The sequence below is a fragment of the Drosophila simulans genome, chromosome 3R (genome assembly GCF_016746395.2).
Source record: "Drosophila simulans strain w501 chromosome 3R, Prin_Dsim_3.1, whole genome shotgun sequence".
Classification (NCBI taxonomy): Eukaryota; Metazoa; Arthropoda; class Insecta; order Diptera; family Drosophilidae; genus Drosophila; species Drosophila simulans.
In genome coordinates, this window is record NC_052523.2 from 25,693,835 (window position 1) to 25,763,135 (window position 69,301).

The following is a 69,301-nucleotide window of genomic DNA, read 5'->3' on the forward strand; positions in this document are numbered from 1 at the left end:
GCTGAACAAACGAGCAACAACTTGGGAGTCATTGCATAAATACATAGAGCCAGGCACACACACACACATGCACACCACGTTTGCTGGCCAGAGAGCGAAAGAGAGAGGGCGAGAAAACCTGGCCAAAACGGTGGGTGTGGCATGTCAGCAACGCCCACCCAAAACACGCAATTTTCAACAGCAACGGCAGCAATTTAAACGTTGACAGACGGCTGCTGGTTGGCGAAAAGCGAGAAGAGGGTTAAGGAAGACCCGGGGCAGTCGATAAGAAGGAGGGGGCAGTGAGGGGTTAAGGTGGCTGGGGGCCGCTTGCATGCGTTTTAACACCATTTGCAAGGCTCCAAGTCGAAAGAGTCAAAAGCTAAAATAATATTTGCATTCTGCACGCCATCTAACGTGCATACGCTGTACTAAATACACACATGCAACACAGGGACGTGGGCGAGGGGGGATGGGGGCTTCAAGGGGGCGTGTGGCGGCGCAGACATTTTGATGTATGTTTTGGTAAATAAAATTTATTTGCATTAAATTACCAGGCCAGACAAAGCGAAGGTGCTGGTGCTGCGAATGGTGATGGGTTAAGCGCGGGGGCAGTGGGGTGTTAAAGGGGCTGCTAGGTGTGTGTGTGTGTGATGGTGTGTATCTGTGAGGTTGAGAAAACATTTGCTAAATATTTGTAGACAATTGGTAGTTCAACTAATTTGAGCTGCCTGCTGTTGCTGTTGGATGTTGCTGCTGCTGTAGATGTTGCTGCTGCTGCTGCTGTTGTTGCTGCGCTGCACCTGAGTAATTAAATAGCGCTTGGAAGCTGTCATAAGAGGTGGCCCCACCCAGCCCACGGGCTATCCGAGCACTCTTATCTTGCCCAGAGGCAGCGAACTTCATTGCAAAACAGTCCAAATAGATACCATGTGGCACGCAATGTGACAAGATTGCAACAGAGTGGGCAGTGCAACAGCACTGAGCGAAATAGTTGCAGTAAAACTCATCGCTGGCAACTGGTTCCTAGCACGCTGCCCACTAATTAATTGACCCGTTTAACCGGTGCGCCAGTTGGCCAAATGGGCTCCCTGCGCCCAGGACCTTCGGCTAATCATTCAGTTAGCCGGTAAACACCTATTTGGAGCTAATTAAAATCGCACATTATGAAATCGGCCTGAGGTCCCAAAGCGATTGCCGTTTTGACCATAAGCGTGTAATTGCATTAGCCATCCGGCCAGCGATCTGCCCAATCCATCCAATCCATCCACTCCATCCACTGCGTCCAATCCTAGTGCACTCCATGTTGCTCAACGGTTTTCACTGCAAAAACGCTACTGGATGTACAAGACGTGGATGTGGATGTGGCTGGTGCTATGCGAAAACGCTTTAATGAAGAATTAATTGCCAGCAATTTGCACCGCACATCAATCGAGCCTTGTCACCGCCGGCTATATAAAGCGATTGCTTTGGATATTTGGTATTGGTATTGCTGCCGCTCCGATCGATACGCGTAAATTTCACAATTGCTTGTTGCCTGTCTCATTTAGCAGCTGTTGTTGCTGCTGCAGTTGCTGCTGCTCGATGGTCTTATACGATGTCGCGGCTACAATACACCGGAGAACTCAAATTAATTGAAAATCCATTACAAACATAGGCTAAATGTCACAATTGGCGTTTGTGGCATGTATTTTGCGCTGGCAATGGCGACGTATTGCCCCAGCCGCAGCAGCAGCAGCAGCAGCAACAACTCGCAGCAGCAGCAGCAACAATGCCTATAAAAGAGCAAAAAGGCGAAAACGAGTCTCGCACTCTGGTTTCAGCGTGCGTCTCCATCTTGCCCCTTGAGCCTCGAGTTGTTCAGCTTTTCCGCAGGTTTTGCAACATGCCACAGGCAGTCGGTGGGCGGGGCAAGGGGGCAGCGAATCCAGCTCACTTGCTATGGAAACCCCATTCCAACAATTTAGCGACAAATGAGCAATTAATTTTGAAATAAATGTAAAGCAAACCGAATCGAAACGAAACGAAAAGAAGGCAAGATTGGAGCACGATACTGCATACAAATAATGGAAATGCAAGTCGGTGCAGTGGAAACTGATTAATAATTAAGAAGGATTTTTATTAATTTTACTTTTTTTAAGCCAGAAAGTCAGGCCAACAAAGTTTCGCGCATAAATATGGCACATAAATATTAAAGCCATGCTGCGTATAAATATTATTGTAAGAAAAAGAGTCGTAAAAGTCGAGCGACCAACCTGTGACAAAGGCGAAAAAGGGCTGTAAAAGTTTGGCCGCCTCGTTTAAATGCTAATTTGGCCACTAATTTATGGCCAATACAACAAGAGCGACAACAAAATACCAAAACAAGACAAGACAAAATCAAAACTTCACACGGAATGCAAGCTGGCCAAGAAAACAAGCCGAATTACAAAGTGTATATGTATGTTTATATTTAAATATATCGGAGTCGCAGAGTCTGTAACAAATTTAGTGAATGCAGACTTCATTATGGAGACCGGGGCACCTGGAATCAGGCGATTTACTCCGCCTTGTTAGGGGCCCATACAAAACGCTTTTACGACCTGGCCAGAAAGCGAGGCTCACAAATAAGTGAAATTATATGCATATCGGCCATATCGATAAGGCAGCAGCATTAACATAACTCCGGCATGTCACACTAATTACTTAATGAGCCAGTCAGCTCAGGTTTCCCACCGCGGATTATGAGTTCTGATTCCATCGCCAGTCGCATTTTTATGGTCCGAAGACAGTCCGTGCGACAGTTATTTGTTTACTGAAAACATAACATCATAAAATGTCGCATGTTTTTAGGATCAGAAGAGGGAGCTTGGTAGTCCACTTCCTACTCGAATCATTGCACCATAATATGTTTTGGGTTTATATGCCTTTCGTTTATTGTTGTTTAATGCATCGTTTGCCATTTGCAGAGCATGAAAAGCAATTACAAAAGCAGGCAACTTGGCCACGTTTGTCACTCGGCAATTTCAATTTGTGCAATTATGCGTAAAATTAAAGCGCTGCATATCATTTGCATTTGTCTTTATTTTGATTCGAGTGCTGCCTTCGTTTCTCAGCCTGAAAACAAAATGCCCAATAAATTACGCGTGCCTGGAAAGGAAGGGAAGAAGGGAATTTGGAGGGGGGTTGTGGGGACCTGAAGATCTGACCCGGACTGACTGCATCTTTAAAATGCCATTTGCATCTTTGTGGTTTTGGCGCAGCCCCGATGGCAAGCTCATTACTTTCATTAACAACACTCCCGGCATGCAACTCGCAACTTGCAACTTGCAACAGCTGCTGCTCGAACCCCCCTTCTCCACGGATCGGTCGTCTTTATAAGGCCTGCACGTTTCTTTTTGCTTTGTGCTGTTTTTTTTTTTGGTTTCTTACTTCTCCTCTGGCTGCCTTTGTTTGCCAAAACAAAATGCCCAAATTAAAATTGTTTTGCCGTGGAGAGAATCGAACTGAGATATGGTCGGGGGAATCGGGATTTGGCTGGGAGGAGGAGGAGGGGATTCACTCGGGGAATGCATTTCCCGTCGCTACTGCTGCTGCTTTGTCTGACAAATAGTTTAGACAGCAAATTTATTGGCCACTTAAAGGAGTAATTACCGTATATTGTTGCCGCTGCCGCTTTTAGCCAAATTGACAAGGCCAAGGACAGCGGCGGTTGACAGCACATTTCATTCAGCAAGCGGCTGCATTTTGCATGCTTAGTGCTACAGTAGGTGTCCCTTAAAGCGGACGAAGCTCTCAGACAAGCAAATCTTTAAGTTTGAAAGCGCTTTGGAGTGGATTTTTCCCTTAAGCGGACAGCACAGTTGGTGGACAAAGTGTTAGGAACAAATAATAAGAAGGAGAGACTTCTAGTGCAACAGTCAACTAATCAAGACTATTTTTCTATCTATTTTCCAGATGCCAACGAACCGCCACGGATCAAGTGCAACCTGCGGAAGCACAAGCCCAACCGGAAGCCCCGCACCCCCTTCACAACACAGCAGCTGCTCTCGCTGGAGAAGAAGTTCCGGGAGAAGCAGTACCTGAGCATCGCCGAGCGGGCGGAGTTCTCCTCCTCGCTGCGGCTGACGGAGACGCAGGTGAAGATCTGGTTCCAGAACCGAAGGGCCAAGGCCAAGCGCCTGCAGGAGGCCGAGATCGAGAAGATCAAGATGGCGGCGTTGGGCCGAGGAGCACCTGGTGCCCAGTGGGCCATGGCCGGGTACTTCCACCCGAGCCTGATGCACCTGGGATAAGTGGCGGCCCAGTTGGTGGGCCACGATCGCCAACAGATGCGCCACCAACGCCCACTGAGCCACAGTGCCCACGATCATCTTCATCCTGGTAACCAAATAGCCGCTGGCGGCGGTCCTCGAGCGGAAACCCCCAAAATTTTGCTGTGATGTTAGCGCATTTTACGTTACGATACTTCCAAATGTTGTTTCAAATGCACACCCTGTAAATAACTATAAAAAGCGGAGGAGATGCACCCGATTCGAGCAATCGAACCCTGTATATAGCGAGAGCAAAAAGCAAGCAGAAAAATGTTTCCTAATTGTACATAAATCTAGCAAGTAAACCCAATCAATTCAATTCAAAACCTTCGTTCGTTTGTTTCGCATAACCAATTGACAAAAGAACCGAACGGCATTCGTTTGCACAAACCAAGTCAATAAGCGTAAATTACCGATTAACTAAATTCATATTTGATTGTATTGTATTTTGCCAAGTAAGTCAGTCTAGCTAATGGATCGATCGTGTATTTAAAAAATACTTCTAAGCACCTAAACTAAACTAATCTAATGCTATAACTATGCCGTTACAAGTACTTTACGATAATACCACAGACCTATACATATAGTTCATACACGCATAAAATATTATGAATACCATATAGCGTTAATCCTCTGTAGTTGTTTAATCGTAAATCATAAAATCGAAATGTGAAAAACTGATACAAAAACATGCGAAAAGAGCAGAAGGAAAATCATACAAAAATCATTGAAAAAAATATATAATTATACAAAAAAAATTACATTTTTTTGTTTAATCTGTTGGTGGTAAAACTATTTCACAATATGCATATTATTTTATTTAGTTCAAAAACATTTTCCAGTTCAGTGGACGAACGAATCTATATTCTTAGCTACAAAGTGTGTCTCATTCGATGCTGATTATGAGAATGAGCTCTCCATTATCGACAGCCTCGTGAAATGTCAGGGAAACAATATTTTGTTTTGATTAACACGTAAAGTGTTATTTTCATATTTCCAACGGATGATTGCATAAGTGCGATTGCCTATGTTGCAATGCCGTGCCATTGCAAAACCATCGCAAATCGAGAATGTGAAATTGGTGGCCGCAGCAAATTGAGCGGGAATATTATATATTATATTATTATATTAATGCAGGAATATTTCACAATTTCAGCATTACTCATTTTTGAGAATCCAGTAAAACCCAACATTTGGCGGAGCTTCCTTATCGGCTGGCAATTAATATTTAATTAATCAGGCAGTCGGTTGCTGGGGCAGCTCAACTGGCCCACATGGCGTATGCGTATCGCTGAGCATTTGAATATATATATACGTGCTAGCAATCGGCGAATTACGATTGCAATTGAGTGATTATCAAATTGTTTGCATTATAATTTTTATTCCTGCGCGATTTGTCGAGTGTCAGGCCGGGTTCAATAACGAATACATTTTTTATTCACTTTATTTGTTGTTGACAGTTGGCCGAGCGTCAGTGGCAATAATCGCCGCTCCTTATCGCCTGGAATTAAAACCCAATTAATTTAATTACAAATGGAAATAACACGCCGTCGCCGCAGCAGCGAGCAACACGTCAAATAATTTAGCTATTTTGATTTATTTACGAATGGCAAACAAGTGTTGCTGCTCCTCGCAGATCTGCGCAGGTGTGTTAGTGCGTGTGCGCTCAATAAATAAATTAAAATATTATTCTTATTATTTGCCAGCTTTCGGCTGATAAGGAAAGAAAATTTCCGAGAGCTCGGCGCTGTCAAGTGTGAACAAATATTGGCATAAATGTTTCAGACGCGGGTTTTTCCTCCGTCGATGAAACTGTGATAGAATAATAATAATGTCAAATGAAATATAATATAATGCTTTCAACACCAATATACCCGAATCTGATATCAACATTTGCAGGGTATATAATAGCCATAATGTAATTCCATTTAAACAGTAGCAAGCCAGCTTGCCATTCGTGCGATTTGAATATAATTTGTTAACAATTAAGCAGCAATCGTGCGATGTTTTATTGGGTAGCAATAAAACAATTACATTTATTATGCATTTACTGTTCATCAGGAATTGATAAATGAATTCTCCGCGGCAGCCGACCGTTTTTATCTCGGATGTCAAATCGATTGTCGCCGCAATTAATTACGCGTATATAATTACAATGCCTGCCTACGCAGACGCCAACGTCTGACGCCCAGGCCCCGATCCCCGCCAGAATGGCTATATTGCTCCGCATAGGGCGATCGGGGGAATCAATCGGGGGCATCAGACTGGGGACTGGACCCCTCGCCCGCTTATTAATTAGGCCCGGCCTCGCCTTCAGGTATGCGTATTCGTATTCAGGTAGCCGCAGGTGGCGCTGCATGCAAAACGCAGCGCGCCGGAAAGTGCAATGCGTTAATCAAAACGTAATCAAATCATTTGGCAAGCGGCAAACAGCCTGAAACTGAAACAGAAACAGAAACCGAAAAGAAACCAAAGCCGAGCCTTAAAATGCACTGAGAGAAACCTGTGGCATCAGGTGGTTAGCTTATAAGTCAATTGAAAGTTATTAAGCTTTTATGCAATTTGAACTATTCTATACAAACTAGTCTATAGTTAATAGGTTTTATATTAAAAATTGAATCTTAAACTCAATTTCGGGCAGTGTGGTCAGCGTCGGGAAAATGAGCTGCGTCGGCAGCACAATCACAGCCTGGTCACATTGGTAGCCTGCTGCGATTTTGGCCGAGTCCGGCAATTAAGCTTTATATCGGGCCTAATGGACCGAGCGCCGCCTGCGCTGATTGCGGGCATTTGTTTGGCGTCGTCTCTCTTTGCCTCCGCCTCTCCCTCTCACTCTTTCATTCTCTTGCTGTCTCTGTCTCTGTGCCCCACTGCTCGGGACCCAATCAAACGTATATGTATACGTGTATATATCGACTCCCCCGCCCCCCTGACGAAATCACAGCTTGATATTAACGCCCAACTGTGAGGCGGCGCATTTACAATGATAATATTTGTGTTCAAAGTTATCAATGAGCCAGCCGCCAAGGGATTCGGAATGGGAATCGATTGGGTTGAGAGGAGGAGGGGTTAGGGGATTGGGGATCGGGGATGGGGAAGACCCAATTGAGGCAGAGCAGTTAAGATCTGCTTACAACTTGATTTCAGTTGTTTTCTGCTTAATTGATTAACTGCGGATTGTGGATTATGGTGGATTAAGAACAGACAAATGTTAGAGAATTATTACACGGTGAGAAAACTATGAAATTCGGAAATATTCACTTTTTCTTTCATACAACACTATCTCACTAGCACATTTCACATCAGAATCAAAACAGACGTTTAGTAGCAACTTCTGGGAGTGCAAATCCAAGCATAACATTTTTTAATTAACACCCACACACGGACACATGCAAATGAGCTCATTATGTGCTGATTATGCAAGATATATAGTGGAAAAACTCCCCCGACTCCTCGTAGATTGTAGTTTTTCCAGCCCAACACCAACATCTCCATCAGCCGACAGCGCAAGTTCAACAAGCGATGATTGCCCAGAGACAGATACACTCATATCCAGAAGAATTCACAGAAGATCCATTCATTAAGTCAAGCGAATTGGAAATCCGTTTGCTTAACCCGCTTCTCGGCCAAAAGACGCACATTCTGGATGGTCGTAAAGACTCCTCTGCAGACGGCATGGCGATCCACTCATTCCAATGGAGAGCACTCGCAATTACCGCGAATAAATTGAGGTAATTAGGTAATAAAAATAATGTTTTCACCTCGTTATGCGAGCGCACAGCTGCTTTCCACGATTTCCCAGAAGCATTGCAACCACCTGATTCTTCAGAATCTTCGGAGTCTTCAGAAGTTCGGAATCATCGGTCTTCGGCACATGTGTAGCAGATAGGGTGCGAGTGATGGGAAAATCAACAGAGGTGTCCGGAAAATTGTATTTTCCAGGGTAAAGATAGAAGATATAGTATAGAATGGGTTACTTCCAATTTAATCCTCCAAAAAGGGCATTCAGAATTCGCCCCCTTGTGTTAACCAATGTCACAAAAAGAAACCTGCCATTTCCCTCAACTTCGTTTATGCAAATGATTCATTTTCCGCGGAATTCCCTGGCGTCAATTAAGTTTTTCGAGCGCCTTTCTTTCCATTCCTCCGCTCATTTTGTTCGCACTTCGGGGCGAGCAAATAAAAAACAATTCCATATCCACTTACTTTTCACTTGAGCCGAATTTGCCCCTCTGGTGTCACGGACTTCGGGTCAGGTGAGTTAGTTACATTTTGTGGTTTTTATGACCGAGCTAAGCGCTCTTAATTGGTAATAATGATTTGAATTTCATAGCGGGCGAGTAATGGAAAATATGCGTAATAATTTTTTAGGCCGTAAGATCAGCGATCCCACACACCAAAGGTGGGCATTAATTTTTTGGTCAACTGCTGGCATTCCTGGAATTGAGTTGTGGGGCATGCAATTAAACAAAATAGCGTGAGATACGCGCCCGATAAGCCTGGAGGACGTGGAGGACCTGGAGGACCGGCAGCCGAGGAACATTGTCGTGTCTGAAACCTAATTTCCAAGTTTAGAATTCTGCGAAAACGCTCCAAGACGAGGCAGCGCTCCTCCCGCGGACTTTACGTTCTCGAATACTCAATTAAATTTTTGTGCCCGCTGCTGTGGCTGCCTTTCTTCAACCCCTCACCCCCCTGATTTCAGTGCAGCTTCGCACTATTTTCAATTGAATTAAATGCAGTGCTGCCTGCTGCATTTTCAGGCGAACAATTTCAAGGAATCGCGCATATCAAGCGCGTCGTCGTCTGCGTCGGCACGCTCCGTTTGGGCGCACAATTAATTTGCGCCCCAAAAACCGAAAACGAACGCACGTACTCCCGGCGGAATGGTATCTGTATCTGTGAGATACATTAGCGAAAGTGTAGGTCGTCGCTGCAGATACAATTTAATTCCGAATGCCCTTGCTGACGCGCAGTTGTCCTGCTTCGGATTCACTCAGTACGCCAGACATTTCATTTATGAATGGTTAACTACTTGAAATTGAAGTTCCAATGCAAAGCTAGCAGCAATCATTCTGAAGATATTCTAAAAGTACAGCAAAAATGTTGTAAGGGTATTTGCATCTTCTATGCGTTGCTGCCACTTGGCATTGCCACCGCTTTTAATTCATGCTGCCGGATTGTGTGCGACAGAGACGCCAGCAAAATGCAAAATTTGTCTGAAGATTTTAATCGTCGGCATGCGCGCCCAAAACGGCCCCAAAACAGCCTCGTCCGGCTGAAAAGGAAAAAAACCAGCTAAGATAGTTGGTAACAGGCTGTTCTGTTCCCATTGCTTCCAGCCGGGTCAGAAATGTTTTCTAGCCCGCTGGATGCGATGGTGTGAGAAAGGTGGTGTGGGGAAAGAGGGTGCTCTGAAAAAGGGGCGGCGGGAAATGTGGGCGGAGCGGAAAGCCAGCTAACTGCTATGTAGCCACATCCAAAGCCCCATCCACAGGCATATCCCCATCCACAACTGGACTTAAAGCCAGAGCATGTAATGTTTGTCCGTTTCTCTTGTGCCATGGTTGTTGTTTCTGTTCCTGTTTGTTGCTATTGTTGTTGTTGTTGTTGCTGTTGCTGTTGCAACAAGACAATTTACTTTTGTGCGAAATTAAGTGGCATCTGCAGCATGGCATTCCACTTGACTCCACCAGCAGGAGTGCACTGCAAGAAAAATCATCTTAATCTTAAAAACTCCGATTATAAGTTGGATAACAGGAAAAAGTTTATTACTTATACATAGATGAGCTCACCTTAACGTAATAAAATAAATTAGTTTAATTAGCATCAATAAACATAAAACAAAATCATTGCTGATGATTTCTACTCAAGACACAACAATATCACATAGTATGAATATCAATCAAGATTATGATGTATTTTTCCGAGTGTGATCCCTCGCAGCCTCATAGCTACAGATAGCCCCCCTTTTCCCCGCTCTGCCACATTCATTCCCATCTGCATCAGCTTCTTTGTGTCGCCTCCCCCCTTTCCCCCCGCCCGTAGCCTTCTGACGTCTGTCTCGCTCTTTGTGTGTGCGGACTTCTCGCTCTTGTGGGCAATAACTAATTACATTCGCAATTATTTCATGTTTTGGCCAATTTAGTGGGACAAATTTATCTGCGCGGTGTCATCTACTTAGAATTGATGGCTTGCCACATGAAGCTGTTTGCTCCCGTCTTGCTGCATATTGTTGCCATTACTGCTTAGAGGGGGGGTGTGGGGGCCAGCTCCACATTGGTGGAGCTGGCGATTCTGTTGGTGCCATTAGGCGCCCAAGGGAAACGCTGAATGACGTTGATTGTTGGCTGGCAAATGGAAAAAGGCGATCCACTGTAAGCCGCTGTGCCACTACTGCTGCTCTAATGCCAAATGCAATTATTAAGCAAATTAGCGGGCATTTAGATATTCCAGCCAGATTGCCCCACAACGAGGGGCGCCATTGATGGGCTCCATTTCTCATTCATCAATCCGAGCTCGAGTTGGGGTGGCTCCAGGGGAGGAGCCGTTGGGGAGGGGTGAAAATGATGGGGGCTTCTGCCACAGCTCAGTTGATTAAGTTTGATTGCTTCCGGGAGATAAAGATACCCAGTAATCCCATAACAACGGGTTCCACAGACAGGATGCAGTGCAATGAATATCCTGAGGCAGGTGGCATCATACTGATTGTAATTTACTTTGCAAGCAGGTAATTGAGATTAATTAATCTTTAAGCTTTAGAGAAAACTAAGGAGTTACAAATGTATTCGAAGAAGTTTATGCAAGCCAAAAATGTATTTGTAAAATGACAAAGACAGTCGGAAGTGCCAAAGAAACGTACGAATTCGTCGATTTTCAATTTCGCCCATTGCATATTCCCCGACCAGATAAATCTTTTGCATATTTTTTCCGTTTGTTTGGTTTTCTCATTTGAAAACGGTAAATGTTTTTCTTTTGTCTCCCCCAAAGAGTTACATTTATTGCTTTACACTTCCAATTATAACTCAGAAATCCATGGCAAGTGGAGACAATAAAATTCACCAACACGGAGATTTATGCCCACGCACACGGATGCACTGTGCGAAAAAGGGAAGGAGGTAAAGGGTAAATACACACACACACAGAGAGAAGCAAACATAAACTGGCAGACAATTCACCTTAATTCAAGTAGAAACGATTTAACTCCCACGGCTGCACTGCCATTATATTGTTGCTTTTATTTTATATGAACTTAATTTCGCTCAACTCAACCACACTCACACACACGCAGAAGCACTTTACACCACAACCCCTTGGTGGAAAAAGTAACGGTAAACGCAGCCATTTATTACATTCCCAGTGGGTGGAGATCCCCCCGGTGCAGAAAGAGAGAGAGAGAGGGAGAGGACGTGAGTGTGCGAGCGAGAAGGGTCAGTGCGGCCAAAAGGATATGACGTTTTGCCTTCCTCTTCGGCAAGTGAGTGGAAATTTGTTTCATTATAATTATTTTCCACAATTGGACATATTAGTATGGTCGACGTCGACTGCGGCTGCGGCAGCGGCTGAGGCGCCGCCATTTTTGCCATTTTCCCGTGCGAAAGAAAATTGCCGGGCGACAAAACAGGACAAAGTGTTCAAGCGGGCCATCCCTTTCTGGCTGCAGCTCCAACCCTCTCTCTCTCTCTCTCTCCCACTCACTCTCCCAATCGTCCTGCGCAAACTCAACACACCTGCAGCGGTCTTCTTCAGTCGTGGTGAATTGCTATCCCCACCGAAACTCTGGGGGTAGTTTTTTATTGATTTTAGTTTATGTACTGCTACCCCGACTGTCTTATGTGCCACATAGCCATACAGCCATCTCTTTCGCACACTCGAACGTGGCTGGAATGACAAAACATAAAGTTATAATAATTTTTCTTTCCGCTTAATTGTGTTCTGCTTCTCGGAATGGGGGAAATGTCAGACAGATAGTCCGTGTAAGGACATTTTGACTGCTATTGCCCCCACTCATTCTCGCTCTCTTTCTGGAGTTTTGCCACCCCCTGTTGCCGTCCCTCTCTGGCCCACACGAAATGACCTGGCGTTGGCACTTTTAATTTGATGCCTTTATGTATCGAGCACAAAAGGAGACCCCGATGAGACCAAGCTTCCCAGCTTTTCTATGTGCAACTGTCTATATACCATATAGGACCATGTACAGTTAGTTGGCTTTCTGGGCAGGTGGTGGGTGGAAAAGCGCCTTCTGTGCGTGTGGACGTAGGAAATACAGCAATTAGAGCCATATTAACCGTAATTAAATTTAATTGTTTAATTAAGCGCGAAAAGTGAGGAAGACATTTTGTGAAGCCACCTCCCCCCGACCCACAACGGTTATTATATACCATATAGCCACCCGATTGTGGGTCCAGTCAGTGCGTCCCGAATCCAGTGGGTGGGTGGTTCGGTGGCTCGGTGGTTTAGATGGTTTAGGTAGCCTGTAGACTCTGTGCGTGCGAAAGGGGATTGCGTGTTTTGACCCTCTGATTACATTGTGACCCCCGCATCGCCGGTTCCTCTCGTTTTGTCCGGGTGTTGGAGTAACAAATAGCCATGTGATTTGATGCGACGGCTCAGATAGTCAGCCAATTAAGCATTCAAACGTAAATTTTTGCACAGTTCGCATTAATTAGTGCGACGCTGGCGGGGGCATTTGAGTGGACCCATTTTTTGGGTCCAATTAATTTCAGCTAAATGGAGACTTGCAAATATAGTAAAGTATCTCAGAAGTTAATTGTAACATTAATCCATCGGATAATATGTAGATAGATCATCATTAAAATATACATATATCACCATCATTATAATCAACTGATCTGCTTTACTTTTCAAACCGCCCCCACATCTATGGCCATCCCAAGATAAATGGGTGAGTTAAAAGAACCCACCAGGTCTTCCAGTGCATCTGTCCCCGATCTACTAAGCATATCTAGTGGTTCCCATCTCGTTTCTGGCTAAAGAGGGCACCCACATCTATTAATTACATGGCCCGAGAACAGCAGCTCTTGGGACATCCGTCATTTCGGGCCTTTCGATTAACTTGCAATAATGTCGTGGAAAATTAGCATCAATCAAGTGCAGGTGCCGATGGACAGCACACACACAAAAATGAGCAAGCCTCAAATCCAAATCCACATCCAAATCGGATTCCAAATCTCAGTGACGGCCAACAGATGTCAAGTGGCCCGCATAAGTGAGCATGACTGCGAGGGGGGATCGGCGGATGGTTGGTCACAAATGTCAACCACAATGCTGACATCTTAATAATGATGAATTAATGGCCCGACAATGCCGGCAAAAAGTACACAGCGTTTAATAATCTTTCTATTAGTGGGACGGAAAATCGGTTTTCCATTTTCCAGCTGTGGGAAACAGCCGACGATCTTCGTCGCTGGGCACTTGGGCATTGATCGAGAGCACTGGCATCAATTACCATGGCCAATCCGAGGACTGCACTTCCACTTCGATTCTGCGGAGCTGCCAACAAATTCCGAAATATCACTTAATTTTTCACATGTTGCTGCCGATGCTGGAAAGCCGAATAAAAATGCAGAAAAACCGCAAAGCAAACGACATTCCATGGCTGCATAAATCATCCGCATCCCAATACCAGCCCAATCCCAATCCCAATCCCAATCCGCATCCAAAGTGAGCATGTCAAAGGTGCAGCAAGGATTTGAATGCGCCTTCGGGAGAGAGGAAAATATGAAGCCATTGTTGATGCCGCATTTCCATATAAAATCGAAGCCAATAGAGCGACAAACATATAGACAGCGGATCTGAGGAGTGGGACTCGATTCGCTTTGGGCCGGGTTTATTATGCATGCGGTTAATGTAGTCATCGTTGTTGCCCTGGCCTGACTGCCTGACTCCCTGACTGGCTGACTGGCCGGACATATGCAAAAAAGCCGAGCCAAGCAAATAAGAAACCCATCAGAATTTCTCACTCCGGCCAGGCGCTACGACAAATAAATATTTTAACTCACAATAACAAAAGGCACGACGCGGAGCATCCGATCCAATCCAATCCAATCCGGACGGCCTTTGGGGACAATTGGGGACGGGACGAGAAGTCGGATTGCGGGGACAGCAATGACCAAAAGGGCACGAGGGTTGACCGATCAAAGGATACCCTGCCAAATATTCAGTAAGGAAATATTAAGGATAATGATATTATTCAAGAATGGATTATTATTGGATGATCCGACTGCCAACACATCGATATAACATTAATCTATTGAGTTGCCCAGCGTGTTCCCATGTTCTTCCCTTGCCATACTGATCAATCCACCCTCGCTGGTTTCATAGAACAACGAGATGAACAATCTTTGCAGTGCATTGAAGCTGCTGCAGGGCAAAAGCCGCCAAATCTGGCCATCATTTGTTTAAATATGCGCCTGCAGCAATCCGCCAACAGCGGGGAAAACAACAGCAACAACAACAGCAAGTAACTGCCATCGAGAACAACATCCAAAGTTGCACGTTTAACAATTCAATTTATTTGCAACATCAAAATTTAACGAACATGAAATTGCGAGAATTTTAAGATTTTCAGCAGAAACAAACGAGCGACACGATCCTGCGGCCCCTCGAATGTCTCAGTTCGCTTCAGTTCACTTCACTTGGGCTTAGCCGATTTTAGCCTGGCTTTTAGCCGGGCTCTTCCCCTCCCAGCTTAACCCCTCGCTGGCCCCCTTAACCCCACTGCGGGCGGCTGTGTGTTTGCCCTGGCTTTTTGTTTGTCGCGCGCTTTTGTTCTTTTGTGTCTTTGTCGTGGGGTTTGCTTAGCTGGTTTGCGCTCGGGCCCCGGAGCCCCACATCCACGGAGCCGCCATTCAGTGCCCCAAAGCTCCACGGTGCAAAGAGTCAACAATTTAGCATTCAAAGAAATATTTTAAATTAAAATTTCTGAAATTTTCGTCAATAAGCGGCCCGGAAAACAATGCAAGCCCAAGCGAAGCCATGAATAAATGGTCCAGTCGCTGGCCATCGAGATTCTGATTTCGATTCTGGCTTACCTCTTTTTAAATACTTGCACATAAATATTTGTAGTCTGTGATTTATAGGCCCGGTATCTGGCGAATATCGGGATGGTCCACATATAACTTGGCCACGAATCGTAGGAGTTAAGTGGAAATGTGCACTTTAAAGTTGAACAATCTTATAGATACTCATTTTAATTGCATGATTGATTGGTTATATAGTATTCAGATCCCATTGCCCACTAACAAAAACTCCTTTATCCTTTATCCCACGCTGTTTTTTATTAGATTTGCCATAATAACTAACGCCTTGCGGGCATTTATTTTTATTGGACTTGCTGCTATTGGAGATGACAGCGCATCACATTCAATATTTACCTTTCTCATCATGAGTCTGCCGGCGTTACTAGGGGATTCTATGCCGTATTTTTTGTTTTGTTTGGCTAATAGGCTAATCACACATCGGGCAAAAAGCAAAAAGCGAGGCACAGAACAACAAACAGGAGTCGCAGGACCAACCCCTAAGTGATTGCGATGTGAAAGTCAACAATCCTAAGCCGCTTACCGCTTGTTCCACTGACAGCGAGCAGGCGCAGGACTCTCAGACTCTCAGCCTCGCAGGACATGTCAGAGCAGCATGGAATCAGTAGTTCAGGATACCAGGACCCTCAGGATTAGAGTAACGTTTTCGTAATTGCTTGTAGCTGCCACTGCAGACCTATTGTTGCCACTGGCGATTTCTTTGCGGCACGCGGCCAAAATAAATTAACAAATCTCGTGAGAGTGTGCAAAAAGCTGGGCATAGTTAGGAAGATTTGGCTGCGGATGCCATGCGATTCTCGGCCAAAACTGCATATTTGATTCGCCTGAAAATTGTCAGCGCATCGATTTGCATATTTGCATGTTGTCGCAAATGTTGTCCTGTCTTCAGCGACTCGTTCGTTTTTTTTTTTGTAGCGTTGCGTTGTCGTTGTCGCGTTGTCGTTGTTGCTTTTGATCACTTTAAAAAATACATATCACATATATTTATATAAAATATATATGTTGAACCTATATAGTAGAACCTATAGAGTATGCTGATGATCTCAGATAGATGATAACAGGGAGGGCTATTCGATTTTATTATAGACTATGTAACGGCGCACATGTGGCATCTATGAAACCGACCCATTAGCTTTAAAATAATTCTATGAAGTTATTTCATGATTTTCTATGGAGTTGCATGTATTTCTTCAAGTGCACTGATGTCTTTGGCTCCTCGAATCAACTCGCTCGTCTCCTCTCGGCCTGCAAATTGAAATGTCAAGCCTCCTGCTTGATCGCTTTATGACAAGCAGCCCGGCTGGATGGTTGGTTGGTTGGTTGGATGTTTGGATTGGATTCGGATTCGGATGCGGATTGACTGATATATCTGCATAAGAGCCTCGTTGTCGTTGTCAACGCATCGTGCACTAAATTAACATTTTTTTCCAGGCGCTTGTCAGCCATCCCATCCCGTCTTATTCGGAATGCAAATCTCCGCGCGGGAACCTGTTGGCAGTTGCCAGGATATTTCCACGCACCCGAATGTCTTGGCGGCTCTTAATGCCGCCACATTATTCCACTGGCAGTTGCAGCAGGAGGCTGTCAGGACATAGTTTACGCCATCGCATAAAAGGCTGATCCTTTCATTGCCGCGCCATCATTTACATAGGAAAATCTTGACGTACTTTTTATGATTCACCCGCACATAGACATAAATTTCAAGTGCCGGCACAGCATGAAAAATGGCAAATTAATGTAAATCGCAGCGGCAACACGAAACTCACATGGGCTGAAAGCAGGGGCGTGCTCAAAGGGGTTGGAAAATATTTGCTAATATTTTTTTAAGTTTTTGATTGCTTTAAATCGCAGGATAATTAAATGAAACCCCAGTTGCTTATGCCAAGAGTGCTGCTTTAAACTGGAGTGTTTCAACTGCTTTTGGACACAATCTTGCTTTTTGCAGCTCCACCACTGATGTTGCGGAAAGTCAGCCATTTTATGAGCTTCTCGACAAAATTGACACTTGAAGTGTGTGAAAACGCCTACAGAACAGTGGCGATGTGCCACCCACTCCAGATTCTCCGGTTTGTGGGGGTTGAAAACAGAAGGGGATGGAGTGTTTGGGCTTTGGGCTTTCAATATGCTTCGAACACTCTTGCAATAATGTTGTCGTTGTAGCCTGGAAGCGATAAACAAACCGACAGCAAGAACAACAAGGACCCAGCAAGGACCTCGCCACAAGAATCCCCAGGCAAAAACTTTGTCCTTATATGTGCAGCATTTTGTTGCTCGAATTGCGGTCGTTGTGGCTGCGGAGCTTCCTCTTTTCCGAACACCCACCACCCCACCGCCTGGCTGATATGTTATGTAAACGGAAAATGACAAACGAATTAGTTATTGACAACAACAGGAAACAAAAAGTTTCGCCAGCGTTGTTGTGCGAAATTTCCGTTTACTATTGCAAAAAGTGAATATCGAATTTAGATACTGACGTTGTCTTTGCACCTTTGACAGGTCTATACCACGTTGCTAATGAGATCGTATGGGGATGGGATGCTGTTTTCCAAAGTTTTCCATGTTTAACTCTTCTCGGGGGACTGCAAATCGCCTGACACTTTTGTCAATATCGCAGCAAATTGTGGCTAAAGTTGCTAAACAGAGTGTGAAAATGTGGCAAGGAAAATGGAAAGAAGATACCATTTCCTACATTGAATTTATTTATTGCATTTATTTAGTTAAAGATAAATATTCCCACATGAAATATATTCCTAAAAATAATTGAATTAATCACTCGAACAGAGCTCAAAAGGATTGACTTTCGCTTCTAAATCTTTCACCTTTTATGGCCAATCGGCAATCTCAATTTCGCATTATTCTCATTAGACCCTTGGCGTTTTGTAGTGCCTGGCCTTGTACTCCTCCCTTGGATAATCAGCGTCTCACTCCCCCAGAATTTTTATAGGATAGGAAGTTCGTCAATCGCCAGTCACGTGTCAGCAGTCAGTCAAGGTCCGGCGATATCTGGGAAAAGGCCAAATACTGGAATGCCGAGTGTAACCCAGGAGCTTCTGATCATTCATCAAGCTGAACGTCAATGGGACACGTTTTTTCCCGTGCCTTTTGACAAAGGACACGACAAGGCGATTGTAGGCTATCGGCATCAAATCGAAAGCGAATCAGGTCGATCAGGGCCAGCAAAAAATTAAGCCTCTTAATGCCTGGCTGCTACCACCAAAATCGAGGTCCTTAATTGTATTAGCGGCCATTTGACATTTATTGGGAGAAGCGAAGATGTTGGGCTAGTTGTTTGCCCAATCAAATGATTGATTGCACAGCGAGGTTGATGTTGCGCATACGCCCAGTGGTACAAACAAGAAATCACTAAATACTTGCTATACTATGATTTCAAACAATATTGAATAAGCGAATTAAGTATTTTCTATCTTTACCTAATGATTTGGCTCGTTGTTATATGATATGCCGCATATATAGGTGGTTCCACTCGGAACATCTCCAAATTGACGAGCAAATTCAGTGTGTTTTACCTCTCATCAAGCAAGGACACTCCTTAGGCGCTGGGCAATGACTGTATAAACACGGAGACTAAAGGAAACCGCCAACTAATCCGCAGGAAGCGTCCTGCATCAGGACATCAAAGCGCCGGGAGCCCGCATCTTGTTACCCGGCCAACGCCTAATTAAATATTGACAAGTCAATTTGAGTTAAACGATTTGTGAGCAGCTGGCAACGGAGGCAGGAATCAGATATATGTGAGTATATACGACTATATGTATTTACCTCCAATGCGAATGGAGATGTGCTGACTCCCAGCCGGCGGCAATGATTTGGCCATTTGCCCGAGGGCAAACAAAGCTGCGATTGGCGCGCTGATTGGATTTGGATATGGATTTGGATTTCATTTTAATCGATTTGCATGCCAAACGACGTTTTGATGGAAAAGCACAGCTTTTCACATGCAAATTTCCCGGGCAGGCAAACATCACGTCCCGATTGATTTCACTCGGCGATTTGGGGTGGCATTTGATTGTCATGCGATTTTTATTCCTCAGCGCTGCTATTTTGCATTTGGGGAGCAGGTATTTGACTTTGATTTGATAAATTTTTATGCTGATTGAAAAACGTTGGCCAAATGTGTCCCCAGGTGGCTGTAGCCCGTAGCCCGTAAGCCGCATTTAAATGGAATGTTATTTTCCAAGGTGGCCCATTACACGCATCCAGGCAGTTAATAATGTGAGCCTGGGAATGCCGAAAGTCCGATATCCAATCGCGCATATCCAATCCCCAGAAGACGCCATCGATGGCTAACAATCTTGGCCTGATGAATGCATTCTGTGCATGCTGCCATCAAATTGGCATAGTCCACCTCCGAAATCCCCTCGTTTTTTTTTTTTTCGTGGCGTCCCACAAATTGCCATGCGCCTCGCCTGATGTCTTCATAACCCACATGGCGAGCGAAAGAGAGGGGTATGTGCGCGCTGCGAAAGAGACGGGGCTAACAGCCAACTTGGCTAACTGACTGCTCCTCCACTACGATCCCTCTGTATCTCCCCCTCCACCAATTTTTTTGGCCGCACCATATACAGCTCGCGCAATTCGATTACGTTTTCGTTAAATGTAAAATTTATACGCCCCACGTCAATTGTGACAGTTCACTCACTCACGGACATCACCACGGAGATATAGACGACGGATCGGGAATCGGGAACGGAGGGGTATGCGGAGTTGGCCACGGAGCCAAAGCCACTCATTCAATGGCCAAAAACGGGCCATGGAAACCGGCCAACGAAATTGCAAATATACGAGTAACCACATACAGTGGACGCCAGTTTTCCCAGCAATTCAGCTATACATAAAAATATAGTATTATTTCATATCAGCAAATGTTTATGGCATTGTAGGAATTTAATTTCACAATTGACCTACCAAGTTCTCAAGAAAGCAAATTCACCAAAATTCCAGCCATTAAAAATAGAATTTAATATTAAATCAAATCAAGTTCTAATGAAATGAGATTACACTTAAAAGCAAGCAATAAATAATTAATATTTAAAATTCCAAAAGCTGAAGCTTGCGCATATATAAAATAACTAAAATATATATGCAATGAGATAAGAGACTTATAGATTTGCGGCAAGGTGGTCGCCTTTAGACAGTGACTACTGTACTTGGGCCAGGTATTGGCCCTGCTGCCATGACAGTCATTCAGCCGAACTTCTGGTCTAGCTGCCCGTCGACCCCCCTCCCACCCCCCTTTCTCATTGCCGCAGTGCAATTCCGCATGCGAGAGGAAATTGAATTGAAATGCACAAAAAAGGAGCTCGTTATGTGCGTTCTGCAGGAGGCTGACAGGCGCCGTGGCCATCCGCCAGGTTTAAAAGTCAATTGCAGAAATTAGCGTGCCTTCGCGGAGCATCGAGCACTGCGAACCCTTTTCCAAAACCAAAAGCTAGGCTCTAGCTGTAAAATATCAAATTACACTTCCGGCGGAAACAGCGACGACGCCTGGGAAGCGACATGGCTGTCACTCTCGTCCTGCGGCACATCTACTTTGTTATCGGACATCCTAGCCAGGTTTCGATTTCTCGATTTCTGTAAAATTTTGAGCAGTTGAGCATTTCAGCCCCTTCTTACACAGCCTGTGGTTTTCGGCCATAATCCCCTTGGAGCGGCGGCGGCGGCGGGGCAGAAAAGCCCGGCCATGTGATAAGCCGTGATGCATTGTCCGCCGACCAACCACTAAATGACTATAAAGTAGCAACTTCCGCGACTGTTGCGCAAAATCATTCAATTTCCGTTCGGCCACACGACCCATGAATACACATCCTTGCCTCCACGACCTTCCATTTTATGATATGGGATGATATGTTGTTCACAGCAGCGGGCAAGAAAGTGTGATCAAGTTTAATGATTCCTTTAAATTTTAAGATATTTGTCTTAAAAAATATCAATTGTGCGCTACTCTAGGCTTATTATGTTAATGACATATTATAATTATATTATATTATTATATTATATTATATATTCATATTTATATTATTAGGAAGTTTAAGCCATTTACATTAATGCGTCTTTCGTTACTATCCAATGCCACATATGAGTATTTAAGTGTCCTATATTCTTTCCCTCAGCTGTACTTGCTTGTGGGTCTGCTTTACTGTGTGCGTCATAATCGAGGGTGTGATTTGTCCTTTTTCAGCGTTTGTCGCCTGCCTTTTCGCCAGGCATCCTTATGAAACATCACCGCAATTTAGTTGACTCTGCCAGGCCAAAAGCGAAGCCCACGCCATCAACCCTGCGAAAAATTTGAATAATTTTTATTACGTGGCGCGTTATGAATTTCTGATGAGCCCGGCGCGATGTTGTTGCTCCTGTTTGCCTTCCTTGGCAGGGCGTGTGGCCAGTTATCCTTCACTAAGCCAAGTGACAGTGCCACAATTTATTAGATTCTCAGCCTCCGCCTTCGTCTGCCTCCCACCTCCCCTTCCTTCACCGAAAAACGTTGCCATTTTTTCTCAGTTTTGTTCCATATCATCAGAGTCTGCGCTGCAAGTTTCCGCTGGAAAAGTGGGCGGTGGGCGGTAAAGTGGGCGGTCCAACTGGCCTTCGGCCAGGGTGAAGCTGGGCGTGCTGGGTAATAAAAGCAAATAAAATATTCTTTAATATGCGACACTCGCCGCAGTCTGCTCGCTGTCATCCTGTTTTCCCATTTTCCCATTTTCCCATTTTCCCCGCCCCTTTTTGCTTGTGTGCCTTTGTGCGTGTGGGAAATTTGCATATATATTGCTTGACAAGCATTAATGTATGTAATCCCATAATTTTTTAATTAAATCAAATTGTTTCGCTCTCGTTTGAGGCTCGTGGGATAGTGGATGCCATATATTGTGGCAGATTCACAGGTCAACTGAAATCTCGAGGAGAATAATTAAAAATGTGAGCGGTGATTTAAAAAATAATATTTTACAGTCAACATTTCTGCGAACTTTATTAGATGTTTAAGCCACTCCGTTTTCTGTACATTGGTTAGATCTTGATATTATTGAATTTATAACCAATTTAGGAGCTGTCACAATGCGACAGTAGCCCAGTTGGCATCAATCATAATCAGAGGGCACTGACTAAATGCAACTAAACCGAAATTATTCGGACCGGGTTGTCCAAGTGCAACCATTCTGGGGCAGCACCCGTCCCCCCGCCCTTCGGTCATCCGCCTTTCGAAACGATTAAGTGATTTCGTGCACAGTGCATGATAATTGGATTAATATGCGTCGACAGCCAGCAGAACAGAGCATTGGAGTCATTTGAGCCGGAGGATGGAGACGCGGACGAGGATGTGGCAGCCACCACCCGGGTAAATCTGAGCAGCGAGGGTGGTTTGTGGGTTCTGGGGATTCGGAATTCGGTATTCGTTGCGGGGTCTCGTTAGGCGGGCAAATTACGATGGCATCCGAGGAAGTTACTTTGCTCAGAGCTGCCCAGCTGGCTTTTATCTAGCTGGCTTTCTGAGGAGTAAGCTAGGTAGTTAGACATGATATAAAGAAACTCCTTGAGGCTTCAAGGCTAAAATTAAGTAAGATATACATATAGTATATTCTACAATTGTATTACTAACAGTCTCTTCATTTACGCAAATGTTTGTTTTAGAAAGAATATCTATAAGCAACTTATCACTTATCTTAAACTTAGCTATTCTTTTGGTTCCATTTCAGACAACGCTGTCCGTTCACTCCGCCCTTTTTTGGGCTAAATGCTCTCGTTATCAAAATTACATATATCATAGCGCATTGTGCCGAGGGGTGGAACGAATGGGATAAACAGAGGCTACGGGCGGTTAACACCCCCCTTATAAAGGGTGCAAGTCAAATCAATTTCGAGGCAAACATATTCTCAGTGCCATAATTGGAAAAGTCGGGGATTAAGCGATCAAGTTGTATTCCTAGCTGATAAGCGGGATGTTCGGGGGCTGGGAACTGTTACCAGTAACCCTTGGCTTTTAGTTTTTTTATTTTTTTTTAACCAGCTTATGAACAGAGAGCCAGCCAAACAATTTGTCAGGCGAGTCGTCCGGCCGATTGGTAAATGGTAAATAGGCTCTTGGCCAAACAACTGTTGGCCACTTAGCGTTTCATTACCAAACGCTGCCGCTGCACAAACAAATTTACTCGCTTCGATCGATCGGCTTTTTTTTTGGGTTTTCGGGTTTTCAGGTTTCAGAAGCCGCTTCCGAAGTGCTTTGTCTTAGAGGCGGTGCGATCAAAAAAATGAAAAGACCAAGAGTTACGAGTGGAGGGAAAACGGCAGAGGACGACTGTTTGCTTGACAAGCCAATGGGGCTAAGTGCGATGCGATGGTGGCTTTGATCTCCGAGTGGGCTGCCTAATTTATAAAATAAATCATATGTGAATTAGCGGTCAACGGCGGGTAGCCCGCTCCTCCTCCGTTTGCATCCGCCGTCGATTTCCTTCTGATTAATTTATTTGCCCAACTCCGCTCCACTGCAGCCCATTATGGCCGCGTTGTTGCTCTCGGCGATCGGTAAACGATTTTCACACCTCCTCAACGGGTTTTCATCTCGCTTTCCGGCTTTCTGGCCTTCTGCCATTTGGCCAGCTGATTAGTGGATCGGGGGCTTTTGAAGCGACCGCCGCTATTTACTACCTCGCAGGCACTTGTTGTCTAATTGCCAAAGCCACCCGCAATGGCACGTCTCCATTCAGTCGAGAAGTGGCGCTGATGAGGTTGCACTGCAAGAAAATGGGGCTCACTATAAGTTGATCTATCTATACCTAACTAAAAGAATCATGTTACTAAGATTCTTGATCATATGATTAGAGATTGAAACCCATTGCAGCAGCACATTCAAGCCGATCTCATCTTGAATATGAGCTATTCAATTTAGCTACAATTTCTCCCAGTGCACTCCTAGTTGTGTCGCGTTCTCCTTCGCTGTGGCATTGGCCAATTTGTGGCACTGGGTGAAATCATTGGCGTCGTCCGGCGAAAGGAAAGTTTCTCTTCGCGCCTCCATGTTAATTTCGGGCCGCCTTTGAAGCCTGCCTGGGGTTTCTTCAGTGCTTTCGATTTTATTATGATTTTGTTATGATCGTGATCATGATCTAATGATTTGTTGTCGCACAGTTTTTCGGCCTCAGCAGCGACGGCCGAACAAAAAGGTCCAATCCGCGCTCCGATAATGATCTGCCGCAATAAAATTGAAATGCGTCTGTTAATCGCTCCGAGATACATAATAATTTTGGGCCACAAATCCGAATGCCACAATGGCCACAAGATAGCCAAGTTCTGTCGACTGGCCGCCGCATGTCGATCACTTTCTGGATTTCGCATTTTGGGGGAACTTCGATTCGGACGGAATACGCAAAAATCACAGCGGCAGATCGAAGGTGAAAAGGAAATGGCTTTTCAAGGCGACTAATGAATGCTCTAATAATTTAACCCATTTTACCTGGTTATAGGTTACGTTATAGTATTATATAGTTTCTATACCAATCACTCTTGCAACTCGAACTAATTAATAGAGATCAAACAAATGTGCTAGTGTTATATATCTAATTTTTCCCGAGAAACTATAAGCTGTCAATGGAACTTTTTCAGCGACTTCCTGGTGTTAGTTTAGCAAAAAAAAAAAATAAAAAAAATAGAATCAGCTCCAATTAGTCGGCCAATTACGAATTGTTGGTACTATCACTTTCCAGATTGCGATTGTAGCCAGCAGCTGCCTCGTGCTTTTGCGACTGACATATGTATATAGTATCTGTATAGTTGAGTGTCTGGCGAGATAAGGCGGCCCAGTGCAATGTACCCGCCAGATTGTAGGGCATTGGGCGCAATAAATCTTGGCCTTTTCGGCCGTGGCCTCTGGGCCAGTTCGAATTCAAATGGCCATTGTTTTGGCCAAAGGGCCGACGACAAATTCGGCGGGAGACGTTTTGGCCCGACTCCTGATAAAAATCGGCGGGCGCAAGCTGCGATCACTGATCTTTAGATCGACAATATTTATGGCTTATGTAGTCGGGGAGCCAGAAGAATGTCTTAGCTGGAAATTAGAGCAATTAGCTTTGAGCCGCGGCTGCCACATAAAACCCCAAGAATTCCCTATAAAAATGAGGCAAACTAATCAATTGAAATGGGAATAGCTGATGTGACCTCTAACCCTCGTACCCATTTCTCGTGCGGCTACTGTGGGTGTGCCTGTCTCGAGTCTCGGCTTGTAAACAGTTTCACTATCTGATGATTATGTAATTTATAGGGCTCCTGGGCCACCAGCTAGCTACCTGTGCCGATCCGTCGAGCAGATAGTGCCACATAAATAAGTGTGTCTGGCATAAATGTCAAAGGGCATTTAATGAAGTTATTAAACGCTGCGGCCCTAGAGACTACCGTTTCTCCCGAAGGGGGCGTACCGTCCTCTGCCCAGATCAGTTCAGCTCAGTTCTGTTCGGTTTTGGTGATCATAATCTCGGGACCGAGATCCCGATCCCGATGCCGATCCCCGGGATCCCGAGTTTCCGACTGCTTTGCATGGCGACCAAAACTGGTTGGGCAATAAAACGCTTGCTATAACGAGCAACAAAATTTGTAACGATTCAATTTAAGGCTACATACAACATGAGCCGTACGCCGTCGGCAAAAGATGAAATAGTCGCAATAGTCGGCATAGGTACGAGTATATCCTAGCCCCCCAAATGGCCACCTCCCTTCCCCCCATTCCACCATTCTCGGTGGGTTTTTGGCGCATGTTGAGGAGTCGCAGTCCGACTTCAACTTGGACTCCGAGCGGCGGTTGAATTCAATGAAATTTATGAAGACATGACTGGCAATTGTAGTTGCAACGTTGCAACGTCGGCCTAAAACCAGCTCCGCTAAAGACCCAGGGTTCGACGATCCTTCAACGCCTACTTGGCCATTGCGATTACAACTCAATTGTCAATCGCAATTGATTTTCCAGCCAATATTTTACGATTAATTAAGCGCAAAATTTGAGAACAAAGTCGGGGTGTGTCGGCAGTCCTTCAAAAGGAATTGTAGGCGAATGCCTACAAGTACACGTATTGCAGGTCGGGATAAGATGCGAACTGATTCCGTATACCTGCTCCGCCACAGGTCACTCGGTGATTGCATTTCCCTTTTGGGGTGTGGACAGAATGGGTCAGAGGTCAGAGGATGGCTATGGAAAGCCACCATTGATAGATGCCCCGATATCGTCGAGCATCTCCCGCCAACTGTGGGAAAAGTGGTGAAACGCAGTGGGACGACTGTCGTTAAATGCGGACATAAAAGAAATTAGCTGGATAGTTTCGGTTTCGGCACTGATATGATTCCGAATTCGGGTGGTCCGAGTCGGGTTTTGAAAAGAACTGTGTTCGAAATCATGAGATGCCAGCAAGTGCAATACAATACTATAATACTGATAGTTCATATAGTAGTTGTGATGTAAAAGCACAACTGCTGAACTATATAACTTATTAATATAAACAATCTACATAACTCATAAAAAAAATCACTTTTGTGTGTTTGTAAAGCAAGAAAGCACATTTTATTTGGGCATACTCATATTTTTTTTTTTAGTTTTTAGAATAAACCTTATCAGGTTTTAGGCGGTGGTATAATACCAATTTGTAGTGGTTTCCTGCGGAACTGGAGCTCCAGCAAGGCATTTGTTGAGTTCCTCGTAGTAGTGCGCGGTGCCCTCCACGTAATCCCTTTCGGAATAGTTAATGCAGGTTTTCAACTGGCTGTCCAAGGTCTGCAGATGGATCTTGATCTGGACGGCGGCTTCGGTGGCGTTCGCCGAGACTTGGTACATGATTTTGGATTGCTCAGCTCCCTACGAAAATAGAGCAGAATTACAATTATATTTAACTACTGAAAACTATAGTTAGGTCGCAGCGAAGCTGAAAGTTTCCTTGACTTTCTTTGAACTTACCACGTTGGCGAAGCACTCGAAGGCGAGCACGGAGTCCACGATGGAGGAGCAGTCGAAGAAGGTGTTGCAGCCACGATCCCCGGAAGCCTGGATGCCGAAGAGTGTGCTGTTCCAGGCGGCGAGGACCAGTTCGCTGGCGGTCTCATAGTCCTTCGCGCACTTCTTGTAGTCCAGCTGGTACTGGTCCGACAGTCCGTTGATAATGGGTATGTAGTAGTCGAAACAGGGTGCCGAATTGCCAGGTGCCCGAGCAGCCAGCTCCTCCGTCTGCTGCTGAAGACCAAGGATCTTCTTATTGGTCGGCAGCTTCAGCTTGGAAGGCTTTAGCACGACGCTAAGGCTGAGGCCAGAAACCAGGCCAAAAGCGAGAACCACGGCGAACAGGGAGAATCTGGAAAACATGGCTAAAAGTCTCAGATTCAACTTCTTACTGAATACCTCGGTTGCAGAGCTCAGTGATTTTATATCCATTTCTCGAGCTTCTTATCTAAGTTGAAACCAATTGCCTCTTGTTGGAGGAAATGTCGCGCATGTCGCTAATCTGTTTCTGGTAATTGGTAAATACTTCTTAATTTAATCTCAAACAAAGTAAATTACATTAATCAGAAATCGTTTCCAAAAACTCGATAGCAGTAACAAGGGCTCAATTTTTATTTCAAATTGGAAAATGTTGTACATGGTCTTTTAATAAATTCTCTTCCTTCGGAGAAAAGTTCAATTTGTATCATAAGCTCAGCAAAGTGCCGAAATATAAATTCAAATTTATAGTTAGTAAATCGCAAGCCAAATCAGTACCTAAAGTAACTAAAGTAGAATTTATTTATTTATCAGATACCCGTTACTTAACTGGATGGGCGTGGCAAGATTTCTAGATCTTATAATAAAAAAACGCTTATAAGGACAGACAGACGGCCGGACAGATAGGCAGACATGGCCAGATAGACTCGGTTAGTGACCCTGATCAAAAATATATATACTTGTGAGTTTTGACATACTCTTCATGGAATCAAGTATATAAAAACTGATGTATACCGATTAAAAGATACTTTTGTTATAAGACGCGAAACTGTGAATTCTTTACTATTGTTTTTGAAATAATTCTCCGACTGCTCTTATTAATTAAGATTATTTATTTTTATGGCAGCTATTTGATATATATATTTTATTTAATATTATAATCTTAGGTACTGTCATGCCTTCATAAATAAGTTGGCAACGCTATATTTTATTCAATCCTGCCATCTATTAAACAACTAAAATCTACAGTGAATAGCTTGCATTCCTATATTATTTGAATAAAACAGAGAATTCGATTGCCTGATATATTTATTGATTGACTTTATTTTAACGTAGCAAAGGTGCTGCAGTTGTTGTTGGAGTGGTTGGAGTTGTTGTTGTTGTCTCCCCATAGCCAGCTGTGGTTGTTGTAGGGGAAGTCAGTGGATTACACGTTGTGGTGGTTGGTCCGTTCTTGAGGCAGTTGTTCAAAAGCTCGTAGGTATCGGAGGTGTCTTCCACGTAGGAGCGATTTGCGTCGTTGAGGCAAACACTCTTCCGGCTCTCTAGGATCGTATATTCCTCCTGGATCTGAACTGCAATCTGCGTGGCATTGGCCGAAATGGCATAGAAGGTCTTGGAGCTCTCGGCCGAGTTGGTGGAGGCGCATTCGAGGCGGGAGACCACGGTGTCCAGCGACTGCTGCTCAAGTGTCCAGACCTGGCAATTGGAGTTGGGGTACGAGCAGCCGATGTTGGCGGATCTGAGGAGGATCTGGCGATCCTCGGCATACCTCTCGCTGATTAGGGCTGTGGAATTGTCATAGGCCGAGATGCAAGCCGCAAAGTTAGTTTCGAACTGATCTGCAATTTTGGCCAATTTGGGCTTGTAGATCGAGAAGCACTGCGTGGAGTGATCCGCATGGACTTCGGCCAGCTCCCTGCTCTGCAGCTGCAGCTCCTGGATGTGGCCGTCTGGTCTAAAGGGAATATGCAGCTTCACCGCCAGCGAAAGGCCCAGGGAAAGGCAGAAGACCAGGATCTTGGCTTGCTTCGCGAACATCTTGGCCAGGTTAGTTGGCGGTGGATGTGACACCCAGCCGTATTTATACTCCCATTTATCATTATCTTTTTAATTACACATTTAAGTAATGTATTTTCAATTACTGATAACCAAGGCGCTATATGTTTGATAGATGGCATGTTAAACGAGAGTAGATAAGCTCATGTTTTGCTGCCAAAAACCTTTCCGCCTTCTTGACACTGTTGAAAAATACCTTCACATTGATCCGGTCATGAATAAGTCATCCAGTCCTTTAGCTAGCTTCAGAGGCATAGAATTTATTTGCTTAAGCTTGATTGATATTCAAAGTTCGCGAATACAGGGTGCTCGATGTGATCTGAATCTTGACTCGAGTCCTAGAGCACGTAGCTCGTGCTGGGAAACTCCCAGTCGGGATCACCCAGACAGGCGACCATGTCGGCGTAGCACTCGCCGTGGTTGGTGTTGTAGGTTCGGTAGGCTTCGATTTGGCATCTGGATAGCGTGTCCGAGATTACGGACACCTGGGCGAGCAGGCTGGTTTGGTTGTCGGATGCCTTGTAGGAAGCTTTCTCCAGTTCCTTGGATGCCAAGGGGCCCTGCGATTGGGTGGGAATATTATCAGAACTATTAGGCCCAAGAAGTAAAATAAAATACGGCTTGAGTATGCGTGGAAGATCATAGATTACGCCACCATTGTACGGATCACTCACCCCAGAGGCCAGGCAGTCGAAGGCATCGGAGTTCGAGGTCTTGCCATTGCAGGTTAGCAGGGAAAGGCAGGTGTTCCTCACAGATACGGACAGCTCGTCGCGGGAACTGCGGTAGCTTGAGTCTATCAGGGAGAAGGCCCCGTCGTAATTGTCCTTGCACGTGGTGAAGTCCTCGTTGTACTTGTCGACGTGGCCCTTGAGGAGTGGGCTGTAGTAGTCCACGCATTCGACGTTAAAGAGATCCGATCGCATGGCCGGAGAACTGAGCAGGAGCTTCACCAGCGAGGACTCCCTCTCGGTCTCGACGGGAGTGGGCACGGCAGCCACGAAGACGGCGCCGATGGCCAGCAAAAGAGGGACGGCCTTGAACGACATATTCACGTTCGATACTTGGAGAACTGGCCAACTGGACTGTGGGGCCCAAAGACCCAGATTTGGTTTTTATACCACCCATTCCAGCAACTAGATTACTAATATTTATGATCCGCCAACTATCTGGGATAGTTCTTAATGCAGACCTTGTTATCGCGACGCCTTGTGGAAGCTCTTAAAAAAAAAGGTATCAATGAAAACCCCAATATCAATTTGACAATATTCATTCCAACAAATAAACTAAATATTTACCTCACCTCTAAAATAATTAGTATCAGTTAAGCGGGTATTTACAAATTTCGTATTGCAATTTGTATTAATCACTTGCAGATTATAAAAGATAACACAATTCTAAGAATTCGTGCAGGAAGCACTTTTGGAGTATAGACACTCATAAATAACATACTTAAACTGGCGGAGGCCCAGAGAACTAATTTTAGTTTATAACTGAGAGATTTTGTTTAAAGCTGATATAAATAGAATACTTCATAAGAAAATACAGTGGATTTGACCAATGTATTTTTTTATGTGTACTAGAAGGACCTCCTTTAAGTTAACATCTGTTACTACACAGAATAATGGTGTCTGTTAACTGCAGCACTTAACATCGCCAATAGGATGGTGTACTCGCTTAGGTGGGTTGCGTGTATTCGCTAGAAGAGTGCCTTCGGTTGCAATCGATAGCAAATGGCTATTCGAACACCATCGATAAGTATCGCGCTAAGTACATCGATGCCCGATGCTTTTTTACATCACTAGTCACTTTGTTAATCAAAATATTAGAAAAAACTCCATTTCCGCCTCGAAAGTGCATTTCGCGATCGCGCAAAAGTGCTAATAAGTGCGCGACTTGTTCGTTGATCTTGAAAGCTCTAGTAGGCGATGAAAATCAAGTGGAAAGCGATCGTTTTTTCTTCTTAAACTTTTACTTACGGCAGACACGCACACGCACGCAGCTCACCGACGCACTCGCACACACACAACCACTCGCACGCGGAGAGAAGAGCAGCAAGCGGAGGAAGAAGAAGCAGATCATCAAACTTAGAATTTGCGAGGTGAAAATACGAGAGGCGAAGGTTTTCCCAGCACCGAAGATCATAAATCGCGAGTGCGTTTTCATTACCAACCATTTTTTGGTGGCCATGCCGGACTTCCACCACCCCTCGCCCGTGATGAAAACGGTGCTGCCAACTTGCTGGCCATTAAACAAATTTTTTTTTTTGTGAATGGAATATGGATGCTGTTGCGCGCAATTTTCCCCACATTTTCCACACAAAATGTATTTAACGCCCACTTTCGAGTGCTAAATTTAGTCGGCCGAGCGGAAGGACGAAGCCGCGTCCTTGATAAATCGATGTGCCAAAAGGAAATGCAAAAAAGCGCGGGACACAGAGGAAATAGCGGTGAAAAGAGTGGGCGGGCAGCTGCCGTGAGGTCTTCCGCCCCGCCCCGCCCCTTGTTTTGTGTTTGCGCCTTTTTCCATGTCCTTGCAGTCGGTTTACAGTTATTGTTCTGTGGCACAAGTGCAAAACTCGGCAAGGGGAAGCCCCGCAAATGTACACTGTACATATGTATGTACATACATACGCGTGTATATTAATTATGAAGCGCCAGCTGATTCCAGTTCGGAATTCACATGTTTTCGCCGGTTTATATATATTATATTATATTTGGAGTCCTTCGGGCTCAACAGTTCAGCTTGGTTGAAATACTACAAATCATACTACAAATATTTAAATCAATAGTTAATACCAATTTTAGATTTTCTGCCAGTATCCTACTGACGGTCAAGATGCGTTTGCGACTCATACAGGTCGAGAGTTAGAGAGTATAGCAAATAATTATTTCATGTTCAGCTGAAATCAAACTGCCATGAGTCAACTTAACTTCCGTAGAAATTCCTATGAAATAAAATGGATTCAGAAAAGCCGAGACTTGCACATCCGTTTGTGTCAGAAAAACCCAGATACACTTTACAGGAGTATTTTTATAGTATTCAGTTTATTATTTGTGGGTGGAAAACTATAAAGTATCTCTTTTGGCATGACCTTTGCTTAGTCATCCGCTGGTGAAAGTTCAAGTTCAAGGCCTTGCTCGTTGATATTGATTGGCAGTCGTTTAATGGTTGCATACCCTTGTGTCCTCGATCCGTAGATTCCTGGGCACCGGCTAGCCGTGACTGAGAGGAGGAGAAATTGCACCCGCCCGGCACACAGCACACAGCATGTTCAGTGAACATGGGCGGATTCCTGGATAAGCCGAAAACCGCCAAGCACAATGACGAGGGCGAGGGCAACAAGCTGCTCTTCGGGGTCAGCTCGATGCAGGGATGGCGGTCGGAGATGGAGGACGCCTACTATGCTCGTGCCGGGCTGGGGGATGCCCTGCCGGACTGGAGCTTCTTTGCCGTGTTCGACGGACATGCCGGATGCAAGGTGTCGGAGCATTGTGCCAAGCACCTTCTGGAGAGCATTATCAGCACCGAGGAGTTCATTGGAGGCGACCACGTGAAGGGCATTCGCACAGGCTTCCTGCGCATCGACGAGGTTATGCGGGAACTGCCGGAATTCACCCGGGAGTCGGAGAAATGCGGCGGAACTACCGCCGTGTGCGCCTTTGTCGGCCTCACGCAAGTGTACATCGCCAATTGTGGTGATTCGAGGGCAGTCTTGTGCCGCCAGGGTGTTCCGGTGTTCGCCACGCAGGATCACAAACCCATTCTGCCAGAGGAGAAAGAGCGCATCTACAATGCCGGTGGCAGTGTTATGATAAAGCGCGTAAATGGCACCCTGGCCGTGTCGAGAGCCCTTGGGGACTACGACTTTAAGAACGTCAAGGAGAAGGGACAGTGCGAGCAGTTGGTATCGCCAGAACCGGAGATATTCTGTCAGAGCCGCCAGGATAGCGATGAGTTCCTGGTGCTCGCTTGCGATGGAATCTGGGACGTGATGACCAACGAGGACGTGTGCAGCTTCATCCACTCGCGAATGCGGGTGACCAGTAACCTAGTGAGCATCGCCAACCAGGTGGTGGACACCTGCCTGCACAAGGTGAGTCCTGATTACCATGCATATTGTCAAAGTTTTCACATGCTGTTCATTTCTTGACAACAGGGTAGCCGCGACAACATGAGCATCATCATCATTGCCTTTCCCGGAGCCCCGAAGCCCACCGAGGAGGCGATAGAGGCTGAACATCGTCTGGAGAAGCAAATCGAGAAGATCACAAGAGGTTGTCTTAGTCGTCTACTCTGTTTATAACTAATCGTAAACTGTTGACCCATGGCGTAGTGGTCTCCTCCGTCTTCGTGTCTCTATTGAACCGAAATACGTATATTTTGTACCTTGAGCGTCACGACCTCTTTATATGGGCTCATCGATGGCCTACAGTCCCGACCCAAAGTGCTTCTAGAGCTGTATATGCCCCACTTTGTCCAAAACTAGAATCTTACAAAACAGTTCCTTTCCGAAGTAGTTCCAAAACGAAAAACAATACCAAAACGAAAACCAAACCATTGCCATTACTAATGCCAAGAATGAACTCCTCGCACACCCACCGCAAGTACAGTGGAAGCTCTATTGGATGAATCATAAGCACTGATAATCTATATGTGTATTTCTAATATTTATTTAGAACAGTTCGAATTTACAAATTCATATCAACAGCAATAAGGCTCAAGTCCGTTTTTTTTTGTTTACAAGAGTGCTATATAAATGTTGTTTACTACATAATGCGGCTCATTTATGCTCATATTCGTGGTACATTTAGATATATTCCTTTAGAGAGCTTTCACCGATATTTGCCTGTATAAATATGTAAATGGGGTGTGTGTGGGCGTTCGACCAATATCCTATCACTAATGCATAGCAAATACCTGTATAGCGTGTTAGTTTGTCATATCTGGTGGCTGTGCGTGTGGCTGACCAGTGTTCGTCTGCCCCGTGTGTGTGCCTGAGTTATAGTATTATTTATACATGCCTGTGTGTACTACAGCCACTGCCAAAAGCGTTCCATGTATGCGAAATCCAGCCCATTTAGCTTTAGTCGTACATATACACCTAAATAATAACAATTATCGACGAACCTGCCCGAGCTAAGTAGTTAAATGACCCGTCAGCCAATTTGTATATACATTTACGTACATATACGTATACCCCATTTGATACTAGGCGCGATGCGAATCAATCAAACGAAATTGCAATACTTAACGTACGCAGGTATTGACACTCAAAACAAAACTTGGAATTGATGTATCTAGTAGGAGTAGCGAATTAAATTACTTTCTAAGCAAAATCAAATAGGAGAATAGAATGTCTTCAGAGAAGATTCGTTGTAGATAGAAATGTAAATAAGCTGAATCGCTGACCGAAACTTTGAGAAGCAATGAAAACATATATTTTATTAACTAGCAAACGCTCAGATGAACTGTAGTCGTATTTCTTGAATTACGTATTTAAAGCAATGAATAACCCTTGTGGTGTTTATCCGAGACTTCAGTATTCGAGACACCAAAGTGAGGTTCGGCCCATACCCGCAGGCCGAGCTTCAGACGTGACCTTGTTGATATAGACAATTACTTTAGCCCGAATTCGTACGATTTACAATTAGCCAGTTAGTGAATAGACGTAGAGCATGCATTGCCCACCACAGTAGCTAACCCATTAAGAAATTATTTAGACTAAGCAATAAGCCGACGACGATGGCAAATACTCAATGTCCAGTGTCCAGACGAATTACTTAGCCTAGAGTAGAGTAGCCAAAGGAGTTGGAATGTTATAGAATGTATACGTAGGTTAACGAAACCGAATTGTAAACCTTATGCTCACCAACTGTTGTGCTTGTTGTTAACGAAGGCAAACGATTACTCCACCCAAAACGATCAGACATATTCCACTCAATCTAAGCAACTCCCCCGAAATATTTGTACCCGGGTGCCATGGTGAATTGGTAATCCAGTCAAGAGTGTAAAACACACACAACCCACAGCCCAACATACACGACTTTTAGAGATTAATGAACTACCATTGATGCCAGTCAAAAATATAACTTAACGAAAGTTTTGAAAACCTAAGCCAAAGTGTTTGTGTGCTGTTCTATTGGAATCATTTCGGTTTTCATTTGCTTATTGCCATTTTCTATTCACACTTTTGTTTCTTTGCTTTATTTATATTATGTTCATTTCGAAAACTAAACAATTCTTAGCTCTTCATGATTTCGTGAGAGCAGGTTTCAACTAATGCCTAACGTTTATCTAAAGTAATTTGGCCAAAGGAAAATTTTAGCCATTCGGTGTCGTTGTTTTACGGTTGTTGATCGCGCCTCGTTCTACAATTCCCAATTTCCAATACACTATTGCCACCAAATCAGAGCGCGATTTAGCCGAATGGGCCAAATGTCAATGCAAGAACAAGAAACAGAAAGCAATTCAAATTTAAGATGAGTGAGCATAAGGTACGTCTATACTTTTGTAGTTTGTAACTTTTCGAAGCCACTTTGTCATTACGTTATCGTTTATCTTATCGGTTGATTGGTTTGATTTTGTTTTGCCTACACCCACCCAGACCCCGCCTTCAATAAGTTTTTATCTGTGTGTTAATTGTAAAAAGTGATCCACACAATCCAGCAGATAATCGAGAATGCATGTATCCCTAAGCCACAATGGAAAATTGAATTGAACAAAAAAGTTCTATGCAATCCCTTTGCTCAGAAATCCTGTATTGAAAGTTTTCAGTTTGCTATGATCGGATCAATTGGATTGTCTTAAATGTATCTAAGGCTTTTTTGCATTTTATTTCCCAACAAATTATGCAGATACCATCATTGCGAGATTGCCAAGACTTCAAAACTTGTTAATGACTGCGCTTTTCTATAGCAATTCTTGCGCAAGTAATTTCCCTTGTTTTAAATCGCTTGAGAGGGCCACACATACCCGTTTTTTGATATTTTGTATGACAGCGTTCGTATCTATATATTGCATTTACTTAAAGTAGCTTAACTGTGTAATTCGTATTTCTTTATGGACCATTTATGTACATAAATATTTATTTATAAACGTCATTCGAGCTCTAACGCAGTGTTTGGTAAACCGCACATTACTAATGACCGACTTATCTCTGATTTTGTTGCAGACGAGATAGAGTCTAGCAAGGTAACCGACTACGTGGATCTGCTGAAGTGTCTGCAGAACAGAGACGACATCGAAGGTCTTCCACCCGGAGGAGGTCTGCAGTCCAAGTGAGTGTTTCATGCCCGTAAATAGCGTCCGGCGATTGCTAATCAGTGCTGTTTTTTGTTTACCTTTGCAGATATCACGTTATCGAGCGCACATTCAAGCAAGAGTTTCCGGATCGACCATGTGAAGTACGAAATCTGTTCTATAATCTGTAACTCAGTTCGCTGCGCTTTCGCCAATGCTAACACATATATTTTATCGCCTGCATAGCACCGTTTTTGGCCATTATAGCCGTAGCCTTTGAAATTGCCTTGTTTTTTTCTGATTCAATCAGTAGATCGACACCAGCGGATTTGGTAATGATAGAGCTAGCACAGCAGTTCATTCGATCGTCACCATTAACCACTGTTATCATCGTGCCATGTTTAGTTGGGTTCCCCTCGCCCCTTAATCGTAACCTCTAATCATGGCTGCCTATTCTCTTTCTTTTTTTCTAGCTGTATGCATATGATGATATATGAATTTTGTAATGCTAATTGTTCATTTTTAAACCAACCAACCAACAACCAACCAACCAGCAAGAGAACAAAGATAACTAAACACCCTATGCTTCACATACTCTAAATGTAAGCAGATAATTCATAATGTTGCTCGTCTAGCCCCAACATCATCATCGACTCCCCTCCATTCTGTTTCGCTCTGTTTTGTTTCCTTTGTTGCAAGACTTGGGAGGACCGCATGTCTGTCACTGCATGTCTCATCCATATCAACCCACTTTCGTTTCCGCTTCCGCCGCAAGTGTGCATCCTGCCTGAAAATGTCCTAACCCATCGGCTGCCCATCACGGTCAATAATCCAGATATTTGTTATTCTTGCAGAGTCCAACGCATTAGGTTGCAGTCGAAACACGAAACAAAGCCAGTTAAGAAAAAGCAGCAACCAATCAGATCAGAACAGAAAAGAACAGAAGCAGAGCCACACAACTTGAACGAAGCAAAAACATACAAGAACACACACCAAACAGTTTTCTACTTTGATAAACACAAAAGAAAAACCTACTAATAATGATAATAATAAGAGTAACGATACATTTATAGTTTGTACGAAGCAGTCCTAAACACAACAATACGAACAGCCACGCCCACACAACTTTAAGATATAGGAGAGATCTAGAACAGAGCGTACCTGAGCAGACCTCAGAGACTCGGAATCGGACGAAATCACGAGGATGGCTCAAAGCCAGCGCCAGGACCACACCGAACAGATTACTCCGATCGGATCCCTCTGAAGGACCTATCCATCTATGTGCACGTTGTAAACCCTCTGTGTGCCCTTTCGTTCCGTCACTCCTCCTCATCAATCAGCTATCAGCAGTAGGAAAAGCGCCGGGAAAAACTAATGGAAAATGTGGTATCAAATGTTATTGAGAACGGAGGACAGTTAAGAAACCGCGAGAGTCTCGCTCAAATTTTTGTGTAAAAGAACTTTATATTTTCATTTAAAAACCATGTATTAACTATTGATTCCGAACCGAAAACGGACCTTTGTAAGTTGTAAAACGTTTGTTACCTAAAACACCTTTTGTTCACCTTTTTTATATGTGTACGAGAAGATGTGTCGCCAAGCCAGAAGCAGCGAAACTTAATAATGTAAAGTAAAAAATGTTAAAGAAAACCAGAAAAAAATGGTAAAAGGAAACCAAACTAGCAAACAAAACCTGTAACTATCTATGTACGGAAACGAAAAAGTAATACCTAAACCTTAAGTAAGAGAAGCAAAACAAAAGAAATCCACAATAATGTCCGATCTTAAAGAAACGAGAATGAAAACTAAGAACTATTAATTTATAAGAAACGAGTTGATGAAGAAAATCTTAAGAGAGAAAAGCAAAATTACGCTCGAGTTTGTAGTAAATGTTGATAAAAAAAAACACACACTCCGAAGCTTTTAATCAGTCAATGGACCCATCGTTCAGCTGCACAGTGTACCAGTCGTATCATCTCCAGAAGCGACAAGTGTTATCCTTGGAGGCGGTCAGGATGGCGTCTCCTGCGTAGCTGTAGGCGCAGCTGAACACCTCTCCCTCATGCCCAGCCAGCACTTGGGAGCACTGTCCGGATTCCGTGAGCCACAGGCGAGCCGTGTTGTCCGCTGAAGCTGTGAGCAGCATGCAGCCACTGGGACTGAAGCACACCTTGGACACCTCATCCGAGTGTCCTGCCATTAGTGAGAGCATCTCCAACTCCGAGGATCCTTCCAGCCTCCAGACCCTTGCGGTGCAATCGCTGCTGCAGGTGGCCAAAAGACGGCCCGCTGCATCGAAGCTCACATCAAGCACCTCATCACTGTGCCTGGCAGCCAGATAAAGTTCCTGGTCCAGCTTTCGAATGTCCCAGATCCGCGCGGTGTTGTCCAGGGAGCCAGTAGCAATCAGAGATCCACTGAAATTCCACACGCAGTTGGACAACTCAGCGCTATGGCCTCGCAACTGATGTCCTAGACTGCAAGGAAAAACTTCGAATAGTGATCTTTTTGAACTCAGATCTTCACCCACCTCTTGCTCCTCACATCCCAAATAGCTGCTGTGTGATCGAATGAGCCGGTGAGCAGCATGTGACCATCGCGATTAAAGCGGGCGGCAATCACTTCGGCTCCGTGATGGGTCAGTTGCTGGAGCTCATGGGAAGTTTCCACATCGTAGATCCTTGCTGATCCGTCCAGGGAAGCAGTGGCTATGGATTTTCCATCTACCGGATGAAACTCAGCGGCCACCAGTTCTGCGTTGTGTCCATAGAAGGTGCACAGAGACTGGCCACTGGTGGCGGACCAAACTTTTGCGGTGCCATCAAAGGATCCAGTCACTATCTTGTCGCTGAAAATAATTGAAGAAGATGTCAGGTAATTTCCAGATCCATCTCTGTGTAGATGAACTAACCAATGGGGAAAATTGAATCCCACCGAGAAGACAACGTTGTCATGGCCACTGAGGATGTGCTCCACCTGAGCCGTCTGGGTGTTGATCACATGGCAGGTGCGATCATAGCTGCCGGTGAGGCAGCGTTCGCCACTCCGATCGAAGGATACGTTGGTCAGAGGCAGGATGTGAGAGTTGTGGCACTTGTGCAGGTAGAACTTCTTCTTCACAGGCTCTCGCAGTTTCTTCTGCAGCTTTTCCAGAGCCTGTTTCAGAGCACTAAAGGCGTTCTGTGACCTGGCGACACTTCCGCTGACAGGACGAGGTGGAGGGTTCTTCTCCAAGTCCGCGGGTGATGGCTCCTCCTCCGCTTCGGCTAAGGTTTGCAGTAGGATCCTGTCTGCCAGAGGCTCAATGTTGGTTCTGCACGAAAGAAGTACTTGCATAAACTGCATCCTTGCAGGATTTACTTACTTTGAATCTAGGTCAAGTAGATCGAAGTGACGCAGCCGTTCATTGCCCTTCGTGGTTCTATAGTTAATAGCCAGTCCTGGAAAAAGCCAAGATAGTCAGTAGCTACCTAGCACTTTGTTTAATGACCCTTCTCACCTGGCGGATAGTAGCGCAGGAAGATCTTGGTGGCACTCATTCTGAGGTTGTTGTGACTCTGGCAACTCAAGAATTCCAACACGGCGCATTCCGCTGGATGTCAGTTTGCTGACCTGCTTTAATTGAGCCTTTGTTGATTGGACTGGCTGCCATGCCAAAAGTATTGTTTGATCGATTCACCTTGGCTTCCTTGTGCTAGGTCTGTGTCGAGGACTTGGGCGGTTCAAGGATGTAGGGTAATGTATTCGTATTCTATGCAGGAATGTGACTCTGTACTCCCTCTTGGTTGCGTTGGTTCCCATTTGAAAGGAGCTGAATTTCAGTTCTCTCAAAGCTTTTCTAACAAAAGCTTATAATAGCCAGTTTTCCTACTCAGCCATTCATAGAACCCTATTTTTTATGTAAATTTCTACTCACTACTTGTGTAAATAATGGGCTTGTAAATTATATTTTAAAATTGAAAATTTTATACATCTGCACTTTATTAGCTTGATCTTTAAATATATAAGATTCTGCTTAATCTTTATAAGCACCCTACAAAATGCAATAGTCACGCATTGTAATACTTAGTAATTGCATTATTGATTTATGGTCGAAACTCTCGACTTTCTTGGTCAAGTCAATTTTAATGACGAAAAGCACATGACTAATTAACTTTGCCAGACAGCAACTACTGTGTGAACCCTCACTAACCCTTGACCTCCGATTGTCCTTCGGGGAACCCCTTTGGCATTTGACAGGAGCGACCGGCTAAATGGTCTCTGGCCATTACACCTAATTAGCTTGTTCAAGATGGGAAACGGAAGGCAAGGACCCCAGAGGCCAATTGGCTGCCGACACCTGGTCGCATTTTTAGCAGATTTACCATATGTCCCACGTGGGCGGACACGCACCCACCCGCAAATCCCTGGCCACCCTGCAATTAGATTGCTTCACCTGGCTCGTTTCGGCATTTTCACTAATTTAATTTGTTCAGTAATCGGTGCCTCGGGTTAGGGAAAGGCAGTGAGCGGGATTGTGTGAGGACCACAGGACGACATTCCCAGAGAAGCGAGTTGGACACCCAAGGAAGCAGGAGCCTTAGCCAGCCCACAAAAGGCCAAGTGGAGTAACTACCGGGGTTGTGGGTGGAGGACACAGCTCCACCTCTGCATGGCCCAAAATGATAAGTAATGATTAGATATTATCGCACCCAATTTCAGTGCACAGCAGCAGGAGAACTGAAAGCGACAGGCGCCAAGTTAAGTGGACAGGGAAAAGTGCGAGGAAATCTTCGGAGCACTGAGAAAAACCCAAAACCTCTCCTTACGTTACTTAATTTAATATGTCACAGATTTAGGATATTTGGTAAACCTGAAATTCTCAGGTTTTTTCCTCAGTGTGTTGGAAAATCGCGCAGAAAAGTTGTGTGGGTGGAAAAAGTGCGATAAGATGGCCAGAGTCTGTGTGTTTGGTCAATAATAAAACATTTCATTGAATGTCCATTGATTGGCGAGCATGGGAGCAGTGACAACATGTCGAGGATGTTGAGATGGAAATGGAAATGGAGCCGGGGCAACTGTGAGGAGGTCCAGTCCCCACTGCCATTCCCTGGAAATAATCGGATGGGGCGCTGAGCAAAAGCAACAGCTGCGTTCCGCTCCAGAATATTCATCTCTTCATTTGGAGGCACAGTGGGTAATTGGGATGCCACAGGACTCGTGGCAAGCGGAAGCTTTGAGGAAATCAGAGACGAGTAAATGGCAGTACGAATGGAAATAAAATCAATTTAAAAGCCCATAAAACGGTTTCATAAACAAAGCAACAGTCGGGGGCAGGCGAAGAGCAGCGGTCGGATTTGAATATATGCTCAATAAATTTTTGTTGATTTCCGGCAGGCGGCTTCACTCGGAATCACTCTGTGTGTTGTTAGCCATGAAAATGCCGGCTTGCATAAATTATAGACACACATACGATCCTTACCTTTGCCCCAACAAAAGGAGCAAAACCCGATTTTATTGCCGCATTTTATGGCCGTTTGTTCGACAGTTTGAGAGCCGGGTTCCTTGTTAACCATTTGGGCCAAATACTGCTTGAGTGGCACAAAAACTTGGCGATACCACATTTGCTAAGCCGATAGACCAGTCGAATTAGAAGGATGAGCGATTTATAAACAGATTCTCGGTTTGTGTTTGACTAAGCGACATTGAATGCGATTTTTCCTCTCCTTTCGGTTTGTCCTGCCCGCGGTTGTTTGGTATTTGTTTTTTTGTTGACGTGTGTGGCTTATTTTCAGGCTTTCAGCTAAAAGGAGTCGTTAGTGGCTCTCTAATTGGAGAGGGAGACTGAATGGCTGGCCGGCTGGCAGGACATCAAACGGTTGGTAATCGAATTGCCGTGCCATGCGGCACTAAAATCATTTTCACAGATTTCACAGCGCAGCCAGCGTCATCTGAGTGGTAGTTAAATGGTATAGATTTTTATGCATATTTGTTTACTGTGCTCTCGCATCCGGTGGATGTCCTTTGATCAGCAAAACAAATGGACAACTCAGCCATTTCCTTTGTTTTTAATTCGAAATTGAAGGAAGAACGAGAGAAATCAATGGAATAAAGGAGTACTCTTCTGCATTTTCTGTGTCTAAAAGGATACAACTTTAAGGATATTTAAACACCCTTTTTTACTAACTAAAATTCAAGAGAGCTAGTTGTCTTAGGCGCCATTTTCGAGTCAATAAACAACCTACAAACCTGATCCTGTGCGAATCCCCATTTATGACGTATTCTGCGGCCTGGCCACTGAAAAGTTTACGACTTTGATAAATGAAATTGTGCTTGGCCTAAAACACACAACAGCCAGAGCTGAGTTTGCCTGGCCATCCCTAAGGTTTGAATATATCAAAATCCGAGTTGCCCGGCAGCCAGGCAGCCGACTAAAGTTTATGGCCAAATTGTGTGCAGGCTGGAAACCTTAAACCGTTTACTTCCCAATTGAAATGCAGACGCATCGAAATGTTATAAATTTAATAATGGCCCTCTCTGCAGTTTGGCCATCCTTCTCGTGTGTGTCTGTGTGGGTGTGGGTGTGTGTGTGTGCTCATGTTTTGAAGTTTTATTGTGGGCTTTATTAAGCGGCAGCAGGAAGTTCGGCAGGCAGGCACTCTGTGTGGTTAAGCGGCCGCATCAAGTATACGCACCATAAATCAGGGTCAGCACCGGCAGAAGCTCCCTTTTCGGGCCAAAACAGCGTATTAAAGGCATTAAGCGCGCTCTTAAATCGCCTACATGGCCGTTCGTCATAACGGTAAGTGGTGCTTAAAATGAATTATGCATTGCCCTCCGCAGATATTATATTAAATCATACGTATGTACCGGTTGCCCTCGTCCACGTGGCCCAGCAAACGTGTGTGTTTTCAAAGACTGATTGCAGGCCACATTCGTTGGCCGAGATTTTGCTGCCATTAACTGCTAGCCACGCCAGTGGGCCGGCTAAAAGATGAATGGCATGTTAATTTGTGCGCATTATAATGGCCATTTATCTCCACTGATTTCTGCGGGGCGTCTCTTTTTGCCACAACTCAAACGGGATGACATTCAGCTACGAATGTCATCGATCGCCTGCACTTGACACCCAAAGACAAAGTAATAAACAATTAATTATGCGAAAGGACAAACGTGCAGTAAGCCATGTCTTAGCTCTAGGCATTCAACAAGTTCGCTTGCATCACAGAGAGAAAACTTAGGATTGTGGGAAACCCATATATGCTATATTCAGTTTCATTTTACCTAAAACTAATTAATACTTTGTTTATCTCTCACTTGCAGGGCAATGGAATCTCATATTTTATTCCGTTCTAGAGCAGCGAAATCAATTGCCCACATTCGCATGGCCCAAAGGTGAGCACTTTTAATTATACGATTGTGTTGCCAGTCCCTACTATTATGTATTCAAAATGTTATCGTTGTAAATTATAAAATGGAATCCATTAATGCAACACATACACACATAGTGGTGTGTGGGTGCAGCCGCACAGCGGAATGGCGGGCCATCTATGCAAAATTCATTTGCCCCAAATAGTATGCAATGGGAAATGTGCGTGAAATTTATGCAAACAAGGAACATTGGCCAAAATGGTTGTTGGTTGTCGCTCGGATGGCTCATTCCGTGTGTGCAAATGACTTTTGAAGCTGCTTATGTAAGTCGCATGCACTCATGCATGCTGCATCCTCCCAACACTCAGAAATCTTTTCATTTTGTAAAGTTTTAATATGGAAGTATAAAGTAAAATCCTGCTAAGAAATAGGTTTCTTACTGGCGATCTAAACTATGTCATGAATATATTTGCAAAATCATTGACGCAATTTATCAAAACAGGGCAACTGGCGTAATAAATTCGGGCAAATTATTATGGCTCAAGGAAACGAAGCACTTTTGGCACTCAAAGTGCACAAATATGAATTTAATTAACATCAATTGGCAACATATTTTCAATTTGCACCTGTGCCAGCGACGAGAGTGGAACATAACCGAAAGGAAATGGTCGAGTTAATTGCATATTGCGTATACGCCACGTTGCCGCCACGAGGGCCACAAGTGGCAAATGCCAAACGTTTTTGTTATTCCGTTTGCCAGTTGTTTGGCACGAGTTTGTGATTTCGTTTTTTGTTTGTTTGTTTGCTTGTTCCTGTGCTTTGTGCATTTGGTCGGTCGTGTTTCGCCATACTTGTGTGCTTATGGGTAAAGTTTTCTGGTTTCTGGCTGGCAAAGTTCCTTCATTGCCATGGCATATTGGGATTTTTGTGAGTTCCAGCAGGGCGGTGGATTCAATGAAATCCGCTCGACCGCAATGACCACAACTTTCGCCCAGCAATCTCGATCTGATGTGACTTCACTTCGCCCGTGCCCTGCAATGCAGAGTGCAACTCAATCAACATTTATTACACATACGCGCCGTGGTACAAAGCCGAGTTGCCGAGTTGCGGAGAAGCCCTATCACAGGGTTTAAGGAGTTTCTGTAGTTCTCGACGAGCTGTTGTTCATTTTCAATTCGTTTAATGGGTCACTTGGGCGTGCGGCCCGAAACTTTTCACGAGCTGGCAAACAAGCCATAAAAGTAAATAGCCAGCAACGTGGAGCTAGCTGAGCTCATATTTTCCACAGCAACTGAATGCGGATCTTTAAAGGGAAAATAGCTCAAGTCACGGATGCAAGCTCCCACTATTTACTCTGGCCAGCTTAAGGATTTAGGTATCTTCGTATCCAATTAAGTCTACTTACTCAATAGTTACACCTTCTTTTCTCTGTGTGTAATTGGGCGCGAGTGTGGGTGGTGCTCGGTTAGCTCGACGGTCCTTTGGCAACCACAAAAGCGCACGCAACCGCACACCTGCAACATTTGTGTGCGGTCTGCAGAAGGGCCACGCCCCCATACCCCCGGGCGAAATCAGCGCCCACCGTCACAGGGCACCTTAAATATAATCGCGGCAAATTTAGACATTGTTGGCATTCGTGCAAAATGATATTTGAGGAAGATAATCGCCCTAATCCAATGATATGGCCCGCCCACGCAGCCAGCTTGGCGGGCGAGGGGCTCAAAGGACGACGGGGGGAGGTGGCGGAGTAAGTCATTCAACCGCTCGTTCCTGGCGCACAAAGTTCCTCTCACGTCGCCTATTAAGCTCACTTTCAAGTCAGCCTTTGGCGTTTGTAAAATAAGCTTAGCTGCCTGACTCTCCTTGCCATCCTGTGTGTGTGTGTGTGTGAATGTCCTTTTCCCGTGTGTGTATGTGTTTGTGTGTGTTTTCTTAGCACCCGCACGTTTGCCTTTTATGCATGCCGAGGCACATGCAACACCTCGGCACGCAGATCCTGCCGCAGGACATTCAGTTCGTTCAACCAACGAGGCTTGCGCTTGGATTTTATTAAGGTTTTTTATCTGCAATCACGGGCCATTCGAAAAGCTAATTTTTGGAAGGACTTCGAATATTGTTTTAATATGCGGCTAATCGAAATGGAATCTATGGCGCCCTTGTGGCGATTAAGGTGCGGTCAAATCATATTGATTAATACGATTTCAATAATGTGCTCAACAAAGCTTCCTGTGGAAAACGTTTATCCGCGATTAATTTAAAGCATTTGGAATTTCGCTGAAAATCCAATCATATCGTTGCCACGATTTCTCCTTTGTTTGCTTTTTATTCAACTCTTATAAATGATTTTCGTTCGCATTGCAATTTAGATAAAATCGCTTTCAGCAGAAGCGCTTTTCCCCAAACAGCAGCCAAAAATACGTATAAATCTCGCCCATTTTTCAGTGGGCATATCCCCGTGCCAGTGGGCGTGGCCGGGCTGAAATCGCTCTGTCACGTTTTAATCGCTCGAGAGATTAAAATAAACTCAAAAGTGCAATGAGGATGTGAGTGCGAAGTGCTACAGAAATGGGAAACATATATGTTGCAGGGGATTACAAAATTCTGCGATAAGTAGGCTATTTTGAGACTACCCAGCTGGGTGGTTTGTGGGTGGTTTTACCTGCCCGACTTGCTTTTCATTTTATTTTTTGGCGAATTTATTGCGTACCATCAAGCAGGTGGTAGTGGTTGAAAATTGGCTGGTGGACGCCACGGGGAGCAACTCGTTCGTGTTGGCACGTTAATTGAAATTCGTGGATCCCAGGTGGGGCATACTCATCCATCGACAAGGCGAACGCTGGCTCGGCAACAGGGCCACAATTTATGCGGGCACTGATAAAAATGGTTACCACTTCCAAATAAATGTATATATACATATATATATATGTATTTATTGGTATATATGTTATATATCAATCTCTCAAAGTTAATGTATTATAAATATATATCTCAGAGTTTATCTAAGACTTCTCGCTGTGTAAATATTACGTGCTCGTGTGCGTCTGCCGCTTGTTCGTTGCGCGTTGCATGTTGCATGTTGCTCCTTGCGATCCGTTCACCACCACCATCGACGCCACCACCCCCTTCCCCCTGCAACGTGTTGAATTACATAATTTAAAGTTCGCTACGGAGCTGCATAATCCCGTTGGCCTGGCCGGGCTGCTCCACAAGTGTCACACACATGGCGCCCGGTCGAGGTCCTTTTATTAGATCAGTGGCCCACCGGCAGGACGAAGTTTACACGACACGAACTTTTCTCGGGCACCGCCTGGCCAAAGCCAAAGTTGGAAATTAAATTCCTTGCGTAAACACACTCCTCCTCGCTGCTCTGGAAAACGGAGAGGGAAAGGGTTAGCCGCTTGCATCGATATCCCGGTCGTATACGTAATATGCAAATGTAATCAGTGCCCACATTTTATGTTCCTGCGTGTGTGGCCGTGAGTGTGTGCTCCACTTTTATACGCGCCTGCCAGCGCAACTTTGTGCTCCAGACTAATCCAATCCGCGGCCAAGTCAGCTCCAATTCTAGCAAACCGCATCACCCGAAGGTATTTTTAGCAGGAAAACAGAGGGTAGCAGGTACGAATTCTGTCACTTCTCTTGCATATTGAATCAATTGGTTTTGCTAATCGAAATGGCAAACAAAAAAGAGTTGTAATTTGCATACTCGAGCGAACTGACCTCTTTCACCTGGGGAAAGTACACAGATCCCAGCAAATAAGCACATATTAAACTTCCCATAAGTAGCAGTGCAGCAGGAGAAGATTATTCAGATTCCTCTAGATCTCTCGCCATGAACCGGCTCACAACCGCGATTTTCTGGCTGGCATGCATTAACTTCGCCTCTTCGACTTGCTGCACTTCTGCGGCGACTCTGCACTTCAAGATCCGTGGCGGAGTCTGTGGAATAGTGGGTGCGAAAAGCAATGGCACTGGCTGCAAGATCACCATCTGCCCCAATGGAGAGGCTCTCGTGGGAAGCTATTGTGGCAAGGCGGCGTGCGATGTATTTGGCTGCCAATGCATTAGGGGCTGCCTTCAAGGATCTTTTGCCAAGGACTTTCTGCAAAAGAACTACATACACGGCATCGAGTTGCTGGGCACAGAGAGGACCGAGCTGTGCTTTCTGTGCCAATACATACCTAAGAAGATTGAATTTGAAATAAATTAAAGAGCGGAACCCTTTCAATTGAAAATCGAGTCTGAAAATATTTTTCAAATGCCATACTTTGAATTGGTAGCGAAAAATCAGTTAGGGTCCTTCTTTTTGTTGCTCCCTTTTTCCACTCGACATGTAAACTGGATTTTCCGCTGCCGACAGCCACCCCTACGGTTATTTTTCCGCCTGCCCTAAATGAAAAACATCCGCATATGGAACTAGTTTGGCATCCAAACAACAATGGCATAAAAAATGCGGCACATCCCCCAGCTGGATATTTTTTGTCTAAGCGCGGCTGGCATTGTTTCCATACGAACGCCATCCTTCAGCTTTAGTTCGATTCTACGCTACACTCTGCTACACGGCTGTCAATTTTAATCAATTCAACTCGAATGTCCATCAACTGGAGTAGAACTGGAGCTCAAAATTTGGGATTACTTTAAAAATTAAGAATTTCTCAGCATTTAGTTCATATTTCCCTTTATACGCCTGTAAACTTCCGGCTATTCCCGGAACATTTCTGTTCAGCTTTGATGGAAAAACTTTGCCTGAATGTGGATTTCCTGCTCTCATCTCGAACTGCAAAAAATTCTATTGGAGGTGTGTGCATTTGTCGCCTTTTCAGTAATTGAATGCGAATGCTTGGATTTAATTGGAACTGCACGCCCTGTTGATTTCACACACAAACTGAATGCATACACATTATTGACAGGGCGCCGAGTTGATTCGAGTTGAGTTCAGCGGCGCTCAGGTGCTTGACACCTACCACTACAAATGCCCACTCACTCGCTCGGATGCACTGCGCGAAACGGGGGTGCCTTGAAGGTATCCAGATTGAATGCGAGTCTAGGGTGTTCCTAGACTCTCTTTGAAGTACTGGCCACTTTTTCTCAGTGCTGCGAGTCTCCTGCTCCTGCAAATCGAACTCGGTGCACACCGAACGTTGACTTATTCATATTGTGATGACTTGGCGCAACTTTTTCTGGCAGCTCACAGTCCTTGGCAATAAAATATAAATGGAAAACCAGGAGCTCTCCTGCCGCCGGCGGTGCAGACTCCCGCCCTAATTGCCATGGCAGCTCGTTAGCTTCAAAGAGCCCGCGGCGGAGCAGGCTAATGGCAGGGCTAATACCAATACTATGACTTATACTAATGCCGATGCCGATGCCAATGCCATTGGCCGCTGGCCGCCACTCGACCTGGCCCACACAGAATTGGCCAAGCGGCCAGGTAAACAACACGAAAAAATATTAAATGAACCGCAAAATTGTGCAGCTGGCCGAGCTGGAAGAAAAAAAGCGAGAAAAAATAGAAGGAATCCAACATCATAGTGAAAGAGGACGCTCGTCTGCGGGTAAAGGGCCACCGATGAGAGGCTAAATATAAATTGGCATACTTGCACCCGGTGACTCGGCCTTGGAGCAGATCCCACTCCCCGCCAGAATCTCGAGTACGCACCCGTCACCCGCCATCAACTTTTAAAGCCCAGTGCGGCTTTCTTCTTCCACTAAGCAGACCACTTTCAATTGCCAGTTCTCCTGTTTTCATTACATATACATATATATTTGTTGGTATACTTGCCCCACGAAGCGCGTCCAGCCGCAATGTAATGTCCTTTGTCTGTCCCATCCTCCCCACTCCGCCGTATCCTTCGTATCCTCCGTGTCCTGTTCTTCCAATTCCAATTCGTGTCCTTTACTGCAGGCAGTTTGCATAGCAGCGGATGGAGCGAAGAGCGTTGCCTACTTAGGGGCTGGGCAATTGCCGAGCATAAATTGGCGGGCCATGGCTAAAATGTATAGGGATTGGCAACAAAAAGCTGGCTAGGACACGCTCTCTCCGAGGAGTTGAGTTTGCCTGAGTGGCAACTAATGAAATACTGACTGACTATTAGATTAGATTTTAAAGGCCAAGGAATAGCATAATACATGAATTTAATGAGCCTTGCCATTATTGGTTTTTCTAAGCGCGTTCTAAGAAATATCTGATTTGAATTGTAACATTAACTGACATTACTTATTGAATATACATTCCTAAATCACTTAACTCACCATCGAGTTTTCCCGCCGTCGACAGACATAGTTTCTGCCTTCATTTCTCAGCGCGACTGTCTCTGAATTAAAGTGGCAGCGACATGGCAATCAGGAGCACCCAGACAAACTTCAAGCCACCCATAGCTGGTGGTGGGTGGCGCGGGGCCTGGGAAGTGGCCACCCACCCAATCATCGGGAATTCCCCGTCGCTCCCCAATCGACGCAATTTGTATTATGCGCCTCAGCGCCTTTGCACTTAATGCCTTATTTGTATTTAATCGCGGCTTCCGTTTCAGTGGCATTCCATTCCATCCACTTTTCGCCCGCGATCCCATCCCCACTCAATGGGAGTTCGAGCAGCAAACTTACAGATACAGCTACAGATTCAGACTCAGGCGCAGATACAGATACAGATAGATGGAGGATGACACAATTTGCTGATTTTTTGCCAGTCTCTGTGCCACTTTGGCCTCCCAATTACCCACTGCCGATGGCTGTGCACGACATTCGTCAGTTGGACTCGCCTTTTCCCGAAAGGATATTCCGCCACTACTGATGATTCCCGGCCTTGTTTGATTGCCCAATGGAGCCTGTCAGCCTTTGACCAGTTATTGGGCGAATAGTGCGACGATAACTTGACTGACTTTAACTTAATTAAAGCACAATTTATGCGACACAAAGTAATTTTAAATGCATTTACCGAATATGTGGACAATTCTTTATGTTCTTATCAAATTTGGGGTAGAGTTTAAACTCACCATGACTTAATTAAGTTTAAATCATTTTTGTTACTTTAAAGCCACTACAAAAACATCCTAGCTGATACCTTTTTTTTTTTTGAGAAAAGTTTGTCTGTGTTTCCCTTCCAGGAAAACCGTAAGATAAACAAGTGCTTTGGCTGCTCTTAAATCAGTCAAAGGGGCCACTGGAGGCCATTCGTTAGACGCCACTGGCAATTATTATGTGCTATAATGCCCGGATGACACGGCGAATTTGGGAAAGTTTTTTATTCCGGGCGCCGGAAGGTCCTCATTTGTTTGGGCAGTTTAAAGTTTTCGCATTAGCCGTATGACATTTACATTTGCCGTGCCTCATGGCACGGAAATTAAGGCGGCCGCAGGACACAAAGGAGCAGGAGCTGGAGCTGAAACAGGAGGGCTGGCATCCGCCTTGCGGTATGCAATAAAAAGCAAATGTAACGCAAAATGTTATTACGCATACGCCATGTGTGCCGCTGTGTCACCGTCGTGCTGCCTTGTTTGTCTTTTAAAGGTTTGTCGTCCGCGCATTACTCGCCATCTACACTGGGAAAATATGCGAGTAACATAAGATGAACTGTTTATATTCCATTTAATTTGCTACTTTAATCTATCGAAAGAAGGATGTACAACTTTATTGAAGTTGACTTGGGAAGAATCCAAAAGAATGCATATTTTTCTCTCTGTGTGTGCGATCCCCTCAGCATTTTTCCCACCCCCTCCTCTCTGTCTGTCTGTGGCTTTGAGGTCGGGCAAAGAGCCGGAGCTCGTCCTGCCCTGAGCTTTTAAAATGCCATTGTTTGCAGCTGCGCTTGGCTTCACCCGACCCCCAATGACCTCCCCGACCCGCTCCAGGCGTTTAACTTTAAGGGCAGATTTCTCTCTATTTGTATTCTTCTTGGCATTTTGCAGCACTTTTTACTGTTTCACTGCAGTTCGCCTCCGTCCGCCGGTCCGTTTCATTATGGCCTTCTAATTTATGCGGCTCAAAGTCAATTTTCCATTTGGGCCGCCTTAGGAGCTGGCTCTGGCGCAGTGGGCGTGGCACTCAACCAATCTGCCGACATATGTTACTGGGCCCTGATTGATGCGCTCCCGATGAGGCGGATGTGGCTGGGATTTCAATAAAGTTTTATGCCATTTCAACGGCCGAGCGAGGAAGGGAGAAACTTTCGAAACAATAAATCACCGATGACTGCGACGACAACCACGTATCCTTCTGTCTGCTGAACCTGAGCTCCTGTCCCAGCCTCCTAAGGCTGAAAAAAGCAGGAAAAGTGCGGGAAAATGGAAAGGAAATGAAGAAAGTATAAATAGAGTCGACTACGCAGACGAATACTCTTGGGAACGAGGCTCTGTGATTCACTTTCGAGCTGGCCAGTCGAGATGGACTGACTCAAGGTCGGCTTTGATGATGGATTAGCTGGTGTCATCACTTTTTCGCCTCGCAAGTCACTAATATTCTTGTGTTTATTATGCGAATTATGCCCATCTATTACGCTCTTTAAAAGTTTCGCTTCTGTCGTCATCATTCAATCAATTTGAGGGCCTACAAGCTTAACTCCAATCCTTTCGAATACGAGTATATGTGTCACCTACAAGATATTTATCCATCTTAATGTCAAATTTACTTCGTTCTCATCTGCTTTAATTTCTATGCTTTGTATCAAAAGGGCATTTAATATTTTCCTGGCCAAGTTCCTTGCTGTTTTCACTGCCATGTGAGAAGACATTTCGGATTTGCTGGGAGCTTATTGCCGCTCATGGTGCAAAGTGGCATGCTGAGGGTCCCGAATTGAGACACCCCAACACACACACACACACGCTAAGTTTCGCCCCAGGACCTACGCACACACACACACACACACTCATACTTGGAATTAACACCATAAATTTTGTAGCCTAAACTATGCCTGGCATGCTGCCTTTGCCATTGACTTTTCCGGGTGTGGGGTGCAGGGGAAAGGGAAACAAAGTGGGCGGCCAAGTTGTTTTTCGCCTTTTGTTTCTTGTTTCTGTCGCCCTTGGTCCTGGTTTGTTTGCCCTGCTGCGTGATGCCCCGCACTGATGTTGTGCTCTTGGAAAATTGGCGGGGAAATGGGTGGAAATGCGAGGAAAAGTGCTCCTTCGGCTCGGAGCAGTTGAAAGTGGTTTCGGCCGTCCCACCGCATTTATATAGCGCAAAGTTGCACCCGCAGCAGATTTCAAGTTTTTATCTGGCCCTGACAATGATGCTGAACCGACTTTAGTTACACAGTTGAAGCCACAGACATTTTAGCCAAGTGGCTTAGTTGTTTGAGGCCGAGACTGAGCTGCTTTTAATTTATATGGCCCAAAAGGTTGACACGCAAACAACAAAGTGGAGAAGAGTGCCTTTCAGAATCCAGTACAAAAAGGAGCCATAAATTTTCGTACTTAATCAGCAGGCGGTGGCTCTTGATGTGGATTGCAGGCGGCCCGTGGCGCATTGCGTATACGTAATGTGGACAATGGTGCGTATGAACGTATTTTTCTGCGCTCATGACCAGGAGATTTGCCCCGTGCCTAAAGGTAATCATGAGGTGGCTAACAATGGCCAATGGATAACAAATAGAGTGCACTGAGAAAAATAATGATATAAATAATAATAATATAATGAATTTGTATGTAAAGAAAGTATGAAAGTCAAATGTCTTCAATGCAATAATATTTTCTAGTTCTTCTATTTGATGGTAATTTGAGGGCTAGATCTTTGGACGCTTTGCCAACTTCCAATTGTGCAAGCTTGAAGGTTAAACATCCACTTCAGTCTTATGTTTTTTTAAGGGAATACTCATTACATTCACCAAACTTGTGGTTTGCTGTGTCAAGAGAGATCAGCAATGTTGCAGCAGGGGCAACTGGAGAACAATTAACTGTCAGCGCTTGCCTCGAATAATGCAAACTAATTTCAATGTCGCCCGGGGAGCGGACAAAAGGGCCAAAGGGCCAAGGGGCGTCAGCCACATGGCAGACCACCACCCAACCGAACGGAACCCACAACAATGTTCATATAATTTTTCATTGAGCTGCTGCGGATATAATCCCCGAGCTGCCGAGCGGGGCCAAATGGAAAACAGAAGCTGCAGCACAATGGCCCTTTGAATCCGCTGGAATCCGCATCCGGCGGATGATGCGCTCGTATCTTGGCCATTAATGCTGATTATTCGCTAATGTCGGAGGGATCGCACTTGGAGCGACTGCAGCCACAGTGCAGTTTAGCCGCTTTAAGTGGCAAAAAGTTGGCAATTCGCAAATCGCTGGGGCAGGTGGCTGTGCCATTCCCTGGGGATAATTATAATGCCATTAGCATGTTTAGACCACAATCTGATTAAGCCGCGCTCTGCCCCTTAGGAGTCCGCTTAAATTGGCTACTCCTCCTACTCCTCCTCCTCCGCATCCTCATCCGCATGGCACCACCAATTTTCCCTCGCTTCTCATGCAAATCCTAATAGAAAGTTAAATGTTTATTTACGCAGCCAGCGCAGTCGAGTGGCTGGGCGTGGCCGTGGCCCCCCAAACTATTTTGTCGCATTTTGCATATTGCAAATAGCCAAAGGACACCCTCGGTTAACCCAAGCTGGTGGGTTAACTCCGCTCCGTTCCGCTGTCCTTTTGGGCAAAGCAATTTCAACTTTCCACTCGGGCTGATGCCGCCATTGCCCAGCCATTTCTTTTTTCCGGCTTTATCCCCACATGAATTCCTAAAGCGGATTTCATTACTGCGCGGATACTGCAGGATCTCTGAATGCTGTTCTAATTTAAGCGACAGTCAGCAGAAAATTGCGCCAGGATGGGGTGCTCCGGGCTAAGTGGGAGATTCCCAAGAACAGATGACTCATGTGCCATGCTCGCAGTAGATTTAAGGACCTTCTACTGCATTTTTTATTGGACACATCACTTCCTTATGAAGTGACAGCATTTTCGCGTATTAACATCGTTCTTCTTTCAAGTTGTGAGTGATTCTATGTTTACATACAAGGTGCAGAGGGAACACTTAAGTTTAGTAAAAATATCCATGGCTTAAAGAGCTTCTGCTGCATAAAAGTTGATAAGATTATTGTTGTAACTTAACGTCTCCTTCTTGATTAAAGTTTCAGAATCCAGCATTAAACTGTCTGTTCTTTCTTAACCCTTTCTACTGTTAAAATTTCCATTTAAGTGGACTCTATCGGAAACTTGGCTTAAACGAAGTTTGCCAAAACAATTCCTCACTTCAGCTGCTTGCGTTTGCGTTTCCGTTTAACTTGGCCAGCACTTCTGGTCGAAATGCACTTGCTGCCGGCTGAATCATGCGGCATTTCTGGCATTTCTAGCCGGTTTCCAATTGTTCGACTTCCTTGCTCGCCTTTTGGCTTTCCAACACGCGCCAGGGCGTTTCCTTTTGGCCTTCCATTTGGGGCGCACTTTGATCATCTTTCGCCGCTTGGCAGTGACACAAATCGCTGAATACGAATACCTACCGTGGAGTGCGACCTTTGTCTGAACTTCAAGGACTCCTATTTATTCGAGCCGGAGCCAAGAATAAATGGTGGCAGACAGGAGGGAGAGCTCCCACGGCAGAGCCAACTTATTTTCGTTTGCCAACGCATTGAAGTCTTCCACTCGATTTGCAGTCCAAGTTGGTCGTTGCCAAAACCAAACCAAAAACCGGGCCCGGTTAACTGCGACCGAGAGACCAAAACCGGTTGGCAAGTTCCTCCTCCGCCGCCTCCGGAGCCTCTGGAGCTGTAAGCTGTTTACCCTAACGCATCACTAAGCGCGCTGCACGAAAATAAATGTTCAGAAACTTGCAGGTGAACTTCGCTGGCCCGTTTCGTCCCGGTTTTGCCCCCCAACTCTTCCTGGTTTAAAATTAGCAGGCGACAAACTGTTGATTCTGCTGGGGAGCTCATTTCCATACCTATGTATGTGTGTATAAGCCGAAGGAGGGGAACTTATTTATCGAGCGACCCCTGCACGTCAGCCCACCACACAAAAGCCTAACCAGATCCGGGGCCATGGACTCATTCAACTTTGCGCTAATGTCACATGCTTTGATTACTGCGCCGTGAAATTTTATTGATTGGCCAGGCAGCCAGCGCCACATGAGCGATGGAACCTAACCAGCAGTCGACAACCCAACCACCCACCCATTAGCATTATCATCTGTATCCCATCCACATCCACATGCCCTGTCCCACAGCCAGTTGCCACCTGGCAAACCATCAGATTGAATGCACTCGCTGAGGCGAGCAATCCGAAGATGCTTCGAAAGTGCAGCTGATAAGTGGGCATCTCAAAGGGGGTTCCATTACTTTATATACTCAATGGCGAACTTTTACTTTGAGCTGCACGATTTCCAGTGCTGTCATACGCCATACGATTCTTATATCTTTAATGCTAATATCAAGCACACATAGTATATAGTATATCCCAAAGATTTATTTGTATATTATTTTAATTTCAGTTCCTGCTGAGAGATGATGGAATGGAGTGCGGCACAGCTACTTTCTTAAATCTTTAAATAAAACTATGAACATATAAAAGCAACAGCTCGCTTCCTTTGAACCCTTTATCTATTCTTCAATATTTTTCTGTGCCCATAGATTGTCACAATCGAATCCACACAGGTTATATGCCTCGTCGCCTCTTTCCCTCCGTAAGTCCAACGTTCGATTTCACTTACGATGTCCTTCACACCGGTTGCTTACTTTAACAGCAGCGGAACAATGGCTAGTAACTCATTTTAAAAATATCAAATCCTTCTTAAAATAATGATTTGAGTAACTTTTAACAATACCAATACATCTCATAAAATATAAATGAATTATAGAATATTTTTCCACACTTGTTCAGGAGGAAGTAATACTATTTTGACCACAAGTGCATGTGGACTACATGTTTGCTCGACAGTCTGAGCAGCCGAAGGATATTAACCGTGGCCGGGGGTCCGTTCCACTCGTGAATGGTATTTATAATGTGTGAGGCGGGGGGCAGGACTCCGGAAAGTGTCCTGCATGGGAGGTAGTTTTTATCTGCAGCCCGGTTGACAGCTGGAGATTTCGCTTGGCTCCTTCCTCCGCTGATTGCTTACAATGTGCCTGTCGTGGAACCATGCCCACCTCCACCTCCAGTTGCCCCTGCCCACTTGGATTCTTTTTGCAAAAAATGCGAAAATCCCTGTTGGAGCAAGCGTTGTCGCCGGCTTCGTCATCGCAGCTAAAATTGAATTGGAATTGCTTCGGCTCCAATGGCAGGCAAACGACAGGCAATCTGTTGAGTCGCCTCTGATTGAATGAGGGGGTCGGGGCCAAGGTCGTCGTTGGGGGTGGAGCAGGGGGAGGGGCACTGGGTGCTCCAGAAGAAATGCGGAACGAATGCGCGTAATGCGCTTGGATGGCTGAATCCCCGGCAAACTGACTGAATGCCGTCCCGAGATACGAGTGCGATTTAATGATAACATGTTGTGCGACAAGCTCCACCGTCATTATCTGTCATTTTCGGAAAATTCTCGGAAAGCATTGATCCGAATCCGTGGAACGTCTTTCCATGCGGTACGGCCTTGCCAAGGTTGTCGAGCGTGGAGGAAGCAATAGTATCTGTATCTGGAAGCGTGCGTTCATCATAATATGTATCTTGCAAATTAGCAGAGATGGTCTAAATATACGAAGCGAAAACAACTATATTACATTCCCTTACAACAGAATTGAACGCGGTACATATTAATTTTGGATAAAGCTATAATGGATGTATTACAAGTTGATTTGATTCAATATGTTTCTTTATTATCAGAATTCTTTTCAGCCGGTTTTACTGTACCATTAACGACGACTGTATAAAGCGAATCAGAAATGGCACACAATCAAATCGGTCCAATTGGAATTCTAATTATCGCAATTACGATAAAAGCGCAGCAAACATTCTGCTTCGTGCGTCGATAAGCAGACTCCAAACAAAGGCAGCAATCGAGATAAAGAAAACATATGTGCGCAAAGGTGTTATTCTGTGAGAAATCGGGCGAATTCTAATTGTGTGTGGGTGAATCAATTGTGTAAACAAAAGAAGACAAAACGATACAAGATACCGAGGAAATGCTAATTGGACGTTGCGCTCTCTAGTTTGAAAGTGCGGTCAAGGCGCTCAGCTGTTTGGCGTTTAGCAACACCGTCGGCTACTCTTCAGAGTTTCCAGGGCATGCTTATATACAAATAGTTAAATACGTAATTATTAAAATATATAATAACTATTACATTATTTTACAAAATTTGTACATTTATAAATGATTTGGCATGCAGTTCTTTATATTACTTTTTTATAGCCTCTCTTACCACACTTGACAACCCTGCTGCACTCTCGCGCCGCCGCTCTCGCTTGCTCCCTCTCTCTCGCACACACGTCATCAGCTGTGGCCCACTAACAACAAGCCCGTCGTCACCAGATGTATTTTCGTGTTGTTGGTGGTTTGGCTGCATTCGATTTCTCCTCAAGTGCAGGCTGAAAAAAGGCAAATAAAAAAGGAATTCGGTGCCAAACATTCCGCGACCACGCAACAAATTGCAGCCAAGCAGCACGTGCCACTTGCTCCCAGAATAAAAATAAACCGGGCGAGGAAAGGCGCCGCATTTGACATTGAACAACATTCGCGGTGCGAAAATAAATCTAGGAAATAAAACTAAGGCCCACACGAACAAACGGCGATATCAGCTGTTCGGCAAGTGCGTGCGGCGGAGAAAATTCATTATTATTTGTGCCATCGGCGAATAGAGGCGCTTTCCCATTGCCCTCCGCATTTTCCACATTCCCCCGCGGCGGCGAGTCGATTTTTCCGGGCAGCGATAACTGGAAATTGCGAGCATATTACGCATTTACCCTAGTGTTGTGTAATCGAAGTCCCGCGAAAATGAGCGCTACGAGTGTCCAGGAGGCGCCCAAGAAGGCGGTGGCCACCAATGCCATCAAATTCCTCTTCGGCGGCCTCTCGGGAATGGGAGCCACCATGGTGGTGCAGCCGCTGGATTTGGTAAGATATACTGGATAAACACCCTGGTCAAATACCTTAATCTCTTGGAATATGTGATCCCCAATCCGCAGGTCAAGACCCGCATGCAGATTTCTGGAGCGGGCAGTGGCAAGAAGGAGTACCGCAGCTCCTTGCACTGCATCCAGACCATCGTGAGCAAGGAGGGACCTCTGGCCCTGTACCAGGGCATCGGAGCTGCTCTGCTGAGACAGGCCACCTACACCACGGGAAGATTAGGCATGTACACGTATCTGAACGACCTGTTCAGGGAGAAGTTCCAGAGGAGTCCCGGCATTACGGACAGCATGGCCATGGGCACGATTGCTGGCGCCTGTGGTGCCTTCATCGGCACGCCTGCAGAGGTGGCCCTGGTGCGCATGACATCGGACGGCAGGTTGCCGGTAGCCGAGAGGAGGAACTACACCAATGTGGCCAACGCCCTGGCCAGGATCACCAGGGAGGAGGGCCTTACGGCTCTGTGGAGGGGCAGTCTGCCCACGGTGGGTCGCGCCATGGTCGTAAACATGACCCAACTGGCCAGCTACTCGCAGTTCAAGACCTACTTCCGCCACGGGCCCCTCAAGATGGAGGAGGGCATCAAGCTGCACTTCTGCGCCAGCATGCTGAGCGGTCTGCTGACCACCATCACCTCCATGCCGCTGGACATTGCCAAGACCCGTATCCAGAACATGAAGACGGTCGATGGCAAGCCAGAGTACCGCGGCACCGCCGACGTCCTGCTGCGCGTGGCTCGCCAGGAGGGAGTCTTCGCCCTGTGGAAGGGATTCACGCCGTACTACTGCCGCCTGGGTCCCCACACCGTGCTGACCTTCATCCTTCTGGAGCAGCTCAACCAGGGCTACAACAAGTACGTCCTGGGCTCGAACAAGAGCACTGGCCTGTAAATGATGACCAATAACCCATATCCAATGATCAACGAACGATGAACCATGCGTGTATATACGACGTTAAGTTTAAACAAAACTTAGGGCATTTATATGTCGGCAATTCCGGTGACAATATTACATGATAACGATTAGCTTGAATGTTGAAACAGTTTTTCTAGCGCCATAAGTATAAAGTGGATTCTCAATAAAGCACAAAATGTTAGAAAACCTGGTTTCTAAATATTATATTTTCGCCTTCTGCTCGGTGGTATTTATAGATGTCCACCTGTACCTCGCGTGCGCATGATTACTCAACCATATCTAGTCTTCAAAGTCACCCGGGTTGCCCACTTCAGCCATGTGTGTGGAGTGCGAAGTGGGTGGGTGTGGGCCCGTCCATATGTTGTTATTGCAAATTAATTATATGCCCCGTGTCTATGTGGAAGACCCTCCTCCCCGCCCCGAAGTTCAACACAGCTACTGTTTGCTAATTCCCCTGATAAACCTTATCACTGGCTCACTGCCGGTGCAAAGTATAAATCCCCACGATAAACTCCGCGGCTGGAGATTGCATTGGTTGTGTCCAAGCCCCCGCCCATCGACAGATTTGGGTTTCATTGATAAGGGGGAACACTGCGATAACCTTTGTTCAAGTTGTAGTTCAATAAACAGTGCTGCCATAAAGTTAGCGGCCATAGATCTCTGGTTTCATTTGGGTTTTGATTGCTTTTGGCTTTATGACAGTCGGTAATTGGGTTATTTAATTTGCTTTCATTTGATGCATTTGATTATTCCCGCAGTCGGCCAATGGACCACCACCGCAGACCACAAAAAACTTAATTTACATTTTTTTGGTTGCCTTTGGTTGGCGAATTTTTATTTATTACAAACTGACCATAAAAATCCTCGCGCGAATTTATTTAAAAAGTTTTTTATTACGCCATAAGTTTGTTAACTGGAGCGTTACAGTTTTCCTGTGGCGGCAGTGGAGCTTCAGGCGAAGTGGGGGGATTGTAAGGAGGTTATAATAAGCGAGAATTACCCGAAGCCAAGGGCAAGAATCGCATATTAAATTCATTTTATTGGGTCTTAGTGGAGGGGGCCGGAGTTTCGCCGCTCACCAAATACTACTTGGGCAATAAAATGATTTCAGCTTGGCCGGCGTTTAACCGCTCCACCCCACCCCTCTCCACCACCCGCCCAGCTGGTACAACAAATCAAAAGTTTATCTCGTAAATAAATGAGCAAAATCTTACTCCTACTTGACCAAAGGGCGCCGCAGTTAGCTTGTATTGAAAAATTTGCCTGCACTGCGCCCAAGGAACTAAGCTCACCACTTGGAGATACTTTCTGGGCCAAGTTTCCTGCTAAGTTTAAGCTGGCCAATGATTCTGCGGGATATTAGTTAGCCTTTGGCTGCAGTACTTTGGGGTAATTAAAGGCAGCCGAGGGGCGAACAAAGTAAGTGGCTTCATTAGGGCCAAGAACTTCCTTTGGGCCATATTCGACTTAAGCCATGAACGGACGAAGGGAAGCTCGTGCTCCTGCAGAAATTATTTTAATTGATTTATTATAAAGGAAGTTTCTGGTGGCGGCAGTGCGCATAAACAAAGATTTATGCAGCTAAATTATTCCTTTTTGACTTGATTTAGGTATCCGCTTATTGGCAATTCAGCGTCCAAAAAGCTGAAACCAATGAAAGCCGCAACTGTCAGCGCCTATTTAACATGCAATTTTTAATTAACACTCAAAACATCAGCCTGCCATTCAGGGAAATAGAGGGGGAAATCGGTCGTGGGCCGTGTAAATGTAATTAATTCAATGTCCCACACGAGCAGCCAAGCCAATTGGGCCAAATCCACCCACTGCCACCCACTCTTTCAAACGAACTTCAATTAGAGACCGATATACAGACGGACTATCTTTGCTGCTGCCCTGTGGAAAATCGCTCCGATTTCGTGGAAATATTTGGCACGACCACAGCTGCGACCATTTGGAATACCCTGCAGGCGCATCGGTCAAGGTCAGCCAAATACCAGATATATTAACTAAATTTGGACTATAAACAATTTTAAGAAGATTTTATATACGGAATTAGAAACAACTTCTTTAAATAGTTCATAACTCAAGCTTGCCATAAAAAGTTTATTACCATAAATCGAAAGACGAACTTAGCCATAAAAAAGTTTTCGGCTAAGGAAGCTAACTTTAATGATCGATGGATATCAAATAAAAATATAAAATAAGTAATAAATTTTAATTGAAAAGCATAATTAAGGGTATTAAGTGGTAAGATAGTGCAGGCGCATTCCCAACCAAATGCCTGTTTTATTTCTCGAAATTTGGCCCGATTGATTTTGGTATTAATGCGTTTTGGGCCGCCCAAGGGAGAGTCCCCAATCGATCCGGATGGCGTGGAACTGGGCGGAAAAGTGGGAGCAGAGCAGAGGTGGAGGGGCTCTGGGACTGCCGCAGGAATTGGATTTGGGATCGGGGAGCACAGTGGGCGGGGCACTCGTCCTGCCGCGGTCGTGGCTCATAATTCAGAGTTTTCAGTTAACTGGTCGGTCGGTTGGCTTCGATTCGAGCTTGGCTTGGCTCGGTTTGGTTTGGTTTTGGCCCGGTTTTGGCTTTGGCTTTCGCCTGGTTTGCCGGCCATTTGGCGCTCGTATTGTTTTTCCACTGCTCTTTAGCAGCGCTAATTGCAATACGATGCTGCGTGGAGTGGAGCGATGTGGAGTGGAGTGGAGCAGATCTGGTGGCCCCGAGCGCCAAACTAATTGCTTTTGCAAAAAGCATTTGAAACGCGCAACTTTTTCAATTTATCTATTTAGCGATGCGGCCCGTCGTCCTTCGTCCTTTGCGAATATTTGCCGACAATGTCCGCCGCCCACTCGGGTGTTCCATTACATGGACGCGGATTTATCATAAGCAAGGACAATGCCAATGCACTTTCGGCTAGCTACACTGGGCGAAAAGTAGCTTTAGATGTACTTTGGGTGTTTTATTTATAAGCTGTGGTCTTCTGGCATCTATGGCAATTTATAATGATTTCCCATTAAATATCTTTTCACCCACAAATATTTGAGGGCAACTTAAAGTGAAGCTCGCATGCCAGTTGCGCATGTTGTATGTACATAAATAACCAGTAAAATGGCAGAGAAATGCGGACAATTTCTGCGAATAATCGTCGGAGAATTGAAAATCAAATTCATTTTTGTTGTAAATCAATTCCATAACTTGCTAAATGAATTCAAGAAAATTCCATAGGAAGTGGTCTGCGTTCTGCCAGTTCGCAATCGAGTATATTTCTGTGTGCAGGTCCTGAATCGCAAGGATGGTGATAAAAGGGGGAGGTGGAGCCAAGCTGAAAACAGCGGCAGCAGCGGAAACGGAAATGCAGAACAACTGCTCGTCGTGTTCGAGCGCTGTTTCTATATTTTTTCCCCTGGCTGTTGGCTGTTTGCTGCGTCGCCAACCCGAATTTCCTCTGCAACTTCCGTTTTCCCATTAGGCGTGTACATAAAAACGTTGAACTAGAGAAGACTCGAGATTTACCCAACTAGAAGGCAGACAAGTAGTGCTCATCGCACGAAAACTTTGCTGCCGGTTGAAACTTTTTAAATTGATTAGTTTGTAGCCATCGCAGGAGGCTTTCGGAGCGATCCCCCAGAACTGGAACTGCATCCTGGTGTTCCCCAGATTCGGATCCTCCGCCGCCCACATCTCCGCCCATCGACATTAGCCAAGTGGCTGCATTTCATTTAGCCCGGCCGGGCAAACATGTTTATAGGGGGATCGGCGGGGATGGCAATCTGGACCTCAAAGTTTGCCGAGACTTTCAGCTCCTTGTCTGCTCAAATGAATGCACTGAGAACTTCTGAAAGTGCTGTTTTCGCTTCGCGGTGTTTAAGGGATTTTCAAGGATGCAGTGGCTCTCAGTTCATTGAGGATTTTGTCAATGAACATTAGGAGTTTAGTTTATATATTTTCAATTGTTATTCACTCGTTTTTACAGATGAGTTAGGATGGCCAGCCTCCTCTGTATTCAAAGAGGCTCTTAAGTACTATAAGTTGCTGATTTGCTCAAGGATCGCATAAACCAACTCTCTTGCCGCTTGCTTGGATAATTCTTGAAGTGGTTTTGGGCAAACTAAGCAGGCAGACTTTTAATGTATTGGCTCCCCTTACTTTGTCAAGTATCCGCCCCGTTCGCCAGTTTTCCGCAGGATTCCCCAAGCCCTCCTTTGTTTTCACGTGTCCTGTCATTTGTGGTGACTTCGTTTTAGGGTTTCCGTTTGCCTTTTGTATGAGTTCCTACTTCCTACAGTTATTTAGTGAAAATTGTCATTTGTCAAGTTGGGCTCAGCCACGCCCCCCAGTAACCCAGAAACCTCAAAATAAGTATATATACGAGCAGGCAAGTAAAAACGAGCAAACTCCCGGCGAACTTTTCTATTGACTGGCAAAAAGTTTTCAACATGCTCAGCTTTTATTAATGCGCTCTCAAGACCTTGCACACACTCTTATTTATCTAAAAATCCCAGCTACCTCGACCATTTTCCCCCGCATTTTCCCCTGCGAACTTTCCCTTGTTTCAACTTTCGCTTTGATTTTGCACTCGCTTCTTCTGCAAATTGGCTCACGGAAAGCTGCAGACGAATGGCGGGAGTGGTGGAGTGAGGTTTTCCTGCCCCAAATTCGAAAGCAATTTTTAATTTAGTTTTTCTCCGCTTGATTCCAATTTAACGGCCGCGCTTATGTAGAATGCATTTTAATTTATTTAATTGAATTCAATTTGCCACAAATGGCGAACGAGTCGCGCGCATTTTTGTCGCTCGCGGATTTATTGAAGCATAAAATTTAAGACTTGTAATTTAGTGTGGAAGCGGAGAGTTTACGACCCGCCCACCGGGAGAAGGGGGCGTGGCCGCGGGCCAAAGCGACAACTACCAGTGTCAATGTCGGTGTTAAGCCTGCGGCTCATCATCCCAGTTGTCCTTGTTGTTGTGTTTCGTTGGCACAGGACATGCTCGGTACGTGTGAATTCCGCTGAAGGACAAACTGCATCAGCGGGGGTTTTTCTGCCTTTTTTCCCGTTTTATTTTGCCCCGGCCAAAGCAAAGGCTGAGCGGCCCAGCGGTCCGCAAGAGCAGCGCTCGACTCGTGTTTCCCGCTGCCAGGACACGCCCCTCCATTTCCGCCCATCCAAACACCAGCCACCACCCACCGCCCCCCGCTGCGCGAGCCTCCGCCTTTTGGCCAACTGAATGAGCCCGTAATTTGTACTTGCATTCATGAACAGCAGCCAGCTCTTCATCTCGCCTTTTTGCTACACTTAGAGAAATTCCTTCTACCATTAGGATATCTTCTTTGATAAATTGTGAGTTCTATATATAAACCTGTATGCAAATGGAATGGAACTCCTTTTAAATAGATACTCATCTTAACATCTTTAATCCTATATAATACCCAACTCGCTTCCATTTCTCCCAGTGTATGGCTGCGTGAGTGCGTGAAGTTATTTAACATATACTCGCAGCCGAGTGGCGAAAGAATGTGCGAGGCCTTTGGAGGCAATGTGAAGGCCAAAGCACTGGAAGTCGCAGTCATTCCTGCCGCCGCTGTCCCGTCGTCAGTCAAGGTCAGCCCAAGGATAACGCAAATTTACGTGCTCCCTCAAACTTCGACACTTTAGAGGGGCGCCTGATGTGCTGCCTTGTGTTGTGTTCTGTTGTGTGGTGTTCTGCTCTGTTTTTCAGCGATATTTCATCCTTTTGTTTCGCTCCACTCACACATGCACATGGCGAGCGAGTTGGGGTCGAGTGGAGCAGAGTCCTTCGTGTGTTTTATTCAGCTTTTTATTCCGCACAAAGGGAAAAGGATATGCGGGGCTGGGCCAGGAAATTGCTTGGTTTATGCGCCCCCCGATGTCGCCGATAATCCACTGATGTCATTTGGCCTGCTTCACTGCATATCCTTCGCCTGCGAAGTGAACTTCATATCTCCATCGACAGCCTGGAACTCCGGACAGATATCATTTTTCCTTTCGGGGCCGTCTGTTTGTCTTGGCTCGGGAAATTGTTCACGCATCCGGAATTGGGCAGGGCAAATTCACGCTTCAATTGCAAATTCCCCCGTATTGGGCGCCATTAGATATTTAGAACAATGTGTTGCCATCACAGCCGTCAGGACGCTGGGCCAGCAGCTCCTGCTCCGCAACAATAACCCCACCGTTACCAAAAAGGATCTCCCACGCCCGTCAGCAAGTGTGAACCTTTGGCATTGACACGTCGTTGAGGGCTTTTTACAGTTTTCAGGCACAGTGGTTAGACAGTGGGTGAAATGTGTTCGAGGAGCTAACAAAAACTAACTAAAGTATCTCTTATCTTAGAATCCTCGGACTCTCACAAAAGTATCTTGAAACTAACTTATTTATAATCTCTTCTTACATAAACTCAGCATTTCGACAATATTTTATTTATAAAAACGGATTCATTTGTAACAAATATAATAAATATTTTTCAGAAAGCTATCTACTTCATCCTGGTCCCACTGTAAATCTATTTTTCTCGACGACTGCTCATTTTTTGGCTCCGAAATAACAACGACTTATGTCGAGGACATTGTCATTGCTGCACACATATATTTATAAATGGTTAAATATAAACGAACAATGGCAAATTGGCAGAGGACTGCCACACCCACCTAGCCAGCCGCCCCTCGCGGATACAACGAAAATAGCTGTGTGTATTGTGTACAGATATGGAAAATCGAACCAGGGGCCGGGAACACAATGAAGCTGCGCTTGAACTGCCACATCAGGTGGGCCTCTTTATTTGTCCCATTTTTTGAAATATTTTTTAGGGGAAGGTGCAGAAGGTCCTGTGCTCAGTTCACTGGGCTCGACTTGATGTTTGTTTTATTTCCAGACGCGCTCTAATGTCGTTTATATTTATACAATTCGTAGGCCTTCGCCACGGCGAGTGCAAGTGCCTGTGGTCCACCCTAAAACCCCCACCCCAAAACCAAATAGTCCCGAAAGTCGCCGGTTTCTCAATCGCAACACAATGAAAGGGTCGTCCGCTCGCATTTTTACAACAGGAAGGGAATGGCGCCTTTTACGACAAAAGGCAGTCAGCCAGGCAGCTATCCATCTCGTCACTCTCGAGCCGTTTTTCCTTGAGTTTTCCCTCCAGCCCAACGCACAGTGGTTCCACCCATTGCAGCGTGAGCAACTTGCAAGTGAAGCTGTTTATTAAGTCAATAAAAAACCTTATAAATCGACATTACTCTGCAATGGAACCCATTCGTATAATAAATAATGGTATTTAGTAAATAAAAAAAAATGATAGGTACATAGGTATAGTTGTGGATGTTTTTTGTTTGTGCTTGCTATCTTTTGTTGGAGTTTTCGTAATGTCCATTTCCACTTAACTTTATATTTCTTTTTGTATATTGTTTTATTGTTGTTGTTTTATAAAAATAAGAAAATGTTGTGCTAAGTTTCAAGTGTCTAGCTCAACTAGAAGTATTTTTGGCCGCTTTGCCCATACAATGGGAACCACTGTGCAACGCCTCCCACCCACTTTTCCGGACGACGTCCTGCCGCAGTTCATCAATTTATTTAGCATTTTTATGCGCTCCGCTCCAGCGGCATTGTTTAGAGCGGCTATATTGATTTCATTAGCGGCTTTTAAGGACCCATAAAGACGGCGGCAGGACACTAATTTCCCCACTGCATATTCAAGAGGACTTTTCCCACTGCCGCTCGCCAAAGGATTCGCATTAATAATTCACATTGCAAATGCAATAAATCGCTGTTAGCAGCTTTTTTCCCGTTGCCTAAAAAATTCATAAAATGCTTAAAAAACACGCACTCGAAAAAAACAGAAAGGAAAATGTAATCAAAGAGGCGGGGGGAAGGGGCAACTTTTTACTGCTCTCGGCGAATTTGAACACAACATTGTGACTTTTTAGCCTCTGCGGTTTTCCGATTTCAGATGTGGAGTAAGTGGGTTTTGATTTCATTACGCCGTTCAGTTGTCGCCATGTTTGACATCGATTTTTATGACGGAAAGTCGGTTTTTTCGCACTTTAATGCATGTATCTTTGCAAATTTGTGCTATAAAAGTGAGTTCGAAATGATGATATGCTGGAATGATATTACTATGCTCTTCATTTATTATTGACTTTTTATATATAAAATATTTATATTATTTTATATATATGGAGCATTAAAGTTGCATTCCCCAATACTAGCCCATTTTATATGTCTATAATTAAGGGCATTAGAAGTTGGCGGAGCGGAAATGCCAGACAGCGATTTGTAATTATGTACATACGTGTGTGTGTGCAAGGCAGTCACATGCCAAAGACTTGGCCATAAATAGAATGCGATTCCGGAACATAAGCTACCAGCAATAATCCAAACAACCGGATAAAACTCGCCCCTTCCTTCCTTTTGCCCCTGGAGACGCGACTTCGACTTTGCCCAGCAACAAAGTCATCAAAACAATGATTGCAATACATATTTGGGGCAACACAATTTCGCCACCAAGCTGGAGCAGGATCAGAAGGACGAAGGACGAGGGAGCAGCGAACTCCAGTGGAAATGCCACAGAATACAAACCCGAAACGTGGGAGACAAACACGCATTTCGGTTCATTAACCAAACCCAACAAAAGGAAGCAAAAGGACGAGATAGCCAGGATTCGAGAATGGGGGAAAACACTAGTAGCTAACGGAAACAAAATTACCAGCGAGCAAATAAAATGTCGTCGAGGGTTTGACGCAGCCTTCAACTCCAGTGATAAGCTGCAAGGTGGTGGAGCTGGGGGATTAGGTGGCTGACAGGGGGGCAAGGACCTGCCCGAAGGATGAGCTCCGGTCGCCGCTTATTGTGTGCAGCTTGCAACGTTTCCTCCTTTTATTAGTTCCGCGCTTATCCACCATTTTGGCAGTCGTTATTCGGCTGATTACGGGCAAGGACACGCTGCATCCACAACTGCAGATGGCTATATATCTACTATATACATCTGCGACTGCAGATGGAGCAGGAGCTGGATGTGCTGTAACCTCCTTTCTGCATTTTTACAACGTTCGCACAACAAAGTGTTGCGGCAATCGAAGGTGTGGAAGTCGCAGATTGCCAGCTAAAAGTAATCTCGTGCACTGGAAAAAACAATGTAATCTTATTTCATTAGCTAGTATTACACAAATACCTACCATTCTCGCACTAATTCCGTTTTGAAATCGTATATTCCGCATTCTTTTCTCGCCGTGCTTTTTATGGCGCTGCACAGCGCGTATCTGTATCTCCATCTGTGTATCCCTATCTCCATTTGTATCTCTGGCTTCAGCTGTGGGTCATTAGTGCGCTGGAGCTGCGTAGTTTGCCCCGGTTTGCCCGCTGGTTTCTTGTTCATTTTCTCATTAGTGAGTCAATACACGCAGCACGTT

The 69,301-nt window shown here is 45.0% G+C and overlaps 8 protein-coding genes across 14 annotated transcripts in view; 4 read left to right on the top strand and 4 right to left on the bottom strand.

Moving 5' to 3' along the window:
- Positions 1 to 5,032, top strand: part of LOC6730059 (muscle segmentation homeobox) — an 8,828-nt gene extending 3,796 nt beyond the window's left edge. The window contains exon 2 of the mRNA XM_002105316.4: positions 3,916 to 5,032. Coding sequence (XP_002105352.1) covers positions 3,916 to 4,253 — 338 coding nt within the window. The 3' untranslated portion in view covers positions 4,254 to 5,032. The remainder of the gene's footprint in view (positions 1 to 3,915) is intronic.
- Positions 5,033 to 26,853: 21,821 nt separating this feature from the next.
- On the bottom strand, positions 26,854 to 27,722 carry LOC6730060. The gene is made up of 2 exons (XM_002105317.4): positions 27,276 to 27,722; positions 26,854 to 27,176 (listed from the first exon to the last, which is right to left on the bottom strand). The coding sequence occupies exons 1-2, from the start codon at positions 27,675 to 27,677 to the stop codon at positions 26,943 to 26,945; spliced, it is 636 nt and encodes a 211-aa protein (XP_002105353.3). The 5' UTR covers positions 27,678 to 27,722; the 3' UTR covers positions 26,854 to 26,942.
- An 861-nt stretch (positions 27,723 to 28,583) lies between these two features.
- On the bottom strand, positions 28,584 to 29,371 carry LOC6730061. The gene has a single exon (XM_002105318.3). The coding sequence runs from the start codon at positions 29,331 to 29,333 to the stop codon at positions 28,620 to 28,622; it is 714 nt and encodes a 237-aa protein (XP_002105354.2). The 5' UTR covers positions 29,334 to 29,371; the 3' UTR covers positions 28,584 to 28,619.
- Positions 29,372 to 29,582: 211 nt separating this feature from the next.
- LOC6730062 lies at positions 29,583 to 30,460 on the bottom strand. Its single transcript, XM_002105319.4, has 2 exons — positions 30,026 to 30,460; positions 29,583 to 29,911 (listed from the first exon to the last, which is right to left on the bottom strand). The coding sequence occupies exons 1-2, from the start codon at positions 30,398 to 30,400 to the stop codon at positions 29,690 to 29,692; spliced, it is 597 nt and encodes a 198-aa protein (XP_002105355.1). The 5' UTR covers positions 30,401 to 30,460; the 3' UTR covers positions 29,583 to 29,689.
- Positions 30,461 to 31,085: 625 nt separating this feature from the next.
- LOC6730063 (protein phosphatase 1B) lies at positions 31,086 to 58,816 on the top strand. Of its 6 annotated transcripts, XM_039295946.1 has the most exons (8): positions 31,086 to 31,272; positions 31,336 to 31,452; positions 32,552 to 33,447; positions 33,511 to 33,628; positions 36,526 to 36,631; positions 36,703 to 36,757; positions 43,896 to 43,967; positions 56,400 to 56,482. In XM_039295946.1, exons 3-7 carry the CDS (start codon positions 32,635 to 32,637, stop codon positions 43,926 to 43,928), a joined length of 1,125 nt encoding a protein of 374 aa, XP_039151880.1. In that variant the 5' UTR covers positions 31,086 to 31,272; positions 31,336 to 31,452; positions 32,552 to 32,634; the 3' UTR covers positions 43,929 to 43,967; positions 56,400 to 56,482. The 6 variants fall into 6 exon arrangements, 5 of the variants coding, with proteins under 5 accessions (XP_039151880.1, XP_039151879.1, XP_016036835.1 ...); XM_039295945.2 differs by lacking the exon at positions 56,400 to 56,482 and adding an exon at positions 58,251 to 58,816 and having other exon boundaries at positions 31,086 to 31,452; XM_016177771.2 differs by having other exon boundaries at positions 31,086 to 31,452.
- On the bottom strand, positions 37,955 to 40,516 carry LOC6730064 (dynein assembly factor with WDR repeat domains 1). Of its 2 annotated transcripts, XM_002105321.4 has the most exons (5): positions 40,093 to 40,510; positions 39,958 to 40,033; positions 39,505 to 39,906; positions 39,124 to 39,441; positions 37,955 to 39,070 (listed from the first exon to the last, which is right to left on the bottom strand). In XM_002105321.4, the coding sequence occupies exons 1-5, from the start codon at positions 40,130 to 40,132 to the stop codon at positions 38,566 to 38,568; spliced, it is 1,341 nt and encodes a 446-aa protein (XP_002105357.1). In that variant the 5' UTR covers positions 40,133 to 40,510; the 3' UTR covers positions 37,955 to 38,565. The 2 variants fall into 2 exon arrangements, with proteins under 2 accessions (XP_002105357.1, XP_016036837.1); XM_016174419.3 differs by having other exon boundaries at positions 39,124 to 39,906; positions 40,093 to 40,516.
- On the top strand, positions 47,687 to 48,185 carry LOC6730065 (protein Diedel). Its single transcript, XM_002105322.4, has one exon. The coding sequence runs from the start codon at positions 47,776 to 47,778 to the stop codon at positions 48,151 to 48,153; it is 378 nt and encodes a 125-aa protein (XP_002105358.1). The 5' UTR covers positions 47,687 to 47,775; the 3' UTR covers positions 48,154 to 48,185.
- A 4-nt stretch (positions 58,817 to 58,820) lies between the features above and the next one.
- Positions 58,821 to 60,067, top strand: LOC6730066 (mitochondrial 2-oxoglutarate/malate carrier protein). Its single transcript, XM_002105323.4, has 2 exons — positions 58,821 to 58,952; positions 59,024 to 60,067. The coding sequence occupies exons 1-2, from the start codon at positions 58,833 to 58,835 to the stop codon at positions 59,855 to 59,857; spliced, it is 954 nt and encodes a 317-aa protein (XP_002105359.1). The 5' UTR covers positions 58,821 to 58,832; the 3' UTR covers positions 59,858 to 60,067.
- The last annotated feature ends 9,234 nt before the right edge of the window (positions 60,068 to 69,301 follow it).

What these genes read in the sequence shown, in the direction of transcription:
- LOC6730060 (XM_002105317.4), bottom strand. Translation starts at nt 27,677, where the DNA reads ATGTTTTCCAGATTCTCCCTGTTCGCCGTGGTTCTCGCTTTTGGCCTG. An exon ending in TCGAGTGCTTCGCCAACGTG is followed by an intron (nt 27,177 to 27,275) that starts GTAAGTTCAAAG and finishes CTATTTTCGTAG; the next exon opens with GGAGCTGAGCAATCCAAAAT.
- LOC6730061 (XM_002105318.3), bottom strand. Translation starts at nt 29,333, where the DNA reads ATGTTCGCGAAGCAAGCCAAGATCCTGGTCTTCTGCCTTTCCCTGGGC.
- LOC6730062 (XM_002105319.4), bottom strand. Translation starts at nt 30,400, where the DNA reads ATGTCGTTCAAGGCCGTCCCTCTTTTGCTGGCCATCGGCGCCGTCTTC. An exon ending in TCGACTGCCTGGCCTCTGGG is followed by an intron (nt 29,912 to 30,025) that starts GTGAGTGATCCG and finishes ACCCAATCGCAG; the next exon opens with GGCCCCTTGGCATCCAAGGA.
- LOC6730063 (XM_039295945.2), top strand. Translation starts at nt 32,635, where the DNA reads ATGGGCGGATTCCTGGATAAGCCGAAAACCGCCAAGCACAATGACGAG. An exon ending in GGAGGAGGTCTGCAGTCCAA is followed by an intron (nt 36,632 to 36,702) that starts GTGAGTGTTTCA and finishes TTACCTTTGCAG; the next exon opens with ATATCACGTTATCGAGCGCA. An exon ending in TTCCGGATCGACCATGTGAA is followed by an intron (nt 36,758 to 43,895) that starts GTACGAAATCTG and finishes TCTCACTTGCAG; the next exon opens with GGCAATGGAATCTCATATTT.
- LOC6730064 (XM_016174419.3), bottom strand. Translation starts at nt 40,132, where the DNA reads ATGAGTGCCACCAAGATCTTCCTGCGCTACTATCCGCCAG. An exon ending in CTACTTGACCTAGATTCAAA is followed by an intron (nt 39,907 to 39,957) that starts GTAAGTAAATCC and finishes TCTTTCGTGCAG; the next exon opens with AACCAACATTGAGCCTCTGG. An exon ending in TGGGATGTGAGGAGCAAGAG is followed by an intron (nt 39,071 to 39,123) that starts GTGGGTGAAGAT and finishes TTTTCCTTGCAG; the next exon opens with TCTAGGACATCAGTTGCGAG.
- LOC6730065 (XM_002105322.4), top strand. Translation starts at nt 47,776, where the DNA reads ATGAACCGGCTCACAACCGCGATTTTCTGGCTGGCATGCATTAACTTC.
- LOC6730066 (XM_002105323.4), top strand. Translation starts at nt 58,833, where the DNA reads ATGAGCGCTACGAGTGTCCAGGAGGCGCCCAAGAAGGCGGTGGCCACC. An exon ending in TGGTGCAGCCGCTGGATTTG is followed by an intron (nt 58,953 to 59,023) that starts GTAAGATATACT and finishes CCCAATCCGCAG; the next exon opens with GTCAAGACCCGCATGCAGAT.